Source organism: Coturnix japonica, chromosome 2 (assembly GCF_001577835.2).
Source record: "Coturnix japonica isolate 7356 chromosome 2, Coturnix japonica 2.1, whole genome shotgun sequence".
NCBI classification, from domain to species: Eukaryota; Metazoa; Chordata; class Aves; order Galliformes; family Phasianidae; genus Coturnix; species Coturnix japonica.
Window position 1 is genome coordinate 123,770,528 of NC_029517.1, and position 72,089 is coordinate 123,842,616.

At 40.8% G+C, this 72,089-nt stretch overlaps 1 protein-coding gene across 1 annotated transcript; it reads right to left on the reverse strand.

Annotated features, from left to right (window-relative positions):
- Positions 1–24,008: 24,008 nt before the first annotated feature.
- HAS2 (hyaluronan synthase 2) lies at positions 24,009–44,298 on the reverse strand. Its single transcript, XM_015856238.2, has 4 exons — positions 42,978–44,298; positions 33,409–34,035; positions 28,595–28,696; positions 24,009–27,013 (listed from the first exon to the last, which is right to left on the reverse strand). Exons 2-4 carry the CDS (start codon positions 34,033–34,035, stop codon positions 26,084–26,086), a joined length of 1,659 nt encoding a protein of 552 aa, XP_015711724.1. The 5' UTR covers positions 42,978–44,298; the 3' UTR covers positions 24,009–26,083.
- Positions 44,299–72,089: the final 27,791 nt, after the last annotated feature.

Sequence of the window (72,089 nt, forward strand, 5' to 3'; positions counted from 1 at the left end):
CCTTTCTTTTTTCCTTCCCTTCCTTTCCCTTTTCCCTTCTACTTTCCTGCCTTTTCCTTCCCTTTACTTTTTTCTCGCCTCTCCTTCCCTCTCCCCTTTCCCCAAATGCTCCCATCTTCTAAAAGAAGAGATGTGTTGCATATAAAAAGAAATGTACATTGAAATGACTAATGGAGCTTATGTCAATGTGGTAATGGATGTCACACCCAGACTGACCTCCATATGCTTCTTTTCTTTCTGTTGTGTGTTTTGTTTTGTTTTGTTTTGATTTGTCCCAGGGATTACCTGTAATTTCCATGTATGTGTTTTAATTCAGAGAAGAAAGCACAGACTGACCACTTTCAAAGTGTTTTTTTTAAAACAGTTTTCCAGAGTGAATTTTGTAGGGCTCTGTTTTCAGTCAAAATGTGAGAAAAAATAGATGATTAAATCCATGCATTTAGATGTATTTAAACAACAAGGAAGGATGATTTATGAACGTCCTCCTTCAAAAACAAACAAACAAACAAACAAATAAATAAATGTAATAGAGTCCTTTGGGATTCTGCAGTCACTCTCTTTCCTCATCTAGGTCATTAGTACAAACTCATTTCTTTGTGAAGTGAAAATATCTTTTTTTTTTTTTTTTTGCGAGAAAATCACAGCTCTCACAGCTTCTGGCTGCTGAATGAGATTTGATATGAAGTGATACTTTTCCTTCTACTCCTTCTAGCCAATTTAACTGTTTAATGGAATTAGGGGGGTGGAAAGCAGAAAAAGATTTCCGACATTGCAAAAACATCAGCATGAAATTAACATTCAAATTGAATTGCAGTACTGAAAATATTATTTACAGTTGAAAAATAGGTTCATTTTTTAAGCCCATTTAGCCTGTATGTATCTTTTCCTTTGATTAGAAAGAGATGTAAACTAGAAAAACGTGTGATTGGTTGGTTGGGCATTTTTTGTTTGGTTGTTTTTTTGTTTTGTTTTTAGTAGAATGTTCTGTCTGTCACTATTTCCCTACCTTTATGACTGATGCTGATGGTTTTATGTCTTTCTCTACTAAAGATGTGGGCGTGTTGAAACAGCCATCCAGTTCCACACACAACATCTAAAATATATTCAGTTTATTTTAGAAAGTGCCACAGATGCATTTATTAGTACAGAAGCCAAGTTTTCCTAATTAATCTTTCTTCATTGTAAATGGAGGAAATTTCACAGTTTTATGCCTGTAACTCTGATCTGCATGTAAAATCAAACATTAAGAAGACATCAGTTGAAGCACTTACAATGAAAAACAATTTGGGGATGCACATTTTAGCTTACAATTACAGGGATTTATTGTATTTTTCATACATAAAAGAAATCACTTCTATACTGAGTATATAAAGATGGAATTCAGTCACTTTACTCTGCAAGATGCTGAAACGCATCCTTTATTTTGATAATTTTTCTTTTTATAAATAAGAAAAGACTTAAAAGATATCTGAGTTGAAACACATGAAAATGTAACCTTGTCTGGTTCATGCACCATTATTTTTCTGTCCTTTTTTAATTTGACTTTTTTTTTTTTCCTAGAGCCATGAGAAAGTGAATTCTTTCCAGGAATTTGTCTTTAATTTGCTAGTTCAAATCCTAGTAAGTCTCCTGCTAACCAGGCAGTGTTTACCTTGAGTCTGCTGTCTAAAACAAATGGTGTTGATTAGTAGTTGAGACTATAGAAAGACAGTAGATAGATGCTGGGGGTGACCTCCCTTGCTGGGGTTCTAAGGTTTAATTTGGAAGTATTACAGTTCTTTAAGATGTTTACTGTGAAGTACAAGAAAGGAGACTGAAGCCCGTGCTTCCTTGGCACAGAGACAACATGACACTATTTTTGGCTCAGTCTCTTCCTGCCCTTTTGACACCAGTTTAGACAGCATGAGAGAAGAGTGTTGCTTCCCTGTGCTTGTCCTGCCTGATGCTCCTTTATGAGGTTGGAACAGCCTCTAGTTGATGTAGGGGAGAGCTTTGAGCTTCAACTTTCATCGTAAATGCTTTAAGCACCCAGGTCATTATAGAAGAGGCACCAAGCATTTCTCATTTATTTTCAGACACAAGGCTCTACCAAATTGCTGCTTCCAAGACACAGCTGGCTTTTCCAGAAAACTGCTACTGGACTTGAAGCCCCAGGAACTTGGGTGGAAGAGTAACCAAAGGTTTTCAGTCATGAAAGAGGCACCAAAACTCTCGGTTAGGGAGGGATGGCAGAGGACCAGGCTGCCAATCAATGGAAGTACCCAGTGAGCTTTACTAGGAAATCAATGGCTGTGGCCCTTTGTATCTATTTCATGTTTAGGTGTAGTTTCAGATCCAGGCATCACAATTCTGCCTCTTTCTCTCTTAAAACATCTCCAATTGTTGCTTTGGCCTGCTAGATTTAACCATGCATGAATGCACACAGGGTACTGCCTTTACATTAAGCTTCCTGAAACTGAGGCAAAAGAGGCTGACTGTCCTGAAAAAATCATTTCAGCTCATGGGTTATTCCTCGGGATGTTTCTAAGCAGGTCTGTTGGTTAAGTATAAACATACTCTTGGCTAAGTGATGGAATCAGATGTTTAATCAGTTCCATAAAAAATATTATCTGGCTAATTCTTGTCATTGGGAATTAACAAGTTGACTTCTGCCAGGAGCTGCACAGAAAGAGAACTCTGTAAAACAGGATGAGACAGGACAGAGGTTTCTGAAAAACTGGGCTTGTATCCAAAAATGGCTTAGTAAAAATGGCTAATTTTTTTTTTTGTTCCAAACCTATACTGACTAAAATTTCCTTTCTATTTGTACGTCATACCGAAAAGAATTCAGTGAGCTTGAAAGATTTAAAGGATATTTGTATTATATGCTGAATGCTCAATATTTCTTATGGGAGTGATAAATTCTTCCTTTATCCTGTAGATTTGTGAACAAAATGGAGAAGAGTCCATCCTGTTGCTAGAGTAATCTGGTTTTGTGTTTTGTGGATTTTTGTTTGTTTGTTTGTTTTTAATAATTTACAAGTATAAAAATAATATTTTATATATATATAATAATTTATACGGATCTATAAATCATTAACTTCTTTTAAAAACATGTGTTTGTTTTCTATTTTTCAATGCAAGTTCTCTTGTGGGAAGGACAGGTATTGAGTTGCAAAAAATTTGTCTGAAGCAATACTGAAATTATACATGCATTCACCAGCATCTGTGTAGTTTTGCACACCATCACTTCAGTGCAAATTTTGGGTGTTGACTAAGTGGTTTCACCCTCTTTTTCAATAGGAAAAGGAAATTAACTGCTGATGTGGACTGGATATCTCAAAGAATATTTGAAACCAAGAGAATGTTCCAATGGTTGTGCAACGGGAATGAGGAATAGTTGACCTTATTGCACAAGGTTTGCGGAACATATATGGCAATTCTTTAGAAGGGCAAATATCTCAGGCAGTTAGTCTCTTCCCACATGGTTTTATCCTTCAGGGCTATAAGGCATCATTTACAAAAGCAAATCCAAGTGACTTAAAAAGAATCCAAACAGAAAAACTCTTTAAGTTTGGATATGAGGCAGCCTTTTGATCATAGGAAATGGCTCCTTCAAAGCCCATTGCTCCTTTTAATTATCAGATATTTAGTCATCTAATTCCTTGTGGTCACATAGAGAACACAAAAGGATCTTTTGTAACTGTCTCCTTCAAGTTTTTTTTTCCCTTCCATGCATTCCTCAGAGTAAAGCTTGGTATGAATTCTGCTTATTATGAGAATGCTATAGAACTAATGTGTCACAGACTACATGGGTTACACATCTCCACCGTGGCCTTGGCAGATCTTTCTGGCCTATGAATTACTTTGATTAGGCAATCTTAGATACTAAGGTAATTTCAGGATAGCTTAGGTTTTTAGGACAGTATAATAGGAAGCAAACAGACTTTCAGATTTAAGAAAAGAAAAACTAATAGCTATGGTTGGAAATTGAGCACATGAAGAGAAGAAAGGGAAATGATAGAAGAGGGCTTCCACCACTCTCCTGGAAATCAGGTATAGATATACTACTAGCTGTTTGGAGTAAGTCTAGTGATTTAGCTGTAGTGAACTGCACTTCCCCGATGTAGCTGAGAACAGAGTATAATCCTACTTGATCTAAAAAGATCATAATGTTATCAATTTTCCTTACATCACCAGCACCATAGGCATGAGATGTCAGGAAACTGTCTTAAGAAGATACCTGGTTTATACCTGGCTTATAACATGAAGTTCTAGGTTTGGTCCCTGGTTTCTGTTCAAATATGGAGATATTCAGGTTTTTGTATCCACAGCTGTTCCTAGTGATTTGCAGATAAAAGCAGATGGGAATATTTTACAATATATTCTAAAAATATTCTGTAATATATTTTATAATTTCAGAATACTGAATGGGGCAACAGAGCAAAGAAAGTGTCAATTTACTGGACCATCTTCACAAATTATTTATGAAAGCTTAAAGTCACATTGCTTGTGACTGACTCACATTCTTGGCTAATATTTTTGACTCTAAGAAACATGCAGACCTCACAAGTAAATTGTACAAATATCATAAGGTTAGTTTAGTGTTTTTGCATATTTAAACTAAGTTAGTACAGGAACTACCAACATACTGATGATGCTTGAGATCAGTAATTGTAACCTAAATGTTCTTCAGTTTACAGATAAAGGTGTGGTGCAGGACCATGTCAGAGGCCTTGCACAAGTCCAGGTAGATGACATAAGTTGCCCTTCCTTTGTCCACCAGTGCCATCACAGAAGTCCACAAGTTTCATCAGGCATGACCTACCCTTGGTGAAGCCATGCTGGCCATCTTGGATCCTTTCCCAATCTCACATGTGACTTAACATCTCTACCAGGAGGATCTGATCCATTGTCAGGTACAGATGTAAGGCTCACTGGCCTGTAGTTCCTCAGGTTTTCCTTTCTATCTTAAAAATGGGAGTGATGTTTCCCTTTTTCCAGTCACTGGGGACTTTGCCTGACAGCTGTGACTTTTCAAATATGATGGAGAGCAGCTCAGCAACCACATCAGTCAGCTCCTTCAGGACTCTGGGATATATATTGTCTGGCCTCATAACTCGTACACTTAGTAAAAGGAGGCCATATATGGTATGAAGTCTGTAGGTTGATGGCATTTATAGCAATAAAGTAGGTGCCAATAGACACTTTAGGCAATAAAGTTAAGAAATACAGTGCCAGGCTATAAAGAAGCACAAGGAGAATTATGAAAATCCCTGACATCATGATATTCACTGGTTAGAAACGTATTTACACCTTTGTGTGAGGGGACTTACTGTTAGAAATGGAGGCTTGACAAATTACAACTATAAATTTTTATCTGGTGTAAGGCTATGAATATTCATTTTGCCTCTGGACAAAGTTGCTACCCATTGCACTCATGACGTCAGATTATTATAAACTATTTCTAAATATTCATTATAGAAAACTAATGCTAAAAATATTTCTATCTCTATTTGAAGTTAAACTTTATTGGCTTTGCTATGTAGAGATTAACTACATCCAGAGCAACCACATAAATACTGCCATTCTTAAAAAGACAGATTCAGATAGTGAACCAATTCCTTCAACAAGGAGTTGTACAGTAAGTGAAATAGTAAGTGATTCAATGCCAATTGGCTGCAGTAAGGTGGTCTGGATGTGCATCTTGGTACACAGATGTCTCTCATTCTGTCTTAAGTGTAGAAGAATTAGTCATCACTTACCAGGTTGACATCATTACAAAGTTCTGATCTCAGAGGACAAAAAAATGTCGCCCAACCATGCCTGCTGGGAATTGATATGAAACGAGACATGGAACACATACAGGAATAAAGCATAATTTTCCTGACTGCAAAACAAAGATATTCCTAAATTTAACTCTGGGGAAATTAAGCCATAGATCTATGTGGGACAACTGAACTAAATGTGCTCCAGGCTAGAAAATCTCCACATTTGCTTTTAGTAAGAGAGATAAGTACATTTTCCAAAGCATATTTTCCATATGTGTCTAAACTGCAAAGCAATTTCTCACAACTTATCACTTCTATCCATCTGGATGGCTTGTAGGACTGAAGGAAGTGGTGCAACTCTGCAAGTGCAGAAGGAAACCAGAACAATACCAGGAACAACTTTATGACACCCTGCCATGAAGACAGCCCTGCTGCAACCCCAAAGACTATCATGTTCCATCGTAGTGCTTCAAAAATATCTTTGGTTGTGAAGGTGTCTTCTCCATAACTGCCCCTCAGTTTTGCAAGGTACTTTTACATATTGGGTAGGAGACACACATATGTGATTTCCACAGAATGGACTGAAGTGCAAAGGCTGCTGGGAACCAAAGGAGAAATCAGAGTTAAGATCAAGTTAATGATCTTGGCACCACTGAAACAACAGTTTCCAGACCAAATTCCTGGCAGTTTTAGTTAGTTTTAGTTCCCCTGCTCCCTCCCTTGTCCCAGCCCCCTCATCACCAGCAGTGCATGAGATGAGCATTAGTTCACACTTGGGTTCACAGCATGGTTTCCCTTGAGACATAACCCAGCTACATTTATGGGAGGGTTTATTTCAGCGGCTGCTTCCCAGTGACAGAACAGATGAGGCAGCACTATCCTCCCTCCCATACATTCCCTACACTTATGTCATTGAGTTCTGCAACCTGAAATCCTTCCCCAGCATTGCAACCCAAACCTTTGGACTGAGCTATGAAGGCACTGCTCAGGAAATAAGGATGCAAATCACAGAATCATAGAATTATTTGAGTTGGTGGGGACCCTGAAATGTCATCTAGCCCACTCAGACTGTCCTCAAAGGGGAGGTGTTCCATCCCTTGGATCATTTTTGTGACCCTCTTCTGGATGCACTCCAACAGGTCTATGTCTCTCCTGTACTGAGGACTCCACATCTGGATGCAGTACTCCAGGTGAGGGCTCAGCAGAGCAGAGCAGAGGGGCAGGAGCACCTCCCTCACCCTGCTGGCCACAATTCTTTTGATGCAGTGCAGGGCACTTTTGGCTTTCAGTGCTGCACACTGTTGGCTCATGTCCAGCCTGCCATCCACCATTATCACCAGGTCCTTCTTGGCAGGGCAGGATAGGCAAACATATCCCAGCTTGTACTGATAGCAGGGGTTGCCACAACCCAGGTGCAAGACCTTGCACTTGGCTTTGTTGAACCTCATGAGGTTCTCTTGGGCCCACTGCTTGAGCATGTCTAGGTCCCTCTGGATGGCAAAATACAAAAAACTGGCCGAACTTTGCAATGCAAAATGCATTTGTGGATAAACGTTTTTGTTTTGTTTTGTTTTGGTTTGGTTTGGTTTGGTTTGGTTTGGTTTTTTTTTTGCTTAGAATGAAAAATACTCACTTACATGTTTAATTTTTGCTCTGAGGGTCCTACTGACACTGAGTCTACTGGGAAAGGCTATGATAGAAGGAATCAATTTGTTTTATAAGAAAGGTAATAGCATATTAACTAGTCATGGAGGGACTTCATGAGCACATGATTGAAAAATGTTTGAAAGGGATGTAACTTGCAGAGGTAGCAGTCTCTGCACAACAACATCCTGAGACCTGAGGGGTTGTTTACTCTTCACTCTCTCTCAAATATATCTCAATATGAAATAAGAAAGGGAAGCTTTTCACTGGGAGGGTGATGAAAGCGGCACAGGCAGCAAGAGGAACTGGAGATGCCGCATCCCTGGAGGCATTCAAGGCTAGGTTGGATAAGAATCTGAGTGATCTAGAACTTCATTTGATTGACAACCTTGCCCACTGCAGCGTTGCCCACTGCAGGTACCTGGATGATCTTTGAGGTCCATTTCAACCCAAGCCATTTTATGATTCCACGAGAAGATTTTTATCAGCAGCACAAGATAAAATGTCAGCCAAATCCACAATGCTCAGCTACTGGATCAATGTATTTTAACCAACAGAGAAGGAATTAAAATTGTTGTGTGCATGTTCATTTTATGTTGTTCACTTCATTTATGTTGTTCACTATATTTGTATCAATATAACAAACTTGAAAGTCACTGGGCATATAGAACGCATCACCTTCACTCTTTTTCAGAAGAGGTAATCTGCTGTCCTCAGTTTCATCTCCTAACTCGGTTAGAGTTCAAAAATCCCTGCTGGGGGGGTAGTGGGGGGAAATTGCAGAGAGAAGCCCATTGCAGAGAGAAGCCCAGCTCTCACTGACTCTCCCAGCAATGCTTGATAAACACTCTGACATCATAAACCCGATGACAAAATCCAGTTACACTGGTGTGTCCACAAACTGCCATTCAGCCTTCCTGTAAGCACAGATAGGCAAACATTGATGTGTTATTTTAGGAGAGAAGGTTTAAAAATACTGGCGGGTGACTGCTAGAAAGGACCAGAGCTTTCCTCTGCCAGGAGACACACACACAGAAATTGGAAGCTGAGGGCTTGGGCAGCACAAGAGCTCGATTGTATCAGTGCATCATAGCCCTGCGCTCATAAACAGCCCTATTAGTGACACGTAGGCACTTGTATTTAATTTCAAAATTGAGGATTTATGTATCTTTAATGCAATTAGTAGTAGTTTAGATGTGTTTTTTCTTAAATAACTGATAAAACTTCTGGTGTTGTGGAGTGCAGCAAGATGACAGAACAGCCTGTTTGTCTCTGGTGTTTACTCACTCAGGACAGGGAAGGGTCTGAAGAAACATCTGGTGTCAGCTTTTTTCCACTGAGAAAAAAAGTAAAATGCAGTAAGTTTTTTAGCCAGAAAAGATGGTTTGTGAGTCATAAGCATTCCGCTAAAAATCGTAAGAGTTAGAGATTGAGTAGACCAACAGCGTTCATTCCTGCGTCATCCATAAATAAAAATGGGCTGTTCTTACTCTTTTTTTTTTTCTTTCTTTTTTTTTTTTTTCGGCCTCAATCCTGAATGTCTTGATTTACATTTTCAGCTGGAAAGGAGGTGCAGAGGCCAGAGGGGAGAAGAGGGCGGGAGCCGCACTGGCTGCAACTGGGAGTTTACAGTGAACGGAGAGTAATGAGGTGGCAGGGAAATTTCTTCCCCTCCGGCCTCCCTCTCCACCTCCTCATTATTTTTTTTCCTCTTTGAAAGAGGATGAGGGTTTCAGAAAAGCAAGAGGGGGCTTTCCTTTTCCCTCTTGCTCCCCCCATGCTCTCTGCTCTCTCTGAGGGGTTACCCACATCCTGGTGGGAGCTGAGGATAGGCACACAAAGCAGGGGAGGAGTATCCCAAACCCAACAGCCACACCAAGTTTGGGGCACCCATCACCTTTTATTAAAGCCTTGGGGTAGTATGGTGTGATACACCCTAAAGCAGATTATTCATGCCTATTTTTATCAGGCCAGTGGGATGGCTGATATGAAAACCCATCTTGTGTTTAATGTTCTTCCCCCCAGGAACAAAACAGCCTTGCTGGGAAACCCTGTAATCTAAATACAAGCTTATTACTGTCCATCAAAGGGAGGATGTAAGCAGCACTTGTAAAAAGTTAATAACCTCCATGGTGGGACAGAGCAGTGCGAAGGGAAAGTGCTGAGTAACGGCCAGGGGAAGCCTTTCATCTCTGAGTGAGCTCAGAGAACGGGAAATGTGAAGTTCACTTCAGCTGGTGGCAGCTTTTTAATGCCTTTCAAAATTACTGTGGATAAACAAACAAGCCAAAAGATTCAAATTCTACATTTCTGACATGAGGATTGGGTGATGCTTCGTGCAGCTCAGCATTTACTGTGAGTTTACAGTGAGCAGAAATTAATGAGGTGGAAGGCAAATTTATTCCCTTCCCTAATTCTCATGAACAAGTTCAGTTTTCAAGCTAAAAGTAAGCAACCAAGGTTGCTCATCTTCCCTGAGCACAAACAAAAACTGTAAATACAGTGTTAGCATTTGTCTCAAAAACTGGCAAGCAAAAAATAAGCCCTACATATTATCCTTTATACTTAATTCAATTTGGTGTTAAGAAAACCACGTAAGTCTTGGCACTCAGTTGTTGACTTCTGAATTCTTGAAAACTTTAGAATCTGAGCTACGCATGGCCCCTGTACACATGCACCTCTGCCATGCACAAATGGACCTCATTTATTTTAGTGCCAATCACGGCAGTGAAAGACTTTGACTTGATTTTAAAGAAAAGCAAACAGTGACCAGTGCTTGTGAAAGCACAAGCTGTGTCATAAAATGCACCCAACAAACCATTTACATTGCAAAAAGTTGCCCCAGCTGTTGTTTATATTGGAAGATAGATTAGCACATTTGTATCCTCTGGCTAGCAGATAGCATCAGCAGAAATCACTTGCTGCCCATCAGTGGCACCAGAAGAAGAGGGACACTCTCAAAGATGAGGTATGCAGAAGAGTTTTTTGTGCAAAGCACAGTTAAAACCTGTTTTAGATTACTGGGAAAAAAAAAAAAAAAAAAAAAAAAAAAAAAAAAGTTAAAAGTAATAATGGTAAAGATTTCCACATTGTTGTGAATACTGTGTAGAATACAATCTAAAACTCAGTGATGTGGTTTTGATGTGCATCTGTATCTTGTTGCTAATCAGACACTGTAAAGAAGGTGTTAAATTGCTGTAAATCAGCTTAAATGTGCTGAACAAGGTGGATTAATACATACTGAGAATTTAAGCTTCTGATCTGTCCTCCTTATGGTTTCTTTGCATTCACTGATGAGTAGTTTAAAACTGCTGGATTAGTCCTGGTACAGATTATTGATAGTCTGTTTCTCCAGGCACCCCAAACTATTTCTACTAGTGAATGCCTTGGTATACCTCATATGCTCAGGTTTAGACTCACTCTAATTGCAGGGCTAGAAACAACTTTGTCCCAGGCCAGAAGAGAACAGATAGGAAGGCAGTTTTTGTTTTCATGCATTTGTGCTCAAGATCTAGGGAACATTTTGTACTTTTAACCAGCCTGATCCAGGACAGGGGTGATGTCTTTTCATTCTCCTTTTCTTTTGTGGGGAAGTATTTTATGACTGTGGTGGATTGATGGGTCTGTCAACCACCTGCACTGTGCAGACTTGCTTATGATCATGGGCTAGGCTTAACAGTCCAGGCAGGTTTCTTCAGTTGCATATTTCCTAATAAAATGTAACAGGGCAAAAACATACTCTTACCTTAAATGCCTTAAATACCTGGCCCACAGCATGGACCAGCTACACGTCTCACACTGTGAATGGTACTCTGAATGTGTTACTCTAATGAGAAAATGCAAGCTTTACACTGAGATAAGATGTAAGTGAATTTAGCGTGCAAATTGGTCTTCACAAAATTTTTGCTGACCATGTAAAAAAAAAAAAAAAAAAAGAGGCACAAAAATGCTCCACGAATACATGATTTTAAAGTTATATATCAAATTGATATCAGTGTCCATTCAGAGGCTGGGGAAAACTGAGACTGTTCCTGTATTTCACAATTGGCTTCTGTCTCATATTGTGCCCTCAGACCGAAACACTTTCAAACTTTCAGTTTCCCACTCAAACCCTCCAGCTTGTGGTTGTCTCCAGGGAAAATAGAAACTTTCATTAAACACCAAGAGCCCCACTTCCAGCCTGGGCTATACATTGAAGCTTCCCCTTGAAGTGTCCGTTCCCACAGTGGGCCAGAGTGCTTCAGGGAGGTGTCAGTTGTCAGTAGCCAGTTGTCAGCATAATTCATTACCTCGGGGGGAAATCTCAGTGTTGAGAAGCAGCAGTTCTCTCCAGTTTGGAGGAGGTCAGCCACATCAAAGCGGAGATGTGCGGCCTCTGAGAGGGGAGGAGTGGATGCTGCTCTTGAAGTTGCCAGTTTTCCTTCTTCTGTACGGGCTGGGGATGTGTTTGAAGATCTGGGGAAAATCTGGGATCATTCAAGCTGGAGCTAAGGAACTAAAAAGAAAGTGCTCCAAGTGTGTTTGTTGGTTAGATTTGGATCAAACAGGTTAGAAATCAGAAGGGATATGGTGGGACATCCTGTTTGACATTGCTTTTGCACTGATACAGTGGAATTCACTTCAACTTCTCATTTACAGTGGAGTAGATAAGAGAAGACCCACCCTACTGTTCCAGGAGTCCAACCCTGTGTCTCTCGTGACTGCATGGATTTGCTAAGCACACCTCTTCCCCATTACTTACACTCAGGGAACATGGAAGTGAAAATAGCTTAATGATTTTTAAAGATGTATGTATATTAATCTAAACAGATGTTTTATCCGGTGTCTGAAAGCAAAATAACTTTACTAAAGAGGCTGCTGGAGTGACCAAACCTGTAACTGTTGAAGGAGTGAGCACAGTGATGGGAGACAGCTGAGCACAGTGAGTGATGTGATAACTTATGACCACAAAAACTGAAAGTTGCAGTATTTTATTCACTTCAAGTTTTAAAAGCCACTGATGTTTAGAATCACTACTGATTTATGGCTGGAGAATTATTATTATTATTCTTCCTCTTACATTAAAACACACATATATATATTCTATTTAAGTCTCTCTTACTAACTCTCTAGATGCACATATATACTTACGTATGTTTAAACTAAAAAATGATTTCTGCCCCAAGTTCCCTCATTTAAAACTTTTCTGTCATGAAGAAAGGAGCTATCTGAAAACATCTCCCTGTTACTGAGTGAGCAAACAACAGAATATGGTCCTGAGTTTGGAATTCTGCTCTGGCAAGTGGAGAAAAGGGTCTGAATGTGGATGAAAAGGAAAAGGTTAACAAAACAAGGGGAGTAGGGGGGAACAGGGAGGTGGGAAATGTAGTTCAGAGTATTAAAATGGATTTTACATTTGATTTACATGGCAGTCACGGTCCGTTTCAAACTATGTTGTTGTATGGTCTTAGGAATATACTTGTCTGACCATTATGTCTGCAGCCAGGTTTATGAGAGCAGCTGTAACAGTGAATGGACTGTAAATATAAATTGTTTTACTGCATAATACTGATACTGCTGCATGTTTGAGTGCAACCCATTGAGAGGTTAGCCCTCTGGCTGCCCTCCCCTGCTGTTTGTCCTGCTCTTGCTAAGAGTTTCCCATGACTTCCCATCTCTTCCTTTCCCCACCTTTGTCATGCTTTCTGAGCACTCTCAAATGAAACTGAAGCATGTTCACCTGGTACAAACAGCTTAAAATGAGTTTCCCTGTCTTTACTGTGGCTAAATGTGTGCAAGATGTAATTGCTCTGTAAGCAGGTGACACAAGAAGGGTACATATAAGGCAGTCCAGGGTTTTGATCTGGAACATGCTGTGAAAAGGACATAGTGTGATGACATTTATCAGTACTGGGCATCTAGTTAGCAGATCTTTGAAATGAACAGGGTAAATAACACCTTAAGCCTATTGTTTTAAGCAAAACTGAAACAAATGTATAAACCTGTTCTGCTTGCTCTATGTCTTTGCTTCAAGATACAAATAGCTGGGAAAATTTTACTGAAATCTGAGTACATAAGAGAAAATATAGTCCACCAAAATAATTGCAGGTGCCTTACACAGCACTGGGAAAAGTTCTTGCAGCAAATCCATTTTACCAGATATAAAAGCATAGGCATGGTACCACAGTGAGTTAAATGGAATAAGAAAGCAAGGTGCAATGCTACACCCTCTTCTTGGGTTCCCATGCCAAAAAGTCACCTGTGTATATACTTGCAGAAAGACAGTAGGAGGAACTCCAGCTGAAACGGCCATGAGAGCAAAAGTGATAGTCAAAGTTTTCTGAGTAGGTCAAGAGCAAATAAAACTCACGGCACACTCTAAAATGTGTTAAGGAAGTCAGGATTTCTGGCTGTACCTGTTGTATTGCTGTTAGCCTATGGAACTGTCATTCCCACAAATTTCACGAGTATTAAGCTTGATTAAAAACAACTAAAGGAGTATTTAGCTCTCAAAGAATCCTTTCATTACTCAGAACACGGAGATGGTTGTTACTTTGACACTTGATGAAGTGCATGAATGACAGTTGCTGAAATACGCTGCACTCTGGAGTGCAGCTCAACTAACAGAAGTTAGTGAGGTTTTATGAAACCTTGCCTCAACATCAAATCTAAAAAACACACTCTGCAAGTACCAATTGCATCTTGACTGAAAGTGTAAGAGGAAAAAGTAGGCTAAAAAAGACTGTAAAAAAAGCCCCCATAGAAATTCTGTGTACTTTGGCAAAAATTATGTCAACTGTCTGATCTCTTCCAGGAGAGAAGTGGAAGTTTCCACTCTAAGTTCAAATGTTGGTACAGGAAGGTAAAAGAGCAAACAAAGGAATGAATTGCTCATAGTAAGCCTTTCACTAGAAAATAGTAAATAGATAAGATATAAGTATCATAAAGCAACACATTGTACAAATATACAAGAAGCAAGAAGCAAATCTGTGGCAGAATCAGCACTTCAGAAGTGGGTTCTGTTTTGTGGGGTTTTTTTAAACAAATATAGAAAAAAAAATATTCTTTCCTCAGACAAAACATGCTTTGAATTTAGAGCAGTAGATACATTCAGTGCCTCCTCTGCCAGCCAGCACACAGGCTTAGGAACTCACCTAAGGTAGCCTAGACTTTATCTATGCAACAGTGCACCAGAAACTTGTCGTAGTTTTACGTGTAGTCGTAGTGGGAAAAGCCTACTTCTGAATGTAATACAAGTCAATTTAGGATTGAATTTTATGAAGTGAGTGGGCGGTGGTATGTGACAATTAGGTAATTGCCATTATCCCAGTGTCCCTGCAGACTTGGAATACACACATCTTGAATTAATTGAGACTCATGTCAGTCTAGAAAAAAAAGACTAAGGGAATTATCTGCTCTAGCTTACAGATAAGCAAACTGATTCAAAGGCGTAACAACTACACAGAAACAACTTTTCGTTTCTGTACAGTACTTTCAGAGAGGATGGAAAGTGCTCCAAACCACTTCAGACTGTGTTGTAGGAACCACTTTAGATTTCAGATTTATCCTATTATGCCTTCAGCTCTGGTAGCTCAAGCAGCTGAAACAGAAGTCTCGCCAGGAAGAAGAGTTGAAACTTACAATTCAGTTTCCACAGTAAATGTAAAGGGAAAGACTGGGATAAGTTTAAGTGTGTGAGAACTAACGGAGAAACCCTCAAAATCATTATTCACCTCCATCCTTTCAGATATGGTTGTGGTGTTTGCATTTGCCTGCATTTGGAGGTCTAGGCTGTTGCCAGGGGAGCAAATCAATGCTCAGGGAAAGGAGAAGAAGGCAAAGTTTACAGAGATGGAGGTAGCCTAGCTTATGCATTTTCTGTTGTCTCCTATCTTATGTCTACAGTCTGACCCAGACAAAAAGACAGCTTAAAAAACTATGTATGCAAGTTAACATGGTCTTGGATGTTCACTGAGTTAACAAAACTTTCTGTGGACCAGTATCGAGTCTCTGGGACATTGGAGGCTCCAAAGGATTGGACTGGCAAACAAATAACATCATAAAAAGGGGTATGGGAGAGGCAAGAAAGATTAAAAATAATAAGTGATGCAAACAATGAATGTGTCTCTACTGAGAACAAATCCTGTAAAACTATTCAACAAATTGCGTATGTGTGGGAGTAGAAAAGGGAAAAGATGTAGACATGGTAGTTCTCATTTTTATACAACTTTCAAGATGGTTTGCAGGACAATAATTTGAGTGAACTGAGGACCTTTGATCCAAAGCAAGTGGTTAGTTCAACCCTTATATGGCATATGGTTTGTGAAAATATGTGGGCAAAGTTTATGTGATATTGGTTTTGAAAAAAGAGGTTGCGTTTCAAACTGGGTAAATGTCTTTACTGGGTTATAGTTAAGGTCTGACTGGAATCCATTTAATATTTGTTTTTTGAAGACTTTTGAGGATCAGTCAAACAGTGCTTGTAATTTAATTCAAATGTCAGAACTCTGTAATGATGCCACAGAATTTGAATCTATCCTTACCATCACTGAGCATGAGTGATGCTTGTCCACTCCTTTGTGAAATGCTTCACAGCTTTATAAAGTGTTCCTAAAATCTTTGAATTAATTTGGAGGAAACTTGATTTCACTGAACAATTATATGCACAACATTTGTATACAAAGAGTTGCAAAAAGTCTTCAGATCTTGATGCCAAAAAAGTCTTTTGAGGAGTCTTGTTTTTACTAGAAGTGTGTTTCATCAAAGTGCTTCTCAGAGGGCTCCAGACTTTTTTAAACAGTTCCTTATGTTTTTTCTAAATGTTCAAGCATAGTTAGAAGAGAATTTAAGAACGAAGAAACTCATCAGTGAAATTATAGCCATTAGAGATGCACTCTTCAGTGCTCTTCAATCAGTAGTTAGCTTCTGAGTGGAAGTTAAAAGGAAACTACAGGAGTTTCAAGTTCAGCTCTGCCTGCTGGTATTGTTTTTAAGTTATTTCCTCTGGCCAAACAGCTTTTGAGAGTTCTTGGACCTGTGAGTTAGAAAGTACTTCTCTAGGGTACTCTCTACTCCTGTCTGAGTAATGTGACATTCTTCCTTCCAGTGTTTATATGTTCCTGCTTATAACGAATTGTGGCTTGTCTGATTTTTACTGTTTGTATGAACATGATATTGTAGGACGCGTCTTGGGTTGACATGCTTCTATTCTTGGATAGAGTCACTGTGGTGTAAGACTGACTCTTTTGGTTTTGATTCCAGAAAACATAGGCTCAAAAGAAAAAGAAAAAACAGCAACAACAACAACAACAAAAAATGTAACAGATGCACCTGAGCAAACTTCCAGAAGTTGCGTTGATCCAATTGATTAAAATAAATGACAGCATATACTATATGAGTGAAGTGTAGGTAAGGCTTTAAAATATGCAGCCCCTCCCATTCAGAATTTTGGCAGTGGCAGTGAAGGATGATGCCAGCTGGATTACAAACTACCTGTATCAAGGCATAGACAGACAGTGTCTTCCTAATGTAGCTGTAACTCTTGAAGAGTAAATATCTCTTTTGGCTGCTGTTCTTGCTTCCACAACCAGGATCATATTAAGCACTAAATCATAGAATCATTAAGGTTGGAAAAGACCTCTAGGGTCATCTAGTCCAACTATCCTCCTATCACCAATATTTACTACTAAATCATGTTCCTTAGGATCATATCTACATGTTTCTTGAACATCTCCAGGATGTTCAAACAGCTATCCACCTGAATGTTCAGATATTTCCTCTGAAGCTACCCATGATGAACATGACTTGCCTTAACCTGACTGATCTCTTTCTGAAGTAAGAGATGGTGCAAAGCATAGAATCACCTATGGCTGCAGGTGTAAGATTGTGAACATCTTGCATTTCTTATCAATTTTTAAATTGATCTAAAGTTAGTGGTACGTAAAGATAGCCTTCAAGTACACAGTATTGTCCCACGATATTTGAGTAATTTACCTTTCACAACCAAGTAAATGTAGCTCTCCTATTATACACTCATAGAGCATAGTGTTTTCCTGCATAAATGACTCTGAAGAATGGTCCTTTCTACTGATTTTTCATGTACGTTCCTGCATCCCAATGGCTTGGCCTGCTTACAGACAAGAGAACAAATCAATACCAGATTATTTAAAATCCACTAAAATCCAGATCATTGGTAGATCTTCTCAAATTTTGGTTTACATCAATGTATTTAATGTAGTTGAGCCTAAAGGAAGTGTTTTTAAAAATTATTTTAGATGCAGAAGTATTCAACAAACGCACAAAATAGAGACACCAATAGAAACGTGGCCTTGTCTGCCTTGGTAAACATCTGTTTGCTGTTAGACAGACATGTTTTAGGAAGCACAACTGTTCAGAGGAATACCTTCTCCATTCAAACTCTGGGGGCAATTCAATTAAAATGAGTGTTAACTACTGGAATTTATGGAGTACTTCCTGACTAATCTTATGAAACATGACATGGGTGGTTAAGACTTCAGTTTTATACCTGCCTGGCTGTGCTAATTTAAACAGAGATGTAACAAATTAGACTTGAGGAAGTGGCTGGAAAACAAAATGATGCAGGTGTTCTATGTGAGTTTCCCAGGGTTTGCTGACAGTCACGCAGTGCATCAACCAAAACTCACAGGCAGAAAACCACAAAGAGAGTAAGATTTTTCTTTTGTTTTTATCATAATGCTGATTAGAAAACTGTGCATAGTGCTGTGGGCATCAAAGTTGATGCCAAATACATTCCCAAATATTTCCATCATTTGGTTAGGTGTTTCCAAGAAAACAAATGAAAGGTACGGAGTGATCGATTGTGTGCACAGAACGTTTCCAGAGATCTTTGCTATCCACAGTACTTACCAATGTGCCACAACAGTGTATTACTGAGGAGCGTATTTACGCTGACAGATTCTTTCCACTGCAATTACAGAAAGAATAATGGCTGAGAAACAACACCCATATGTCCCCATTAACTTTGCAATCTGTCTAATACGTCTCCTTACAAAGTCCTGGTCACATCTCAGATATTACAGCGATAACAGGATAGATTAAACAGACTTCAAAGCTGAAAGAGAAACATGAATTGGTTCCCAGCCATGATTAATTTGGCCAGAACCTCACAGACCTTTAGTTTAATTAAGAACATAAGGAGCGATCAAATCAGTGACAAAGCGAGAGAGGGGCTGAACTGCAGAAAACATACACTACCCAACAGGTATCTATATTTGTATACACATGAGAGACCTGGATAGCACACTGCTGAGGGCACACGGTTTGTTCTTTCTCATGGAAGGATTTTAATCATGCTTTCAAGGAGCACTGATAGTGATCTGACTGATAGTATCGCGTGTTAGTCCTGGAACTAAGACAAGCCAAATGGCCATCCATTAGTTACCAGAATTAAAGACTAATAAATACAAAAATTGTAATTAATGTATCTGGCAGCTCCCTTTGAGCATGCTTTCATGTTGCAGAATGTGCAAAGAAGTCTGTTCTTTGTGAGAAAAGCAGTGAGCTGCTTCCAGTGGGCCAAGAGGTCCAAGTATGTACAATGGCAACTGCTCCTGGCATAATACAGGCTACATTCACACTCCCTAGAAGTGGGGGGAGGGAAGAGAAGGGAGGGAGGAAAGTCCCGTGTGCCAATGCCCACAGGCAAAGCAGTCAGAGCAATGCTCATCCACTACAGAGGGATGTGCCTTGAAGGGTGATAGCATATTTACAGCTGACATGTGCTGCTTTTAGTAGTGAAACTTCCACTTATCCCTGCACGGAGGCAGGGCCAGATGTCCCACCTGTACACCTGGCATTCACAGGAGTGCACAAACAGCACGTGCTGTTTTACTGCTCGGGTAATTAGTGTAAGAAACCTATGCATCTTCCAGACACTGAGGTTTTTTCACTGGGGCACACGCAGCCACTCAGCTTCTAGTTCCACCAAGGACAGCCTGGGAACATGGGGTGGCAAAGTGAGGTGGCTGTTTGGGTCGGACCTGCACAGGGCCCCATATGAGGCAGAGAGGGGCACATCCTGGAGCACGTCTGCAGCCTGGTTCAGTTTGCTCTATAGGAGCCCATTTGTGCTCCCATCTCATCCCAGGGCCTGTGGGATGGCAGCTCTTTACATCACGCTTGTGGTTGTGCGAGCACGTCCTGGGCTCTTAGTGTGCAAGAGGTAAACTGTGTTAGAAGTAAAACAAAGAGGTGTTACTAAATCAAAGCAGAGCTGCCTTTATTTTGAAAATACATTCTTAATGAGCACTTCCCACTGTTTAAATAGCCATCCTGGATTCTTAGCAATTCACCTAAGCTCTTCTGTATGCTTCTGAGCACCGCAAGGCCCTGGTTTACCTACAAGGCAGTTCTGAGTAGCCTGAGGTACAGATACATTTAAAAGCTTCTTTGAGCAGCTTTGGGCATGAGTTTACACTGCATTTAGTCATCAGACCTTATCTCTGCATATTCCCTCTTGTACCGTGTGGCAAATGGAGCATAACTGATGGATCTGATGCTGCAGGCGGAGCTACCTCATGCTGTAGAGAAGAGATTTCCCAGGGGCAGGCCTCAGGGGAAGTCTGATCTGCTGTAAATTCACGTCTCACTTCTCTTAAGGTAAATCGTGTCAGACTGAACTAACACACGTCTGGCACACATCAACATAACAGTGTCATCTTCCTCTGCCAGGCTGAGGAAACCAGTTTATAATTACAATGTAAAGTCAGTTTCCTTCTTTGCTCAAGCTGGTAAACAGGAGGTTTTATTTCATGATGGATATAATTTCTTAAGAAAAATCGAAGAAAATAACTGTCATATTAAGTGAAATCACAAGGGTTTTGGTTCCAGCAGATAAACTTTCTTGTGTATACAAGGCTCTCACAGTGCATATATTTTATACTAACGTCAACCTGGCTTGTATCTGTTTAGCTTTTATCTTTCAGAGAGATTTTCATGGATAAAACTGTCCAAAGAGAGCTCACAATGATTCAAATGGACTTTATATACTTTTAAATGTAATATAACTGTTTTCTTATACTTGGTTTACCTTAAACTTCTGGGATGTGGCTGTGGTGAGCACTGCGTGGATACCCCTTTCAGGTGGTTTTATTTGAAATTCCTCTTGGCTGGAATCAAGCACTACAGATTTTGCACCCAAACCTGTAATCTCCTCACTTGACATGCTCAGACAGATTGCAAGCAGGAACATTAATTGCACATTTGCCCTCCTCCCCCTGTCTCCAGTAAAAGTTGCCAGCAAGTCTATTTGGTGGTCGTTTTAAAGATGATGAGTACACGTAGAGCTGTTTATAAAAATAACAAGGAAAACAATCTCTGTTCATCAGCATTGCTGCTGTGTGCAGGCTCAACGCATGAAATGATCCGAACTGCCACAACTTTGACTTGCTGTTAGAAATGGGCTATCACAGTTCTAGTATCCAGGAATAAATATATGTATAGCATATAGATATGGATGAATATATATGACTGCAAGTATGGTGTAGAATTGAGCAATAAAGTGTATTCTTAAGGATGCTGAGCTTGGCAAAAAGGAGTGGCAGCAACCATTAGCTGCTGTTGATATGAATACAAAATATATAGGTGCTGCTGCTGCTCAGAACTGTTTCTGTCTTCCTTTTCCCTACTTGGCCCTCTGAGAGGGCTGACAGTCCCTATGAGGACTCTTGCTCCAACACTGTCAAAGTGCCAGATGCATGCAGGGGGTAATGGAAACAACCTCAGGAGCAAGGTGGTGTTCCGCACCCAAGAACAACTGGGATAGGACCCATTTAACACAGCATGAGTTACCACAAAGATCAGCATTTGTGAATGACTGTGCTTACACTGTATCTTCTTTAAGGTTGTAATTACTTTATAACCAACCCCACTTTGAGCAGGAGGTCCCTCCAGACTGAATTATCCTATTAGCTGATGATTTAAGCTCATCACCTACTCACTCCTTAGTTAGCATGGAGAACCAGGCAGTTGCAGAAGGAAGTCTGTCACTCTGCAGTGTAAGTGTGAAACAGCCATTGGCAGATGTGCTGTACCCAGATGGGGTTCTTTCTTTCCATTGACTACAAAAGAAAATCATTGACTTCCATACAAGCAGTGGTATCTGCTGGAGATATCTAAAGTTGGCGGAATAGATTCCTTTCTGCGTTTGAACAAGTTTTAAAAAGTCTAAATTCAACTTAAACTTTTGCATAAGTCTGCATGAATGAAACAGCTTACTTTTCCTTTTTAACATCTCAGTTTCTGCTGTTCTCTTCTTTCTGTTGTCTCATGTGTCACACCTTCCCATACAACTTATCCATTTGGATAGAATTTTGTGTACACTGAAATGGAGCTTTTAAAGTCTATGCTATCAAATATTTGTTTTTTAAACTTTAAGAACCCTCTCTTATGATCTTTTCAGATGATCTTTTTCATACTGAAGTATCTTCTAATACATCTCATGGCTCTGGTTATCCAGATGGCACCAGTGCTGGCAGAAACCAGGATAGCAAGACACTATGCCATTTCTGTGGAAGAAAATGAAGTGCAGGCAGAAGTCACAGATAATCACCAGCATCTGCTCGCTCGATGGGCTCGCTATTTTAACTAAAAAGAGTAACTATGGAAAACTTAAGTACAGTTTTGGGGATCAGTCACAGGCAGCAATGTTTTAAAGAATTTAGACTGATCTTCCCATTTGATCTGTTTATAATCTCTAAAAGTGATTGCTAGCACTGTCACAATTGTGCACACTCCTCTGTGTTTTTCCCTTTTTAAAAGACCAACTGATGACAGAGATCACACCTAAGCTTTGTAATGTACACCAACATGTTAGTTTCCAACCCATACAGCTCTCCTAGCTGCGCCCAAGATCATTTGTGGCTGCACTATCTGTACCAAGTATCACATACCAAAGCTCAGACAAATGGCCTGGGTCTCTCATTTACTTCATGTAAATGTAACACGGAAATTTTCCTCTGTGCAGTCACTGGAGTTTATGGAAACGTCAGGGCTATTCCAGGAGAAAATTTGATCTGGATTTCTTTGGGAGAAGCAGAATCTTTTATTATACAAAATTACATAGCTGGAAGAAGCAGGCACAATTTAGATCCATTAGATCAGAAACTGAAGCACCAAATGTAGGCCAAGGAAAAATTGCAGTATGTTTAGGTTTGTGTTAGTGCTGGAGAAAAGTGGCTCTTCCAGCAAAGCCTCAGTAATACCAGGCCTCCTCAACAGCACTTGATACATTTTGTCTCCTCTTTACCATTCTGTCTCTTGCTAAGAATAAAATTCAGATTAGAATTTTTAACAGACGGATTCATAACAGCTTGTGCACCAGGACACGTTTGGCAGTACGTGTCTGACAGGATTTTTTCCACCTCCTCAAAAAAATTCCGCTAAATATTCATGCATTCCTGAAAGAAACCTGATTCTTGGCCAAACCAAAGCTTGTTAGCAGTCAGAACAGGAGGGCTGCTTCGTCCTCGCTGCACCTCTAATTCCTACAAGTTTTGCTTCACACCTGGTCTCTGCAAACAGACGCTGTCAAACTCAAATTACTCCACTCTGGAAATGGCTCACAACCTGAGATACTGCCAAACACATTGATTTTTCTTTTCTTTCTTTCTTTTTTTTTTTTTGGAAGTATGTATTTTGAAGTATTCTGTAGACTTTGTAGTTTGAAAAAGTTTTTATCGGTTTTGAAATCATCTATTAAAGGCTGCAAAATACCCGTGTTTTTCAAAACAAAGCATGAATTTTTCTTTTGACACGCAGCTCACAATCATATTTGGTATCAATGAAAAACACATTTGATTTTACTTCACATACTGTAAACACAACAAACTAATTTTGAGACTAAATACTCCTAGAAAATTCTGAGAAGAAATATTATTAAAGAAATGAAATTTGTCTAAAGACATTTTCACTTGCTTTCAGAGATACAGTGCTGAGGTGAGCGTAGGTTTCTCAGGACTTTATCCGCTCTAGTCCTGAAACCCTCCCAGGACAGAGACTGCATTAGGTCTCTGGGCAGCCTGTCCCACTACCTGACTGGTATCACAGCCAAGAAGTTTCTGTTTATACTACGTCTGAACATTTTCAGTTTCAACTCAAACCCAGAGACCTTCATTTTTCTACCAGGCATCACTGTGAAGTTCCAGGCTTCACCTTCCTGACAGCCTCCCTAAATGTAATGGGAAATACCTACACCTCCTCACAAGGCCAGTGCTTCAGCCCCAAACACCATACTGGTCCTACACTGAACTTGCTCTGGTTCATCAATGATTTGCTGTACTGAAGATCCCCAAACTAGTCACAGTATCCAGACATAGTCTAACCAGCACAGGAGGGGCCTGCACAACAAGAAAACGACTGGGCACATGTTCTCTGATGCTTCTCTTATTTTAGATCCAGTAAGGGAAGCCAATGCCTTAGTGGCATCCAATGGACTAGAGTGGGTTGGTTCCCAGTCCCTGCATCTTCCAGGTATACACTCTCCAGGTTCTCTACTTCTCAATGGTAAGTTCCTGCTGGGAAGTCATCCTCCAAGCCATCCAGATTTATGGCTTCAGAGCCAAAGTGCTGATCAGAAACACCATGTATTAGTCATAATCTTATCAAAAATATTTTATTTATGAAAGTAACAATTATACTATACAACCTATATTGGAAGTACATTTGCTAGAATAAATTGCTAGAATAAATACAGGCAATTAATTCATTTTTTTATAGAATGAGAGGATTTATTTGACATTTGAATGTTAACCCAAGCTTTAACTTACATCATAAATAGTTAAAAGGCATAGTCAAGTTTTTTTGTTGTTTTTTTTTCTTTCTTTTGCATTTTTTAATACTGTTCTATTTTTAATCAACATGAATCAACTCTCCAATCATTAACATAAAATTAGTATGACTTTCAAGCAATCATGTACCTCAAGATAATCAAACAAATAAGGTAGTGTGTGTGCAGTTCATTCTACAGCAGAATCTACTCATGTCTGCATAAAAAAAAAGAAGCTGAAAATGCTTCTAAGTTCTTTAAGCATCATATGCTGATTTCTGCTTTACCACAGTGCTTTAAATACCAGAATCTAAAAAGGGCATATATCTGTATGCAGTTGGCATTCTGTTGCTCTTTATAAAATGTATTAGGGCTTTATGCCACATTCCTTTGGCTGGTGAAGGACTGCAGAATTTAGTCCTGAGTGTTATTTCACAAAACCGTGGTCCAAAATAAATGTCCAAAGTGGACTATTAAGCACCAAGGAAGTGATGAATTTGTTAAGACTTGATGTTTTTGGATACAAGTTGGCTTCTTTTCTGGTAGATATGCTTTAGTCAGGCACGAAATATTGGGCTCAGAACAGGGGTCTGTATTATGCTGGATGTCAGAGAAGGTAATGTTTATAATATTTGTAAACTCTATGAAGGGCACTGCAGATGTTTTATAGTAAGGCACCCACATTTTGAAAGTGTTGATACGTTTTCCCTTCATGTATTTTTTTAACTAAAAAATCAGAACTATCTGCTGGCCACTGAAAGATTACAGCCATCAGTGAAGTCAATAACAGTTTGGGGTGTCCAGTATTTCTTCAGATGAGAAGCGTGTGGTTCTTCAAATCACATATAAAATCAGTGGGAGCTCTCCTATAGCAATACCTTTTCCAATAGTGTCAAGGCCTGGTTTATCAAATGGCTATCCATCATGCATGCCAGAGATATTATGCTCTCAGCAAAGTAGATTTCCCTATTACAATGTTATCCAAAACAAAGCAAAGCCCCAGATTGCACATATCTACCCCATTTGGCCTTTTTTATGGACAAATAGGCTTGTATTCAAAAACTGACAATGTTGGGCCTTTCCTCGTAAATGTCTTCAAAGAGTACTTTTAAATACTTTTTCATAGAAATAACCATTCATCAGTTGCGAATATGCAGAGGGATTTTTTATGCTTTCTATTGTGAACAACATTAAATCAGTGTAATTCTGGGGGAGAAATTGATTATTCTTTTTTTCCAAATATATTTTAGGAGGCTAAAGAACAAAATGTTGGGGACACAATTTTTTTTTTTTTTTTTGGCAGATAGTAAAATATAAAATATGTGATTTAAAAAAAAAAAAAAAAAAAGAGTTGGCTTAAAAATACACACACACAAATAATACAATAATATAAAAATACAGCTCAGCCAATGGCCTCTTAAAATTTACCTTTGGCATTACATTTGGCAGCCTAACACAAAAGACCCTTCCTATAAAAAGAACTATAAAAAAGAGAAGTTCATAAATTAGGTTGCAAGGGGTGGTAAGATCCTTTTCTTGATTCTCCAAACTCCTTTTCTTCCTGTCCACACATAAGCATGACCAGTGAGGTATATAGAACGTAACACTGTCAGGCGTATGCACAGTAAAAAAGTGCATAAACAAAGAAGTTCTCCCATTTTCATGCGAACAGGTTGAAACGGTGTGGTTTGATTTGTCCCCCTTGGAAAAAGAAATAATAAAAAATCATTTTCGATTGTTTTTGATTTTCTTACTTTGGCAGGATGAAAATGAACCCAGAGGAATATAAATGTCCTATTCCCAGCAGCAGTGATCCATTTCCCTTGGCAACATTCGTCCCATGCCACAGATACTACAAGGTTCTTGGGTTGCTTTAGAAATCCGTGGGTAACTTCCCACAGAAACATCATACATCTAGCACCATGTCATAGTGTTGCTCTTTCTTCCGCCTGCCACATTTGGTGATAAGAACCAAGTACAAAGTCAACAGAAGAACCCAGTAACATGCATAGAGGATTGTACCAATGACGAGAACTGTTGTTTTTGACTCAGAGAATGGCTTTTTTGATTCCTTGTAGATAGTGAAAATTACGCCACCTAGGAGGATTGTAAACCAAATGGAGACTGGAATGAGTCCTATAAAATTAACTACAATGGTTTTTCTTCCTGATGTGCCCCACCCTGCTTTGTTTATCGTGGCAATTGCAAACATCTTTGCTGGCAGTAAACTTGACATATACAACACTGAGTAGAGTGACATGAAAACCATGACAATGTTGCCCCTAAGGAAGCTGGCAAAGGAAGACTTTATCAGGCCTACTAACTGAACGGTCAACAAGAAAAGGAGGATGTTCCAGATTTTTCCCCTGTAGAAGAGCTGAATGACTGTAGCGATAAGGAAGAAAGGAAAGAATCCAGTGATTACAGCTTCATAGGTCATCCACAAATGGTGCTTGTGGAACCACATTGCATTATAAAGCCACTCTCTAAAATATGACTTACTCCAGCGGGTCTGCTGATTCAGCCACCTGAGATACTCTATTGGTGTTTCGGTAAGGCACTTGGATCTAGCTGTGTATTTTGTTGCATAGCCCAGACTTAGCACTCGGTTAGTTAGATGCCTGTCATCTCCAAAGCTGCACTGGGAGCCCATAAATTCTTGATTGTACCAATCTTCCACGAATTCATGGAGTAAAGAGTTTCTGTACATTCCCAGAGGTCCACTGATGCACTGTACACAGCCGAAATAGGACTGGCAGGCTCTTTCTATATTAAATGCCATCCAGTATCTCACACTGCTCAGAAAGGAGATCCAGGAATCATACTTGTTCAAAATCTGTAAAATACAAGAAGTTGGCATTTTAGATGAGCTCTTGAGAAGGATATTATACACACTGGATCAAAAAGCAATTTGCAGAAACTGGAGTACTGATAGCTAAAATATAAGGGGAGCCTCGCTCTTAAGTCAAACACGTTACCAACCTTACACAGTCCAGGACACTGACACGAAAGGCAAGTCTTGAAGTTTTCAAGAGGCTTATCCACAAAAATGATCACTTTTCTCACAACCTTTCCTCTTCTCCACCAAGAACCTTCCTTCCTGGCTCATTTTTCCTTTCTCTTCAACCCCAGTTAAGAACCTGCTGGGCTCAGCCTCTCCCAGGAGAAAGAGAAGTCCAAAAGTGGCTTTCTGCATCTCTCCCCCTCTTATGAACAGCTGTGCTTCTCACAGAACTTCTTCCAGCCCTCCTAAAACTATGCCTGGATATGAGAGGCTGAACACGTGGACTTCAGCTTACATTTTTTGTCATTAAAGGTTTGCCCTGGGTGTTTGATCCTGGACTGTGATCCCATCTGTGACATTAGGTCCTATGGGGAACAGACTAGTTTGAGTTGATTCTGGAGTACTGGCATTGTTATTATGCCCCAAGACATACTATGATATTCCAACAGACATGCTTCATCTCATATGAACAGCTCGGTCCTTCTGTTCCGTATGCCCCAAAGCTCACCTGAAGCTCAGGCATCCTCTTAAAATGCTGTATAGCTACAATCTGAGTTTGAACTCTCAGTGGAGGTAAAGGCAAATGCAGGCGCCCAAACCTTCACATCCACCTTTTCAGATCAGTTTGTGATCAGACCAGAGCAACAAAGATATTCAGGCATCTGTAGGAATCTTAATTTCTGGAATTAAGAGCCACATACCTGAAATACTTCTGACTACTGGGACATTCTTCAGTAAGTGTTTGCGCATATAGATTGCCCTTTCTCCTTTGTTTCACATAAAAGCCTAAAAGGAGTAAGGAACCAATCCCAAGGCCAATTGGTATGTTAATATGCATATATTTTTTTATAAATTGTAGCATAAGCATTTGTGTTGGAAGGAATGAACAGCTGGAAATCCTCACAGAAGTGGAACTGAGTTGACTGCAGGGCTTCACATTGTTTCGTCTGACAGAGATGCATAAGAAACTCAAAAATACAGAGCGCATAGTGCACTGCATTTCTAAAAGGCTTTATTCGTAACAATCTTGGCTACGAGTAGTAATATTAGCAAGTAAGGCCTGAGGTGCTGGACTTGGCTTTGGGAGAGCTGTCCTCAATTCCCTGGTGCCCTAAAGCTTTTCTGTGACACCTTGTACAGAAAATCATGTCCAGATACTCAAAGATGCAGCAACAGGCCCGACAGTCCTAATGCTCCATTTTTCACATATTTGGGGAGAATAATACTTATCTGCTTTCTATGGATGTTAAAACCACAGTGCTCATACCTGTGAATTAGCATTCTGTTCAACAGATAGAAAGGGTAAGGTCTTACAAGAGCCTTTGCAATGATACCACTGTGTATTCAATCCTATTCCAGGCACGGTAAAGTATTGCAGTACAGATATTTACTGAAACTTCCCACTGTACTCACCTGCACATCGCCTCCAACGCCTCCAACCATTGGATCTTCTTCTAAGACCTTAACCATCTCCACTGATGAAGCTGGATCAAGCATTGTGTCTGAATCACAGACCTACAAGAAAGACAATCAAGAACAAAAATGGGTTGGTTAAGGGGTACACTTGAACAGAGAATAAAAATCACTTGAATGGTGAGTGTCTCTGTAGGCACATTTGCCTGGATGCAATTAAATCTGTCTTTGGAATCTGTATTGATACTTTTTGAAGTCCATTTGTATCAGGCAGCAAGAAGTGCTGCTGAATGAAACTGAGTGCTTATAAGAGCCATGCATGGAAACAATCCTCTCTTCTCTATCAGCTCTATTTGTTTTACTGGCACACTGGGCTGACAGCTTTGAATAAAAGATGCTCTCAGAGATGGGGCACTACAGAGCAAGACAATGTTGGTGGGTGTGTTGCAGATTCCTGCTGAGCCCTGACATAGGGTTCCCCTGTGTTGACTGCATGGTTTTAGTACCCTGGTTAAATGTCTCATGCTGCTAAAGGAGTGAGGGAAGAAGTGAAGAGTTAAATTCCAGATGCTTGTTAAGAAAAAGAAAAAAAAGAAAAAAAAGGAAAAAGTCAGCTAGGAGTCTGGAAAGAAACCTAATAGTTCTTTCACTCACAGAAGGATTTAGAAATTCATGTAAGAGACGTATTTTGGATTATAGAATAAACTCATCTGTACATTTGGATGTATGGTGTGTTACTAATAGTGCAAGGATTTGAGAAGTGATGTACAGAAATCATTTGCTATTTTCCTCCAGCGTTCTTATAAAAATATCTAAGTAAGACCAGAAGGAGCAAGTCCCAAAGTGCAGTACTCCGTGAGACTAGGGCAGAAATAGATGACATACACAGGCTTTTCAACCACACAAACACTCCCAGTCAACTAGACACTGTGTACGTTAGGAACTGGCTTGCCCCTGGAGAGTAGGAGGAGGGCTCAGACAGGCTGGCCACTCTGCAAGGCAGCTGATGCTGCTTTCCTTTCCTCAGAAGCTAATGACATGGGCTGCAGCCTTTTTAAAACAAGTGGGTACGTCCTTGTCCCAGCTGCTGCTGAAAGCAGTTCCCCAATAGTCCGTGCACTCATTTTGCAGATGCCCTGAGCTCCTTGAGAAGGAGGCTGTCCCAGAAACACTCTTCTGGCTGGACAGCTTCTGGCCCACAAATTCTCCTCCTTCTCCCACTTTATCCAGAATTCACATTCCTGTGATTTCAGGTGGGGAATATAGGGGTAGAAGTCACTGTCTCTGCATGAGTAAGCTATTAAGTTAAATGCCAGCAAGGCTTCATATCAGTTTTACTTTTGGTGTCTTTAGCCCCCTTGCTCCATGGGAGCAGAAGTATTTATTCCTGCTCTGTGAAGGGGAGGAGAGTTTTTAGGGATTCTGTTAGGAGCTAGAATTGAACTGGGATTTTACAAGCAAGTTTGCTGATGACATCAAGTTTTGCAGTTGACACAATAGGAGGTGGGGGAGCCTTCCAGGGGGACCTGACAGGCTCAAAAAGTGAGCACATAAGAACCTAATGCGGTTTAACAAGGCCAAGTGCAAAGTGTTGAATTACTTTTTACATGATCTGATAGTGAGAGGACAAGAGGGAATGGCTTTAAACTAAAAGAGGAGAGCTTTAGATTATGTATTAGTAAGAAATTTTGTACTCAGGGTGGTGAGGAGCTGGAACAGGTTGCCCAGAAAGGTTGGGGATGCCCCATCTCTAGAGGCAACCAAGGTCAGACTGGATGGGGCAGCCTGATTAGTGGCTGGCAACCCTGCCAATGGCAGAGGAGTTGTAACTAGATGGTTTTTAAGGTCCTGTTCAACCTAAGCCATTCTATGATTCTACAATTCTATGATAATCAGGCTGCACAGGTTGTGATGCAGCTCAGTGTCTGCCAAAATGTTTCCTCTCCATGCTCACTTGGAGGCTGAAAGGTGAAAGCTGATGAGAGCTCTCATCTTTCTGTCAGGAGAAAATCCATAAACATCTCCAGCTTCCATTAACTTGGAGCATCCAGCTCCTCTCCTTGGAGGACTCAGCCTGGGGAGCACCTTTGTAATCTGCCCAATGTATTCCTCCAGCTTTGGTGGAAAGCTGTCATCAATGACAACACATGGTGATAGAAAGGCACCATTAATTTTGATGAAGGGAAGAAAGAATGCCTGTATTTCTGTCTGGGACTTCCTGACCAAAGCTGTCACTGACTGCTCTGCACAGCAAATCTGCTGTTTGTTGGTATTCAGGGCTCAGATACTTGTCCCATTTCTTGTGGCCACAAGCAGTAAGATTGGGTCAGTCTCCTCCCCAGCTCCTCGGATTTCAGTCCTGTGCCTGTCACTCAATGTAGCTGAGCAGTCCCCACCCACCAGATGCAGTTATCTACAGCGAAGAAACCTGTCATGAGCAACACTGCTATTATAAGATGAGGAATCTTGAAAACACAAGGTTTATTTACAAATGACCAGCATGCATCCTGGCCATGCCAGCACCATGGACATGTCTGCGTTCCTAGGACAAGCTGTCATTTTCCATCTGGACGGGGTTTTTCTGGGTGAAAAGAGGACATAACCTGAGAGAAGCAACTTAGAAACCTGAATGAAACACCAAGGGCTGGCCAGCCGGGCCTGGCCCAGCACAGTCTAAGAGCCAGTTTGCCATATTTCTACATAAGGGCAGGGTGACCCAGAAATTACCACTGTGAGTCAGAGAGTTGCATGAAAGGGACACCTGACCTTGCATGCTGCTGCCTTCAGCTCTGAGCATGCTGTTCAAATGCTTGCTGCAACCAGTGGCTGTTTAAAACCAAGATGCTCCACGGAGCTCACACTGTGATGAGTGGATCAAGCCAAGATGAACTGCACCCTGACTGCACTATCCAGCTTTGCCCGTGCCTCCTCCAACAGGGAATTAAAGCCTTCAAAGTGATTTCAGGTATTTAGTGTGAGTATTCTAGTGAACAACATCTTGGTTATCTACATTTACATGTCTGCTATGATCACCTGCTCTTAGGATTAAAGTGAGTTTAAGGACTGTGAGGCCCATAGTGTCAGGCATGGGGAGTCATGCTGACTGGTCTACTTTTTGAAGTGGCTGATCATTGATGAAGATTACTAAGCTATTAAGATGTGGGTGCAATTTAAAGTAATTTATTCCTAAAGATACCCCTGAAGAGCTGTGTGAAAAATCTCAGCCTACACTAATTCACAAAACAGAGCCATATGTCACCTGTACTGCATCAGGACTGTGGCCAACCAGAGCCACCAAGGCAATGCATTTGCAACATGGATGTGACTGTGCTGTCAGTCACCCGTTAGTCCCTGACACATTCATCGGGACTTCTGAGCTAGGTCAGGAGTGTTAATTGATAGAGAGACCAGAAACATTTCTTCTGTTTTCTTAGTTTATGGTATAACTGCTGAAAGAGAAACACTTTTTCCAGGTTTTCCAAGTAAATGCAAGAGCTGAACTGAGAAAGAAAAGTTGTCATGAATCTGCTTCCTCTCTGCCTTCATTCTCTGCAATCTGATACTTCAGTGGGAAGTGATTATAAAATGATGTTAATGCAGAAAAACAGCATTTTTGATCCCATCACAGTCCCTCGCAGCACAAAATCAAACTGCAGACAATGGGAAATTTAAGTCCATTGTTTTTGGATAATAAACCAGTTAAAGTTTTGGAAATGCTCAAGGATGAGTTTTAAATTGTTGCCTTGCTTTTAAATCTCCAGTAACTCTTAAAGTTCTGAGACCAGGGTGGTTCCTGACACTATACTGACAGCATATCGACTGTCCCACCAGAGGAGAATTATGGAGGCAAAGTAATGTGCTGATCTCAGGAGTGGGCAGAAAATGCTGAGAGTGATTAATTAGGAAGATTGTCTTGTAATCAGCAGGACTTACTGGAATAAATCTAACTAGTTTTGATGTACAACTAATATACCGATATATACAACTAATGATCCTCAGGGTCTGGCCTAGTTCTACATGCCTCCCTTCACTCATGGCCTCCTGGACTTACTGCAGTCTGTTTGCCTGAGTGAGGAGTGCTTCCATGTGTAAGTCACAAACATAGAAAATCTTTCACAGGATCCAAGGCAGCTGGAAAGAAATGTGTCTCTGCTGCTTTGGAAACGGGGAGGGAGAACTCAGCCTAATTCATTTTTAAGTGAACAGTGTCATAAGGGCTTTAAAGGCCAAGTCGCGGTGAGTGAGGTAATGCAGCTGTAAGTGATGAAGCAAAAGCTCCTTCAGGCTTTAGCTGAAGAAATCTTTCTTTCAAGACTGCATGTTGACCTTTTTTATTGAATACTCTCCACAGCCGTCAAAAGCTTCAAAATATCCCCATCTTTTTCACAGACTCTACCACTGAGATATTCCCTAGTGCCACCAAATACTTGTCTGCCTGCCCTCATATGTGGCCACTGAAATTCTCACAAAACAAAACTTTACCCAAGATCTAGACTTACAGGAACAGAGAGGGGGTCTTCGGGAGGCCACTGACTTTGCCTGAAGCAAAACCACAGGGAGAAGTACTGAAGCCTGAGGAGATATTCCATATTTCTCCAATAGCTGGTAGATTTAATGCATTCACAGATAGGCTGACCATTTTAAAAAGGAGCAAAATACACTTTTAACGGTCAAGCTGTTTCCAAACAGACTGAAAGGAGCACTGTGTTCATCAGGGACTAGGATGGCCTCTAACATGCGGCACAAAATATACAAAAGCTGCTTTCTTTCAAAGTGTGTTTGAATTGGCACTGACCTGGTGCTTTAATACCTACCTGTACATAATCCACGCTTCTCCCCAGTGCTTTGAATGCTGTGTACATTACTTCTCTTTTTCCACCCCATTTCTGCATGATGCAAACACTTTTGTTGGACAGGACCAGCTGAGATACGTGCTGCATGCTCTCTCTGTGAGACTCCTCCGTCTCACCTGGACCTTTGTCATGGAAGTTGTTACTCCAGATATAAGTGGCAGATTTGTCCCTACCCATGATTTCAGTAAAAATGTCCATCATGTAAACGTCGTCTTCCGAGTTCCCATCAATGACCATAACAACTTTAATTCCAGGGTAGGTCAATCTTTTCACAGAAAGTAAACATTTTCTTAAGTAGTCAGGATCCTCTTGATAGGCAGCAATACAAAGGGCAACAGTTTTGTTCAGCTTGATTGGAGTCTCTAGCGACCGCTTCATTTTCCTGTGCTCTAGGTAGGCGAACAGGCTTTGGATGATGAGATGTGATGCCAGGATAGCACCATAGAGTCCAAAGGAGAAGTAGTAATTGTCTGTTTGGATAAACTGGTAGCCCACAATGTAAGCAGCGGTGATTCCCAGCAGGAGGGACACTCCGAAGAGTGTGGTTCCAAGTATTCTCAGGATACATATAAACCTCTCACAATACATCTGCAAAAAAAAGCATGGAAACTGTTAGCAGAGCTACCACTTCCCAGTACAAGACTTTGTCAGGAGCGCACATGGTGTCAACATTGAGTTCAGCACCAGCAGATGCACCCTGTGCTTCTGGTCATGTCATGGACTTACTATATCATCTGTTCAACATATATCTCCTCTGCAGTATTCTCTAGGTGTTAAGAGTCAAATATGCCTTAATGTACCAGGGAGTTTCACTACACTTCATAATGTGCTCAAAGAAAGTCCTGCCTTTATCAGGGTCTAAATTTGTCAGCCTGGGCTTGCTGAATGAGATTCTGTCATATTACCCTGAGGGGGCTGGAGAAGGGGCTTTCAGGCCGCTGCTCGCTTCATATAGTCATGGGCGGGAGGAACAGCTGAACATCTGTGCAGCCTTTGCTTGCCCCCCAGTTTGTGTCATGACTGCATCCCACCCTGAATTGCGTCTTTTGCTTAGTTATGTTTGCAAAAAATATTGGAAAGGCATTCTTAAAACAGATGTCTGAATGTATTTATATGTTTTTAGACAGATGCCTGACTATATTTGTAATTTATATTTATATGATCAGACATGCTTTAAAAGGTCTTCTCAGTAACACTGCAAAAATGTGTTATTCATACATTTGTGTATGTAGATATATATGCATGTACGAGCATGTGTGTGTAAAGCTATCACTTGACAGAGATTAAGTCTGTCTGCAAAAACACTCATCCATTTAACAGAACCAAGGTTTTACTTTGGACTCTGAAATTCATTAGAGTATCAGCTGCGACAACTTCTGCATGCATAGCCTACCTGGTTATAAAATCTTTCAGGCTAAGCTCTGACAGTGCTAGCAAGCATGGAAGGCGCTCAGTATTTTCAAAACAAGTGATGGACAAACATAGGCAGAATCACAGAATCACAGAATGGCCCAGGTTGGAAGGTACCTCAAGGATCATGAATCTCCAACTCACCCACCACAGGCAGTGCCCCATTTAATACCAGACTAGGCTGCCCAGAGCCCCATCCAACATGGCCTTGAACACCTCCAGGTATGGAGCATCCACACCCATTCTGGGCAGCCTGTTCCAGCACCTCACCACTCTCCTAGTAGAGAACTTCCCCCTGACATCCAACCTAAATCTTCCCTCATTCAGTTTAAAACCATTTCCTCTTAAAGGCAGGTAGGCAGAATGTACTATTACTTGACTGCTTTTTATGGACAGTCACATTAACCATTTTATACAACTTTCTCAATAATTAAAAGGAAGTTAATAAGTTAATGATATTTTATGCCAGTGCATTTGACCCTAGGGACATAAAATAGTTAATGTCAGTATAAGGCTATGCCAGCAAGCACACTTTAAGTCAAAGAATCTGAAGCACATGCTTGAAAATTTTGCTGAATTTGAGCCTCTCCAAGTAATGGACTTAATGTTTGTGTTTTCTTACCCTTATTCATATTTTCCCTGCTGCTAACATCTTGCTTGCATGCAGATAATGTGTTTCATCATCTACTGGCCAAAACTGAAGCTGGAACTGCACTTCATTACATCATACAGGTCTTTAACTCTTTCTTGTGAAATACTCAGAAAAAATAAAACAAACAAACAAACAAAACAAAACAAAACAAAAACCCAACACTACCAAAGTGCAGCAGCATAGCTGTCACCAGTTGTATTTCTGTCTGGAATGTTACAGGCTTAGGAAGACACAGAACACTTTGGAAAACAAAAATAAACCAGGTGAGCATAAAGTCTGAGACTGCAAAGACTATGTTTTTTTCCACTGGCTACTTAGGGTCTTAAATTTCAGGACAGGAAGAAGTCTCTTAAGTGTATATTTGGAAACACCGTTAAAGAAATTGGACCCTATCTCTAGGACTTCCTTGAATACTTATGACTGGGCTCTGACAGGTGCTGTAATCACCCTACAGCACCAGTCCCTGCTCAGGCCTGTCTGAAAGTCTTCCACAATGAGGGGTCATCAAGAAGCCTAATAAAAGACAGCTTATACGAGTTGTCACTGTAGGTGAACTAAATGCAGCACCCAAAATAGATGGGCTTTAGAAAACAGATTAAGTAATGGATCTCCTCTAAATTACCTTGAAGTCAAATAGTCTATGTGTTTATTAATGCCCTTGAGTATGCAGAAGGTCACCAACATCAAGGTGAATATTTTATTAATGGTTCAGTTATACTAGGCTTTCCCATTTGGGGTCCACAACTTCTCTTCCCTTGCCAGAAATAGAACATGCCTATTAGTGAGAAGGGCTGAAGTCTGCTTACATTAGGAATTGTATGACTGAAATCAATGGACCACTTGTATGGGTATAGCTCACAGGATTTAGATTAAGATCTGGAGAATTTACATTTGACTGACTACACACTTGTATCAGGCTTCTTTTTATATTAATTTATTACTGCTTTTTTTCTTTTCCTATATAGCACTTCTGCACCAAAAGAAAAAAATAAATGAATTTTCTGATCTTGTCATTGCAGCACAGTTTCCCTCCTTCACAAAACGCACTCTTTTAAGTCAAGACATGGATTTCTGGTCTTAATAAAATAGTATTTTATTTTATCCTTTAACTGTCAACCTTGGGAAAATAAACAGTGTTTTGATCTAAATTCCTGGCTTTCATCAAAGAAACCTTCCCCTTTGTATATGCAATTGAAGCACGTCTTTTGAAGCACGACTGAATCTCAGGCAAAGTCTGGAAAAGTTGCTCAATATTCTCAAACTTTAACACGTGATCTATTGATAACTTGCCCAGCAGAATTGATATGTATCAGCTTGAATGTGCCCAAACAACAACAAAGAAGCCAAAAACTCTCCACCCTTCCCAAATAACTGAGCCAAGAAGTTAAGAGGAAATTATGTTTGTCCAAGTCTGGGGCCAGAGATGAATTGCTGAGTCAAATAATAGAACTGAGTGTAGGAATAGCCTCATCAGAGATTTTAAGATCAGATAGTACTGTTGTGAAAACCTAGCCTGGCCTAACACAGTGAAGTGTAAAAGGACATCTTAATAATACACCAGACAGAATTTTCCTGAACTTGTCACGTAAAGATAGAATCGAGTACTATCAGAGAAGCAGTGCATGGCACTGCGGGTGAAAATCGCAAGCCTAAAATAACACTACGCTAAGTCAAGATACACGTGTCAAGTGCTTGGTGAAGGACAAACATGGATGTTAACTTTCAAAACCACAATTATTTTTCAGGCATTTCCTAAATAATCACTCTGAGTGCTGGCAATATTCTTTCAGCCAGATTGAAATGTTTATGTTCAAAGTTGCCATCACCTGAGCCCCGTTCAACAGCTGACTACTTGGTAGGTGTACAGTACACACCTCATGTGATCAGCACTGCTCAGGCTCCTTTTGGAGATGCTACATCTCCCACGCACTGCATGGGAAGCTTGAGAAAGAACTGCTAATGCTGCTTTGCAGTTTGGACACCTAAATCCTTTGTGAGCAAATCCATCAAACCTTGCAGTGCTGAACCAGTATATGCTTTAGCACAGACTCTGTAAATAGGGTCAGTCTTGGTACACACACAATAAGTGAATGTAGGGAGGTTTCAAAGTCTACTATTGAACAATTTACTGTCATGATTTTCCAACTATTTACATCCATGAACAGAGCAGGTGAGTTCTTAACAGCCTACCTAGCAGAAATGAAACATGAAAATGGTAATGGCCTCAAGTTGGCCAGGGGATGTTCAGGTTGGATATAAGAAAAAAATTTAGTCTCTGAAAGAGTGGTTGGGCACTGGAACAGGCTGCACAGGGAGGTGGTAAGGTCCTTGTTCCTGGAGGCATTCAAGGTCAGGCTGGATTGGGCTCTGAGCAACCTGATGTAGCTGTAGATGTCCTTGTTCATTTCAGGGGAGCTGGAGTAGNTTTCTTTCCTAAAAAGTGGTGAGGCATTGGAACAGGCTGCCTACAGAGGTGGTGGAGACCTGAAGAATAGCTGGGGACATTGTTTAGTGGGCATGGTGGGAATGGGTTGATGGTTGGACTAGCTAATCACAGAGCTCTTTTCCAACCTTGATAATTCTATGATTCTAATGCTATTTAGGCTGTTGCTGATTTAGTGACACATATTTTGGATCAACAAGCAGTCCTGAGTATAAACATGTCCTGTTGTGACTGTACAAGAGGAAGCAATAAACATGTGTGGTGCTCTCAAGGCTGCAATGAAGGGCATAATCAAGAAATAAATCCCTTTAAGTATTTGACATCAGATTCCATCCTGTGAGTTATTTAGCGTTGGCATAGTGACAGAAAGACCCAGAAACTGTTTTTTGTCACACTTGTGATGGAAGAGAACTTATTTTACATTACTATCTTCTAATATTATTTTCATAAAAATTTTAAGTTATCAAGAAGTTGATTAATATATACACACAGTGACTGGTGGAAAAAGTAACACTAAAGACACAGTATTTTCACATACTGAGCAATGCCCTAGATTCCAAATTAAATGAATGTTTTAATGAATAATTTAATTAATAAATAAATTGCTAGCTTAATTCTAGCAAATATTTAGACTAGCATCCAACTGCAGTTATAATACATAAATCTAAACTGCATAAGATAAAGACATCTGATGGAAATTCAGTAGGTTCTAATGCCCTGGTTAGTACTGCATACTTAGTCAGCAAAGAACAGTGCTTACTTCTGGGGTACCAGTAGCACCTGCCTCCCTCTCCAAAATTATATATCACAGTCTGGCCATATGGTTATTAATAAGACTTTCATGCATGGGTGGTGAGGCACTGGCACAGCTGTCCAGAGAAGCTGTGGATGCCTCATCCCTGGAGGCACTCAAGGTCAGGTTGGATGGGGCCATGGGCAGCCTGATTTGGTGGGAGGCAGCCCTGTCCATGGTGGGGAGTTGGGAGCAGATGATCTTTAAGCCCCCCTCCAAGCTAAGCCATTCTATGATTCTGTGATTGCTGTGGCTAAGAACACCTGGACATAGTACATTCCTTTGCAAAATCAGGAGACAAAGAGAATGCGGCAGAGCACATTTGCAGAAAGTCTATATGTAGTGATGTCTGTACATACCTGTATTCTCTGTAGGCTGTTTATACTGCTCTAGCTGGTATTGCTCAAAGAAGCAATCATGGGGTGCCTTGCACCTGCTAACACAGGGTGTGGAACCAGTGACTGACTAGAGGTCAGAATGAAATCAGGTTTACTTGCAACACATGGGATGCAGCTCATTCATTATCTTTTTAAGAGACTGTCTGTCTCTCATGTACAACATTCAAATATATCAGGTAGGCCAATGCTACAGGAACAGATCTGCAAAGAAGGAACAAGTGGTACTGAGGACCCAACTTCCACCCTCCATACACTGCCCATTTGTACCCTGAACCAAGTCTAATCAGACCCCATGGACTGAAATCCCATTTGTGTCTAAACAGTCTGTTCTTGTGGTGCATCTTGCAGCTAGTTTCATTAAAGAGGAATTCAGCATGTGTGCTCAGTGTCACTTTTCAATTCAAGCCAAAGCATGAAGAATTCAAACCAAAATAATATAAATCAGCCTCGTGGATGACCTGCATATCAGCCTTGCCTTCAAATCTTTGTTGTAACAAGAAGTGCTGAGCAGTGAGAACATTCAGAAGCGATTGTTAAACGCCTGTACAGAAGCTGAATTCTTGATTGCCTACTGGTCATGGTCCTCTGAAGTCTCGTGCTTTGGCTTCAGCATAACACTTGGCCATCTCACTAAATAGAAGTGTGCACTTAAATGTTTTGCTTAAGAGAGAAATCAGTGGATAATTTATATTACAGTCCTGTAGTGCAGGCATAAAGAAAACATTAAAATTTCTTTGTGAAGCAGCTATTTCTGGAGTATCACAGAATCACAGAATTGTAGGGGTTGGAAGGGACCTCCAGAGATCATCGAGTCCAACCCCCCTGCCAAAGCAGGCTCCCTACACCACGTCGCACAGGTAGGTGTCCAGGCAGGTCTTGAATATCTCCAGAGAAGGAGACTCCACCACCTCCCTGGAGTATTCATGATAAAATTATGAACGTACATTTGATGTAGTTATTATACCTATTAATCTCCCTTATGAAAATTGACTGATTTATCATTGCTTAACCACTGCATTTCTTGAAGGGAGAAAATCAGAGAGAGTGAATCAGGACTTGGACCACTGGCCTTTTGTTCCTAGAATGGCCATTCACCTGCTGGGTGTCCTTAGGCAAATGAACTCACCTCTCTTTGCCTCAGCATCCTCACCTGTAAATGGGAGTCAGGACCATGCTAGAGGCTCTTGGAGGCCTATGGAGCTCCTCATACAACTGAGGAGCTCATACCAACATATGAGCTGACACTAGTGGGTGTGTGTGTATGCTGTTACTTAGGGCTGCTTTACACACAACCAAAGGAAGAATATCAACTTTTTAAGCTTTAAAAAAAAAACAAAAACAACTCCCTTGTGAGCATAATAGCATTGGTTTCTACAGATCAAGTTGCCTGAATGACAGCTGTGTGTGCATGCAGCCCTTATGTGTTTATGCGGCCTTACACACATATACTCTGTGTTTAAACACAAACATTATCTGCTATTAATCTTCATCCAATATTTAGAAACACTGAGCCTTATTTTGGTGGCAAAGTAAATCATTTACCTTTGAAGTACAAATGCTTCCAGGTACATGATAATTAGGAGCATCAAATAGCTGCCCTAAGTGCCTCTTCTGTTTTACGGACCGCAGAGAGGAAACCAAGAAGTTACGCTACATCTGTATATCTTTACTGCAGCAGAGTTACCATATCTGGTGCTTTTGGTTATTTATCACTTCCAGATTTTGTCATGCCATTGATCTTCTGGAAAGGGCTCACATAAGATGACAATTAACTCTGAGGTTAGGTTTAAAGTAAAGAACAAGGTTGGTAATAGTGGTAAACTGTATCTGCAGTCATAGTCTTTGATCAGCAAATCAAGTCTCCTGTCTGCTTAATGCATGTTCCCCCCTAAAGCACCTAAATATACTCTCTAAGTGGTGTGAGTAACTGCTGTGTGGATTTTGCCATCATATAGATGTTGAAATGCTGGTTGTCCCCTTAACCAAAAGAAAGCAAAAAACTCATAGTGAACACTCTAAGAAATAATATGAGAAGTAACTCATATTGATATTCAGACATTTTGGATGACAGTTACAAATATTCTGGTTTAGAACAGATTTCTGGTTGCTGGTTATGAAGTCCATGGACACTACTGGCACAGCACTGACTGCATGCTTTACTCCAGTGAGTAAATATTTGTCTGATGTGCATAGCTCATTATCTTGCAATCTGTTTATCAAACACAGGTAATACCATGTTTGACTTAGACAAGCAAGCAGTCCCATTGCACTGAATAGAAATCTGCCACTTTATGCACTAATCTCAAGTAGTAATTAAATGAAGCGGATATCTGATTTGTTGCCATACCATAAACATAACCAGCTGAATTTGCAGGTAGTGCAGCCGGCATGGGGAGCTCCACTGAACCCGGCACAGCTGCTCTTTCTGCTGGGAAAACTTTTGCCCAAGCGTTGATGCCCTTGCATGTAGGATGAGATTTACTAGAATGGAATACAGCCCTGGCTGTACTGACATGGTGACACCAGTACTGGAGAAGTGGATGGGAACCTATGGGAAGATAACCTATGAGGAGACAGTGAGGTCTATGGGGTCTAAGAGCTGATGAGTGCCTATGCCTTGTGAGATGTGGGCTCTCTACCAGCCCTAAAGAACAGATACACAAAGCCCGTCAGGAATGGGGTAGTACTGTGGGCCCTTCCTTAAGCTCCCTTTCAGTCCTCTTTGCCAAGATATTAAGGCATCGAATTAAGAGCATTAAGGCTCCTAGCAACGAGAGCTGCTTGTCGGCCACAGCTCCAGGCTACAGCTCGGACAGGTGCAGTGAAAGGCCGCTGAGGACAGGGCCGAGGAGCCCCCAGGGCTCCCGGGGCCGGACAGGGGCTGCGCGGCTCCGCCCGCCGCCGCGGGGCCGCTCCTGCGGGGGAACCCCGACCCGGAGCCGCGGCCAAAGTGGGCGGCTGCGGTGCGTCACAGGGGGTGGGCGGGGCACCGGGGGGGATCCCCCGCGCTGCCACGTGGGGAGGGGGGCTGGGGGTGGCCCCTGGCCTGCGGGACCCTCGCGGGTCGCAGAACCCCGTGGAAAGCGGGGAAGGAGCTGCGAGGCTGCTTTGCGGCTGCCTTCTCCAGGCGAAGCCCCCCCCGTCATCCCCCCAACCCCTCGTGGTCGACCCTTCCTGAGCTGCCCTCAGTGCCGCCGCCGAGCTCCGCGGTCAGCCCGGGTCCAGCCGGTGGCTGCGCGGAGGGGCGGGGGAGGCAGTCGGCAGCGCCGCTGGAAGTTCGCGGGCAGCCGCAGCCATCCCGCCTCTGCCGTCCCTCCCTCCCCGCCCAGACACGTTGGTCGCGCTGTTTCTCCCCTCCGAGGCGGGACTTAGCCGTCTTCCTCGCTTCCCTTCCTGCGGTCCCATCCCTCCCGCCGCCGCTGTCACGTCCCCTCCCGGCGCTGTGTGCGAGGGGAGAAGGCGGCCTGAGCTGGGGGGGTGGCTCTGCCTCCCACCATGGCGAATGCCTTCCGAACCTGTTGCTCGATCGATTTAACCGCTATTAATTTAAGTTCTTTTTTTCCCCCTCTTTTTTCTTTTCCTTCTAAACCGTGTTGCTCAACTGTATCCTAAACGGATTACACGGAGGGAGGGGTTGAAGCTGAAAACCTCATTCATCCTCACTGCAGCCCTATTCATTGCTGGAATAGGTGTAGCATAGAGACGGTAAGATCCTCCCCCAGCCCCCACTCGTGTCTGAGGACCACTTTCCGCCTTCCTCCATGGAATAGTGGGGTAAGGAGGAAAGAGGCTCCTTCTCCGGGGACGCCAGAAGGGTGATGGTCAATCTCTTACCTTGTTTGTCCGGCTGTCCTTTGGTCATAGAGGGGCTCCAGCCAGCTGTGTGGTCTCACGTACCGTTCCTCCCGCTGAACAGTTTCCAAGTTTGAGGTAAAAGATCAAATCGCACTTTTTCAGGGACTTATTCAAAAGCTCAGGAATAAAAAAATAATTAAAAACTGAAAATAATAATAATAATAATAAAAAAAAAAATCGCTTAAGGCTATTCAGTCCTACTCATTTTCTCCCACGTGTTTTCCCTATTACAATGTATTTGTCTTCAGTTTCTAGTTCGAAGTCGTGGGATTATTATTATTATTATTCGAATAATAATAATAATTAAAAAAATAAAAAGTTAGAAATAATAAATTAGGAATTAGTTTCTCGTGGTCGAAGCTGAAGACCTTGTTTCAAACCCGGCTGGGCAGGAGCCTGGAGGAGTTGCACGGCAGCGGCTGAAAGTTTGGGATGTGCAGCATCAGATAAAGGCTCTTTGGTGATGCCTCGCGGACCGCGTAGCTGCTTTAGTTCTCAGCAGCAGCAGCAGCAGCAAACGGGTAATATTTTCCAGACGTCTGTTCCTTTCGTGCTGCTGCTGCTGCTTTTCTGCCTTCTCCACGTTATGGGGTCTTTTAACAAGTGAGACTTGAGTTGTTTTAATAGGCGGAGGATGGGAAGAGGAGGGGAGGGAACGAACTCCTGTAAGAAGGGGAAAAAAAAACGCAACCACCCTGCCCATTGAAATGATCTCAGCCAAAGACCAATTCAATTGGCAGAGGCAGGAATTCAATTAGCTAAGTTGCACTTTCTGCGGAGAAACGCAATACACACCCATCGCCACCACCTGATTTCCTCTCCCCTCACTTGGGGGGGGAGCCCCCATTCCCCCCTCTCTCTCTCCATCTCCGGGTTTGGGGTGTGGGACTTGTCCCTCCCACCGCCGCTATTCTGCTGGGACAGCTTTGCAGCTGCTGGTTTTTATTAATAAGGGAATTGCCTCTATGAATGGATGAACTTTGCAGTTTCCAATTCTGCTTTACCCATTCACTCTCGGAAACATTTGCTGTTAGTAACTACCCTTATAGAAATCTCCCCCTGTTAACAATACCCGTGTCACTCCTGTTACAACAAGCCCGAAAACACGTTAGACGGTTTAAGAACTTGAAAAATGCTTTCGGATTTGTTAGTTTGTCGCTAGAATTTGTCGCTCAGATCACCCAGAGCGGAGCACCGCAGCTTCCAGCCCAACCGCTGCTGTCGGCTTCCAGCAGCTTTCACTCGTTCCGCTGGGCTCTTTCTCTCCCTCAACTGCGTTTCCCCAGCTTCCAACCCCCCACTTCCACTTGAACTGATGGAAAAAAGGCACTAGGTGGCACTGTTGAAGTGAGCGGAGAGCGGGCAGCCGCTTCTTGGCGCTGACGGATCCGTCCCCGCCCGGCCGGGACCCCCCCACGATGTTCGGCTGCTCAGCCCTCGTTCCCTCAAGACCCACGAAGATCTCTGCTTGCAGTAAGCGAAGCCTACAAAGGGCATGGAGTGCAGACACCGCTGGTGAAGCTGGAGGGGAATCCTCGCCCCACGGTACCTCCTGCTGTGCTGGGAATAACCCGTGTCCAAAACAGGGTTGCAAATTGGTAGCTACCTGAAGTGGATGGAGGTTTTTTGGGTACCATGGTGAAATATTCAGGTTTCTGGGTGTGCTCGAGAGGAATTAAGAGTTTTAGGATGCACATGGAAGCTGAGCAGCTTGAGAAGCCTCTATAGGATGAGATGGAGTGGAATTAAGTTGCACCAAAGGAGTTTCAGGTTGGATATTAGGAAAGATTTTTCCTCTGACAAAGTGTTCAGGCACTGGAACAGGCTGCCAAAGGAGGTGGTGGAGTCCCCACAATTGGAGGTATTCAGGAAATGTGGAGATGTGGCACTGAGGGACAATATTGGCAATACTGGTGTTAAGTAAGTAGATGGTTGGACTAAAATGATCACAGAGGCCTTTTCCAACCTTAATGGTGTTATTGCAGGCTTTCCTCCCTACTCAGCACTATTGTCCTGAAGCAGCCACCTCCAGCTGGTCAGTGCTGCAGCACTTCCCAGTACAGGGCCCAGCACAAGCTCTGCCATCAGGCAAGGGTGACATTGTCGTGTCTGCTCCAAGCTGGACCTGAGGGCAGAAGGGTTTTGAGACGGTTACTGTAACCCTTATTCATACTATCACTTCCAACCTTCCAAATATCCAGTGTAAACCAGGCTTATAACATGAAGAACACTGGTCGTATGGGCAGGCAAGGAACTATCACCAAGTTCTGCCACCATCATACATGTTGACAGTTTTGCAAGCAAGTTCCCGTTATCTGTGTGAATCCTAAGGCATGGTTTCCTAACATCAGCTTTTCTCTGGTGCTGCTAGAGGCAGAAGGGCTTTCTATTATAGCACAAATGGCTTGAGTCCATACCTGGACATGGAGACCCCAGTAAGCTATGCCTTAAGGAGCTGGATTTGCCCATCTCTGATGGGCTACCTGGGCACTTGTCTGTTTTGTTTGCACTGGGGAATACACATCTACGATCATTTCTTCAATAAAGTCTAGTTATAAGGTTGATTGCTTTGCTGTGTTGTAACCAAATGACTTTTTGGACTATTGTTTCTCTGTTTCATATTCCATTTTCTTAGTAGTTTAAATCTGGGGACTGCACTTCTCCTCTACTGATGATTGCATATTACTCTGCAAACACACACTGTCACATAAGCTTAATCCTTTCCTCTCTGGGTTTGAACAGGGATCAAGAGACACAGTCTGGTGTGGCGCAAATCTTCATGTCCCGCTCGTATTACGGGGACAGAAGCACTTACATCACACAGCAACTTTGTTTTAGCAAATGACATGATGGGAGTGGTGAGTCTCTCACGTCTGCAGCTACGTTCTTCACAGCCGTAATGCTGTGTGACCACATTTTTAGGGCAAGAGGGGTAACGTAGGTCTCTGAAACTTCGTCTATGAGGAAGGAATTAAAAATGGGAGGATATGATTAATGCCAATGCACACATTAGAAGCGTATCACATCTACGCTCCTATGTTATGTTATGTCTTCATGGTTACCATTATCAAACAATCTTGTTTTCTAATTGGGGTTTATAATCACCAGAAGAGGGGAAAAAGGGTTTCTTTGCTGCTACTGCCTACAAACGTAAATGATCCCCAGCTTTGGGAGAAAAATCTCAATGAACTAACCACTCATTTTCTGACAAGGCAGTGGATTTGTCTGACAGAGGTCAGAAAAAGGGTATTTTGGGGAGTTTGACGTAGATGATGATTCAATAAATTAATTACCACTCTGCAAATTAGGGAGTGAATTGTGAACGTGTTAGCCTGAGTTGCTTGTTCTTAGCCTGAGGATAAGGCTCCCTGTGCATTTTGTTTCTCCCTTGCTATCAGCCTTGAATATGTTAATCCTCTCCCTAAAACACACACACACACACACACACACACACTGACATTCCTACTCCCTCATCAGGAACAGCACGATTTGCAATATTGAATTGATTGCTTCAGGGAACAGATCTGTGCTTGAGATAACTGGCAGAGCACAAAGCCATTTCCTACCTGCGCCTGTGGAGTGGCTGCTCAGGGTGAGGGGAAGAGGGATGTTGTCGGGTGGAAACCAGGAGCCGGCTGCTGCCGGCAGCAGGACTGCCCTAACAGCAGCCAGAGTAGCTTTGTTGGCAGGAACACACAAAAGGAACCTCTGTGAAGCTGAAGTGGCTGAGCCCATCCGGGCTGAAGGGCTCTTATCTCACATTTCTGAGGTAAGGATTTACACACATGGTTTTATTACAGGTCAGCTACTGTGCGGAACTTATCAGAAAGAAATGCAAGAAGCAAATTGTTTGCAATGAGTATCTGTCTTCACAATAAGAAAATAAGTGATAATAAAGAACTTTTTCACACATCAGTGAAAAGCTTTAAATTGAACGTAGACGTTTTCGAGTCAGACATGAGACATCTCACAGTGGGCTTTCTTTAACGGTTGTCTGTACCATGAAGGGGAGTGGTTGGATTCCTATGTTTTGAAATCCTTTGGATGCTTTTTTGGAAGCTACGCTTTAGTTCAGTGCAATTTATTGGACTCAGTACAAAAATAACTGAATGAATTTCCATAACGAGGGTGTCAGGCTGAGTGATTGAGCAGCTCGTTCTGTCCCACGAAACTACCAACAACTGGAGCGACATACCAGGTATGTCTCACATCTGTTTCCACGTGTAGCAGGTCCTGCTGAAAGTGGGAAAGTTACATAAAACTGATTCGGCTGTAAGTGAAAGCAAAATGGTGCCTTAAATTACGATTTTAAGGCAGCTGAGAATCCATTTGCAGATTTTAATGTAAATGTGGTAGGCGTTTGTTGCCATTCATGAAGAATGGATGCAGACAGACCTAAGGCTTTGTGGTCATTTTCAGTATGTAGAAGTATTTTAGAGGCTACTATGTTCTGGGCACTTAAATCCAGGGTTATTTACAAGTGAAACTTTAAAGGATGTGGAGAAAACCACTGGTCTTTAAAATGAAATAGCTCATACAACATTTTAACTTTCCAACAGTTTTGTATAGGAGAGAAAGCTGTAGCTCTTACCAACTGTTAGAAGTTTCAGAAGTTGTGGACATTTGGATGTGCCCTGAACTCTTGGCTGGGGTGAACTGTCAGCAAAAAATGCCCTTCAAGACGGTATGAAGTAGTGAGTTTTCGTGTGTAACCAGCATGGAGCAGAAGTAAAAGTGGATCAGTTGGAGGTTCTTTTTATGAAGACTAATTTAAGGGAAGTGACTTAATCACATGCCTGTTATCTACTATGACAGCAGTGAAAGCCCAGTTTAGAATGGCTCAAAGTTATTTTTGAACAGCAGCATTATATTCCACGTAGGATCCATAGATAGCATCACAGAAAACAAAGAGCCTGTGCAGCTGAAAGGCAGACCTGCAGACTATGAATATAGTAGTAAAATAAACTGACCAGAGCCAGGCAGCTCAAGGATGCCACATGTTCAGCCTTGCTACTTTACTGCTGCCAAGCTCAGGGCAAAACTGATACTGACCAGTCTGTAGACCCTGACCTTTCCTGAAGAGAACCATCTCCTCACCTGGGAGAGTGTTGGGTCTCTCACCTCCATTGGGCTGCTCACAGAATGGAGAAATAGTCCAGCACATTCCCAGATGCCTTCAGATGGAGAAGCTGGACAGAACAGTCCTGCTTTACAGGGGTTTTCAGAAAGCCCCATGCTGCTTGGAGGTATTTGCTTTTATTAATTGCTTTGCCTTTATTAATTGGAATGCAGGCAGTGTCAGCCAACCTGGAGCATAATCCTGGCCTCCAGCAACTTGGTGTTTGCTATCCTGTTATCATCCTCAGCTGCTACATGGCAACCAACACATGGGGATCTGGACCTTCAAAGGTACATCACTCACCAAAATGAAGTTTTCACTGAAATGAAGTTTCAGTTTTCACTGAATTTCAGTTTAATTGAAACAGAATTTTCATGGATTGAAATAAATAAGTCAAACTTTCTCCCATTTTATGAAATTTAGACAGGGGCTCAGCACACCTTTTTGTTTATATTTATGGGTTTTCTTCTGTCTGTAGTTGATACTTAGTAAGCAGTTCACCCAAACTTCTGATTTTACCTAAATGCATGGTTTCTAGCTAACTTGTCAAGAACACAATTCATTTTGCGAGAAATGTCCTGGGTGGAGGCACAGAAATAGAGAAATCATGGTAAATAATTTTGGATGTTGGTGGTATAAAGGTGAATGCTATTAAACTGACTGCCCTTCCCTGTCATCACCATCTCAGTAGGGTCACCACCCTACAAAGCATCTGTGTTCAGCTGCTCCAGCAGACCTCTGGCCTTCATGAGTCTTTTGGTTTAAGGTTTGAGAAGGAGGTTGGGTTGGTGTGTATGGCTGCTGAGCTGTTTGAGCTATTCGTTGGTCAGGTGGACACAAAGTTACTGAAAGTTTTGTCCCAGTGACAGGCAGTGTATCTGGAGTGTGTGTTAGTGTCCAGCAGCACAGGCATGGAAGCAATGCAGAGAAATTGAATCATTGAATAACAGAATCACAGAACCATCTCATACAACCATAAACCTAACCAAGCAGTTTCTATCACTAAGCCCTATCTGGTAGTGCCACGTCTACAGTTCTCCTAAGCAAGTACCTCCAAGAATGATGACTCCACCACTTCTCTGGGCAGCCTGTTCCAATGCAACAAGAGGAAGCATGAGCTTCCCCTGTTAGGCTGACTGCCCTGCTGTCCCCACCACAGGCTGCCTCAGCCCAAGCTGTCCAAGCTCTTTTCATCATTGGTGGCAGATGGTAGCTTAGTGTAGAGGGTAGCTGAGAGATACTGTGCTGTGGACTAACTCTTAAAGTATCATGAAGGGTGGTGAAGCACTGTCACAAGTTGTCCATAGAGGTGGTGGATGCCTTGTCCCTTGAGGCATTCAAGAGAGGATGGAGTCTGAGCTACCTGATCAAGCTGTAGGTGTGTCTGTTCATTGCAGGGGAGTTGGACTGGACAGCCTTTAAGGGTCCCTTCCAATTCAAATGATTCTGTGATTCTATGATTGTGGCTAAAGAAACACCCTATCTGCTGCGTATTTTGGTGTCTAAGAAGTTAGTGGTTATCCTGTTGCTGGAGGAGACAGCAATGCTCTGACTTTGGAAATGTATTCAGCATTTCTGGGATGTGCATGTTTCTACTGGATTAAATGTACCTTATACCACTAACTTTAATGCACTTTTGGAATAACCATCTACATATCACACAATGGCCTGTGCATTTTAACATATGATTTAGTGTAGTGCTCTGAAGCTGTTATTTAAACTTTGATATCTGCAAACACTCCTTGTCTGTGACTAGTGAGGAAAACTGCCACCTTTCATCTGTCATCCAGCTGGAACTCAGGATACTGCTGAACATGACAATTAAAAAGTATCTGGTCTGCAAGTAGTTACCTGGGAGAGCCTTGTCTGTTCTCCCATGACATTCACTGTGACCCGTAGAGGTCTCGGCTTTCTGAGGTTGAAAACAATTTTCCTTTTGCATACACTCATCTAAGAGCATGTCAGGCTATGTCTACTCTGCCAAGTCAGGCAGAACCAGCAGCAGGCTCCAGCCTGGTCCCATAATGAACCTTGCTTTAAGTTCACTCTTAGCATCTTTCCTGGTGTGGTTTTGGCCTGTGCCGGATAGTGCTTCCCCAGGCAATGATGTACACAGGATGTATGCACAGTTGGGAAATGTTTCCAACAGAATAAAGCCATCACCTTTTCAACCAGAAAAAAATCACTTGTGTGAATTTAAACCATAACGTGGCCATTCAGGGCCAGTAAACAGGCTCTAATTCACAGGTATCCAGTTGTTGAGACTTTAGATGGAAGCTCATCTCTTCACCCAGTCAACTGCACTTGTTCAGATCCCACTAGACTACATAATTGTATAAATTCTTTAGCACGTGTTTTTTTTTCCAGTGAGTTTGAGCTAAGTGTATACTGTGACTCATCTTGTTTGTTGTGACTAAGTATGCAGCATGAGCTCAATTGCATTCAGTTCTACATAAATGAAGCAAATATAGCAAGTTCCAGAGCAAAGTAGACACAAGGTCTTCTAACACAGGTGCATTAAGGGGGTCACAGTACCTTAGTTTAATATTAATTTATATTAATTATAATTAATGATTGATTTACTTGATTAATACATTTTTGAAAGAAAAATTGAAGATGTTTAATTACAGTGATGACATACAAGATACAAAGTTCATACTTCAGGTTTGCAGATGGTTGGATAAGCCTGAAATACTGAGGGACAGTGTCTTGATTTGATTTCGGATGTAAGAACAGTGGAGATTAAAACAACTGCAGTAGCATAAATCTCTAGCTTCTTTCTATTACTCTGAGTCCATTCACTCTGAGCAGACCCACTTTGCTGGCCTTTGGCCAAATCTGTCATGGGGAAGAATCATGTTGTAATGCAATAGCATCCCAACTCTCCAGGATACTGTTTGATCTTGCCTATATTGACGGGACTAAGCCATACTATGACAGCATTATGGCAATGTGCTGCAGCCCTTTGAAGATCAGGGGGTTTTCTTCATCTATGTAAGTTGTAATCCTTGTTGGAAGGAGAAATGTCCTGGGTGAAGGCAAAGAAATAGAGAAATCATGGTAAAAACAGAAGTAGACTAGGGGAGAGCTTACATCTAGAGTGAACACAGGCATTCCTAAGGAGACTTTTCTTGCTCAAGCCCAGCTCCAGGCCTTAACAGGGATACCTCCACAGCATCTGTGGAGGTATCAATGTGTATCAATGCTGTTCTCACACCTGGTCCATAATGATGGTGTGCCAGCTAATCTCTTCCTCAGATTTAATTGTTGTATCTCAGATGAGGCAGTGGAAAAAGAAAACCTCAAACCCTCCTTTCTCAGAGCTGCCTTTATCACGTATCCTGCCTCTGAGTTTGCTCAGCTGCTCTAGATCCTCTCTTATGGGTGGAGAAAGTAAAGGTCTATGAATTTCAGTGAACCGGTAGCATTTATTTAACCAATACGCAGATCTGTGCCTCTTCACTTCGTTTCAGACAAACACTGTAAGCTTAATGTAAGCTTAAAAATTCCGTAGGCAGTATCACTTGTTTTCTATAGGAGGTAGCAAAAAAAATTAAAAACTTTTATTTTCATGCTCAAAAGGAGTATGCAGGCGCACCAAAGAGCCAAGGAGGACTGAAGTGATGATAACTCATAAATGGGTATCTGAAATGTAAGAGGAGCTTTTCAGATTCTCCTCTGCCCTTGCACTTTAGCTCTTTGCCTGTCACCAACCCGTCAGTGGAAAAGTGTAGCTGCAAAGTAGTTTTGAATCAAAGGAGCCAGGAGTCCTAGTGGATACTGGGTTGAACGTGAGCCAGCAGCGTGCCCTTCCCACGAAGAATGCTGACAGTATCCATCCTGGGCGGCCTAAGGCAAAGTATTGCCAGCAGGTTGAAAGAGGCAATCCTTTTCATCTGCTCAGCACTGGTGAGGCTACATCTGAATTGATCCTTGAAGATCTTCAAAAGCTGCCTGGACACGGTCCTGGGTCCCATGCTCTGAGTGTCCCTGCTGGAGCAGGGGTTGGGCCAGAGGACCTCTAGACATTCCTGTCAACCACTCTGTGATTTTTCACATGTTGATACTTTAGCTCCCTAGAGACAAATAAGATGGAACCAACTCTCATGAGTAGGGTTCTGTTTCAGCTGAGAGATAATGCAAATATCTGAGTTAGGAGTATGCAGCATACGAGCACCCTGGTAGTGCCTACTGTCCTTTTATTCCTGTGAGGCAAAATATTTGATCTTTGTCTTATCCCTATGGTCTCCTTTTACAACCGAAGAGACTGTAATCCTGAATGTCACTGTTGTTTTGCACAAAGGCTCAAAGGTTTATTTTGCCCAAGTAACAGTGTCCAATAAAGAGTGTGTCCATATTTGTCTCAATAAGGGAAATCATTCTGGTAATTTTTGACCACTTGTTTTAGCCAGCACTCACAATACCTTCATATTTTTGAAACTTATCTGTTTCTGATAATTTCATAGGAACTGGCACAGACTGTTAAACACACTGACATATTAAATATGTATGTGTAAATATGAAAATAGTGGAGGCTAAAACAACCTGACAGAAATTAGAGGGACAAGGCGACAAGTGCTTTTAAAAAGAATAATAGTCTAAGGCATGAATGACAAATGCCCACTACAACTACTGCCCCTTGAATATACTAGCACTTAGGTCTCTGTGCAATAGAAATCGGCAATTTTCAAATGCCGATGGAGTTTAACAGATCTTAGTCACAGGGAGTTGCAGTGGATTAATAATGATTCTGGCTCAGTGAAAATTTTGTTTTATGAATCTTTTCAATTTTTCCATCGTTAATCTTGGGTGATTCGTACATGCCTCTTTCTTTATCTTCTCTGCTCCAGGAGACAGTGTTCCCTGTGGTAGTTTAATGGTTGTTTGGGCAGCCAGAGCAGGGATGGCAGGGCTGCTAACTGCCCTAACTCCTTATTTCATGTCTGCTGCTGGGAATCTCTATTTCCTCTGGTGTCATTTTTTTCTCTCTCTCTCTCTTTTTTTTTTTTTTTTTTTTTTTTTTTTTTTTTTTTTTATTAACCATTGTTCTATACTGCTAATAAAACTCCTCAGCAGCCGGTCAATGTTGTGGAAAATGCAAACCATCAACCAAGATTACTATGGCACAGAGCTGGGCAGAGCCTGTTAGTGGTGGTNGTTCCCTGTGGTAGTTTAATGGTTGTTTGGGCAGCCAGAGCAGGGATGGCAGGGCTGCTAACTGCCCTAACTCCTTATTTCATGTCTGCTGCTGGCGCAGCCTGACTCTGGAACTTTCTTCACACAAACGAAAGCTACTTTTGGTTTTTTTTTTTTCTTTTTTTTTGCCATCTTCTGGATGGCTGATCAAACTCCTCAGCAGCCGGTCAATGTTGTGGAAAATGCAAACCATCAACCAAGATTACTATGGCACAGAGCTGGGCAGAGCCTGTTAGTGGTGGTAGGGTCAGCTGGAGCATCTCTAATCCTTCTTCTGAAAAAGAAAAGTCTTTTATCAAAGTTAAATTTAAAAATCATTATTCTTTTCAGAATCTAGCTTCCTGCTTCCCTACTGCCCCACTGGGTATTTCTCACCTCCTCCTCTTGCTGGTAAACACCCAAGCAGCACCTTGTGTGGTACAGGATTTGGCTTGCTTTGCTGAACAAAACCACAGCATGTGCTCGTGGATCATCTCTACAGGCTAGAAAAAGCTCCAATGCCAGGAATACGTGTCTGTTTTCTGTATGCCCTTGTTTCTTGCCTGTATGAGTACCTGTGAGGCTTCTTGCTTCTGTGTTGGCCAGTGTGGTTCTCCAGGTGAGTGCTGGAGGCTCAGGGAAACCAGAGTGTGGATAAGCACTTTGAACCTGGTCAAAAGCTTTGATGTCCTTGTGCTGAGTCTTCAGATGCTCAGGTGGAAATGCTGCCCAAGGGCTTTTCCAGTAGGACCTATTACTGTTTAGTACAGGAGCCAATGATGTGGAAACCTGATCTGGGACCAAGGTCCTGAGAATGTTCTTGGGACTCTGGGCCAAATCCTGTTGGGTAAATCAGCAGAAGCACAAGACTTTTATCCAGGTCTCTGGTGTCCTTTTGTTGGACCCAATGAAGTGTGTTCCAACTTTCTGCTCTGCTCCCTTTCACCTCCAACCAGGCAGGAGCTGGAGGAGAGCAAACCCGGCTGTAACCTCTCTGCAGGGTGTCCCAACAATGCCTGGCACGACTGGGAAATGAGTCAGAAACTGCTGGAAACAGAACAACCTGGGAGGAATCTGCTTCATCACACTGCCGCTGTTGCCCAATGTGAGCTTTGTGGTGATCGGCTCCAGCTGACTCAGTGCAAAGTCCTGGCAGGGAAAAGCTCACGTCAGGAAGTGCGTGTGGTTCAGACGGCTGCGGACGCCGCATGTTGGAGAGCCTCAGCTGGCACATGTCTGGGAGAGAGCGGCCAGAGGGGATTCAGTGCTGAGTGTTGCAGGCAGAGCTTTGTACTGGTTGGAGTGAGGAAATATAAGATCCCTAAATCTCACATGTGTGCTGAGAGCATTCGTGTTGTCCAGAGAGGGCACCCTCACTGTAGATATACTGAGAGTTCTGCACAGACACGTGGTAATATGGATGATCGTAAGCTATTAACAATATTCACCAGGAATATCTCATCTTTGTTCTCAGTTGTGAATATTATATGAGCTCAGTTCAATGTTTTGAACCTACCGTATTTGAAAAGATCTGAAATCACGTAAGGACTTATGCTTGCCTTTTGCTTGGTGTTACTGGCCAATAACATGAACAATACACAAATTCATATCCTTTATAAAGAGGACAAGTAACAAGATAAATATAAGGGTGATATGAATTTGGTGTTTACTTACACAGAAAACAGAAGGATGCACTCACTCTTGCTCTGAGTCTGTTGCAGAGTGAAACTGCATTTGCAGCTGCTCAAACAATATATACCGTTGCTCCCACATAGCTATGTGACAGATCTGAGTGAGAGGAGTTTTGAGCCCCAGGAATGTTTTGCACAGAAATATAACATTTTCTGATACTGTCCTACCTAGCAGTTCATTATGTCAGTGGGATCTTTCTCTCTTTCTCTCTTTCTCTCTTTCTCTCTTTCTCTCTTTCTCTCTTTCTCTCTTCCCCTTCCTTCCTTCCTTCCTTCCTTCCTTCCTTCCTTCCTTCCTTCCTTCCTTCCTTCCTTCCTTCCTTCCTTCCTCCTTCTTCTTCTTCCTTCATTCCTTCTTCCTTCCTTCCTTCCTTCCTTCCTTCCTTCCTTCCTTCCTCCCTCCCTTACTTTCCTTCCTTCCTCCCTTCCCCCTCTTTTTTTTTTCTTTTTTTCTTTTTTTTTCTTTGATATTGGTCTGTATATGGAAGAAGTTCCCATTCCTTTTTAATTTTTGTCCTTTTTGCTACAGCTCACTGGTTGCTGCCCTTTCTTTTCCCAGCCTTGTAGTTTTACCTCCTCCTCTCCCTTCCCCCAGTCTGCCACTGTGTCAGTGAGAAACAAAACTACTGAAACCTGAGCTTTCTGGTTAGAGAAGATGAAGAATGAGAGGAGGAGGTGGTAATTAAACCCTCCCCCATATTATTCATGCAAAGGAATTGTCTTTGAACACCACTTCATCCTGGGAGCCTCTCAGAGTTCAAAAGAAAAGCTAACTTGTTGCCATTCTGGGGCCTTAATCTAATCACAGTGTCTCCCTTTGATTTAAAAATCTACTTAGAAGGTGGCAAATCTCTCTCCCCATCTACTGTTCTATATTTTATTTTCATATTTTGGTTTGAAGCATGTGCTCCTTGTTGTTATGGTGTTTTGCCTACAATACAGAATTCTGTTGTCCAAGCAAGGCTGGTTACTGCCACTATCATTTAAGAGGTCCAGGCCTTCAGTAATATCAAGAACAGCAAAGTTTTTGTTCTCTGTGTCAGTTCTCTATATCTCTATGTACACAGTAAGACTAAAAAGCTCTCTGAGCAAGTTTCCTTAAACTTTCAAGATATTTTCAGACATGTGCTCTGAGGAGCAGATTAAATGTAACTGATTCTTCTTGGGACAGAGTGGATCCACCATTTTTAATCATTCGGTATGTTAACAGCACTGTTTTCAACAAGGAAGCCCAGAAAACAAGAACAGTAATAGTACATTTCCATGCAAACTGCACAGATATTCACATACAAGTATATGTTCATATGCATATGTGTATACTTAACCAGTTTTGTGCTATTTAATACTTAGTTCTACAAATGCTATACATTGCTGTGTGGAAGTGTACAAAAAAAAGCTTCCACTATTGTTCCTGAGATTTCCGTTTGAAAATTCCAGTGTTACTCAACAACCTGGATAAGACAAGTCTGATTTCCACTTCACTGACCACCCTCCAACCAACATCCTCCCTTACTCTAGTATCTAGGATTCACTCTAGTATTTTCTCTAGCATTGGCCTACCAATTTCTAGGCTTGTTCAGAGCACACTTGCTTGTATCAGGTGCTTCTGCAGATTCTTGCAGAATTTAGGTATAAGAGTGTGCAACTAAGATACTGTCATTGCAGGTTGGAGTGTTTCTGAGCAAATGAGTCAAATAGTGAATTTTAGGCTCTTGTCTGTCTAATGGTGCTGTAGAGTTCCTTGACCAAATGGAAGTGTGAATGCCTGGGCTTTGTTGCTGACTCTGTGTATGTCTCAGGGCATATACATACCCAAGCCAAAATTTCAGGACATTTTAACTTAAAATGAAATTACAAGGTTTGATGTTGTCTTGAATATTCGAGGATAAAATAAACCTTTGGGCCCTAATCAGTATTAATAATAATTGCCTCAAGTTGCACCGGGGATGTTCAAGTTGGATATTAGGAAAAATTATCTGAAAGAGTGGTCAGGTACTGGAACTCCCAGTCCCTGGGAGTGTTCAAGAAATGCATAGATGTGGCACTGAGGGACATGGTTTAGTGGACATGGTGATAGTATGTTGATGGTTGGAGTAGATTGTGTTAGTGGTCTTTCCAATCTTAATGATTCTATGATTCTATCATTCTGTCATCCTGGTTTAGATCATTAGTTCTAACATTTGTAGATACAGATTTAGTGATATATATTTTAATATGTATCCAGAAGAAGCTTTTTTATACTACTTGCATAAGAACAGCTTCGAAAGATCTTAAGTAAGTGGTTCTGACATGTAATTCTTATGTTTGACTTCATCTCTCCTAACTTTGTGTCTTCAAGTATGTGGTGTTGAGTCTAGAATGATAACTTAAGTTCTCTTTCACTGCTTAGCAGGAAAACATAGGATGTGATGACAATGTGTCCCTTCCTAAGACTGATTGTTTTCTTCAGTGATTTTCTCATAAAATCTTTGTGTGGTCATTTAAAGTGAATATCTAATTCCTAAGCAGCTAAGCTAAGTAAAAGACCTAGTATTTAGAGGAATCAAAATTGGCTTTAAGATTAACCTGTATAGATAAATGTTGCAAAATCATTATAATTAACCTTAGATATTCAGAACTACCAATGGAGGAGAGCTTAGAAGTGAAGACTGATAGTCTAAAAACTCCCAAATTAGAATGGCCAGGCTGAACCCTGACTGATTTTGAACTAGAGCAATGGGAAAGGAAGAGAAGTTGAAGTGAAAGTTGCTTTCCTTTGTCAAAACTGTGTGACTGCACATAAAGCATTCAAGTATGCAAAGACATGATGTGAAGGAGAACTTGGCAGCAATCTGTTTGGAGGTTTATGTTTGTGCTCTTTAGAGAAGCCCCTTCATCTAGAAGGGTAGATCTTTTTTGTCTTGCAAATAACTACAGCTTTATTTTTTGTGTGAAATACATATTAACTTGCAAAATGGGAAGAAATTCTCATGAACAGACAACTTGAAAGTTGTTTCTTGGTAAACAGATGTGGGTTCAGTTGCAGATGTTATCAATAAAAATAAAATGCCTGACAACAGGAAAAAAAATAACTCGGCAATAACACATAAATTCACAATTTTCTGTAAAACTAAGCCAGGCTGTTAGAGTCACAGCTTCCATTTCTAGTAAAATCTAGTAAAATATCATTCTGTACTGGCTGGTTGTACTTTGCTGATATTTATCTAAATAAAATACATGTGGAAAGATACCAAAATGTGGACTTGAATCTCTCTGTAATTTTATGCTAGTCCACTTACAGACAAATTCAGGATGTCCTGACCCTTTCTGAATTACATCAGGCTGCATAAAACCACATAAATATCTGCAATCTTCTGGTCAGAATAATTTTACAAAGAAAAAATAAATAAATAAAAAGAAGTCCAGTATTACCCACACTCCAGATCTCTCATTCACAAAACCCAAAAGAATTAGTAGACAAGGTTATTGAGGTGGTTTCTGAGCCACACTTCCAACATTAAACAACTAAGGTTGAATTTGTATTTGGATTTGGCTGATTCAGAGACACCAAATCAAAGCCGTGGGTCTGGTTCCTTAAAATGACCAACGCAACTATGATCTGCAATTACATCTTAGCATTAGGCAATTCTGTAATGTTTAATGTGGCTTACATCTGTGGCTGGAGGGCAGGGTAAACTGTAATCTTTTTTTCTGTTTGTTTGTTTTATTACTAATATTGCTTTTCTTTTTTTAAGAGAAATGAAGAAAAAAAAAGCCTTATAACAATAAATTTATATATTTTGAGATTGATTATTTATTACAAGAGCAAATATTTATAAAAGGGATAAATCTTGTTATTTTTGCTTTTATACATTTCCTTTGTACTCCTTCGTTAGTGGGGGATGCCACCATAGACAAAATTGTTGTTCCTACAAGAAGTAATGAAAACATTCTCTGAATAAAATGAGGAGCAAGTTTCACATTATATCTCAGCTATTTATTGTGTATCTCCAAAGTAAGTAGGAATGGTAGGCTATGGGGCTCTTACTTGAGTAATTCTTCAGTATTTGTCATCTACAAAATGATTTTCCCGTCTTTTAAGTCTTTCAGTGCATGTAGATTTTTGTGGTTAAAAGCAACATTACGGCATTTGTAATTTCATTTGTCTTTGAGGAAGCGGGAAGCCAAGATTGTGTTACATCCCCATCTACTTTTTTTACTGGCATTCAAGGTGATCATTCCTCTCATGGGCTGAGGCCAGCCTTGGTGACTTGCACCTCCAACACCCATCCATCCCCTCACTCTTAGAAACTTACTGTCACTTTGTGTTGCTTTTAAGTTCCATTTCCACTTTTTTTCTCACTGAACTTCAGTGTGATACATGTTGTTCACTGAAACTTGCCCATGCTGAAAGCAGAATGGCATAGCAATTATTTTAGGGTGCTCCTGACTTACATGAACTGCTGTATTTAACATTTCTATTTGTGAAAGAAAACACTCCAGATTCCATCTTGTAGTGGCAGCACTTAGAAACTCACTTTGATGCTTTGGCAAGTTTGACTGTCCAAACCAGTTCAGCGAAAAGATTTCCTCACTTATCTCCAAGGATTCATGGACTCCTGAACAAGATGTGCAAATTTCAGCCATCTCAGTTCATCAGTTTTGGTTCTCATTCAGTCAGAGCCCAAGGGTACTGCTTTGAATGCTTAACAAAATGAGGGCCAGATAAACACAGAGCAGAGGGCCAGTGAAATCCTATTGTAAATCTATCAAGCAAATACAAAGTGCTCCCTGACCATCAGGCTGGTTCCAAAACTGTGGTTAATGGAGGATTTGTGTGCCAAAGAGCTCCTGTTGCTGAATCGTGGGGAGCTGAGATATTGTTTAATCCCACGTCTTTTTCCTTGTTTCCAGATATGTGATTGGACTTCAGCTCCCCCCTCGCCCCCCACCACCACACACACACACCATTTCAGTAGCTGTAGAAACCAATGAAAATTTCATTGAGTGTTTGAGATTCACTCACTTCACTTATTCCAAGTATGCAGCCACACTATCTTCCAAAATGCCCTCCAGACATGCAAATGTATAACCTTAACTTGGCCATCGCTAAAAAATGTTCTTAAATGCATCGGTTAGGCAGAAGATTTGTGGAACAATCATCCACATGTAATAGCTGTGAGTGCTGATAAGAACTTTTCTTACAGCTTTGTGATGAGGGAGATGCTTAAAACTGCTTCTTACCAGAGCACTTCTGTCTGCCACAGCTCACAGGAAGCCAATCAGGGATTAATCTTAAAAGATACGGTTACACACTGGAATATTCATGTTATTTATTTTTTGGATATGGGACTAAAACCCTGTTCTACAGAGGTGAGGAGAATTTCCACTGATTAGATCAGGCTCCAGATTTCTCTTTTCAGCATGGTTCCTAGATGAACCCTATCTCTTGATCCTTCCTGAAGGAGAAGGAAGGAGAGTTTTGCTTCTCATGTTCTCTAAGAGCAGGCTTAAGGCTAGGAATCAGCTTTAGCTATCATTTGTTTATTAACTCAGTGATTAAGAAGGGTTTGATAATGACACACTCGGAGAACAGGCAGTGCGGTAGCCACAGATTACTAATCTCTGCAGCTGCGGATGAGAAATTGGTTTGCTAACAGAAAACAAATTCTTCTGAGAACTGAGCTTCCCCTCTACAAGCAAAAACACTTCATACAAATGGATTTTGTTTGTCAACTTCTATTACCATATGTATTTCACCTTCTTGTCTGATTTCCATGTGCAGAATAAAAATACCCAGCTCATCTCATCCTTCTTGCCTTTAGATTTTCATCCCGAGAAAGAAATCCTTCTTGAAGGAAGGTCAAGCTTTCTACCTCCTTGCAGATGGCAAAATTGAGTCATGGGGAGAGGTGACTTAGGTCATCAAGACACAAATGGAAAAAGCAGTTGCATAAACCTGATCTCTGGAGTCCCTGCCCAGTTGCTAGCTCCCGTAAATGTCAGTCCCAGAGGGTTTAAGCTAAAACCAATAGTGATAAATAGGAAACTCCCTGTTGACTTTGGTGGGCTTTGAAATCAATACACACACACACACTTCTGTATACCAAGAAAAACAAGTCACTGCTACAAGCTTCAGCTCCGTCATCAGTGAAAACATGAAATAAGGCTTCCACAACTTCAGATGGTTTTGTCTCCAGGTTGCCTTGATCTCATCAAAAAAAGTGTTAGATTGACACAGCGATTACAGTTCCTGTGGTCAGTCAACAATAATGTTATCACCACAGCTGTGGTGTGACTGATTACACATGAGTGTGTACACACAATGAGGTGAGATTTTTTTTTCCAGTGGAAGATGAGAGAGTTCCATTGCTGTGGGTCTGACTGTCGTGTAGACTTCCCGAACTTTGTGGACTGCCTGTGATGGGCATTGGAAGGTTTCACTCTGGCTGGATGCTGCTGAGGGACTGCTACTCACATGGGCAAACTCTGCATAGTCCCAGCAAGCTTCCAGAGTAAGGTAAGCAGTGCTGTGCCTCCTCCAAAGTCTGGATCAAAGACCAATGCTGGCAGGGCTTTACATTGCTCCATGGGTCTGCTTACACCACTTCCCCTGCCAAGGAAGAGTTTTCTGAAGAAAAGGGAAGAATAGCAGCCAAACATCTTTAGTTATATCATTTTTAATTTTCCACATTCCTTAAATGTAAGAGTTCAAAGCTTCTAAGTTGCATGCATGCTACTAATCACCATTTTCCTTCCCAGCCTGTTAAAACTTCCACTAACTCATCTTGAGTCCCCATTTTAAGATATGATAACATTTTGTTTTCAGTTTCCCTTCTAATTAGATCATACAAACACTGTTAGACTTGCTAAGAAAGTGACTATCAGTAACAAAACACTGCATCAACTTACAGTGCCCTAACAAAGTTCCATTTTATTTTATCAGCTCAGTGTGAAGTCTTCTGATTAGATGTTAACAAGCCAGACTATTTTTCATTGAGAGTTCTCAAGCACTATAAATATATATTCACTCCTTAAACATCAGATCACATGTACTGTAAATGTTTTTAGGTTTCCCATTGACTGCCTCATCTTTATAAATATTTGTCTCTTGAAATCTCTCATGTTAATTGCTCGTAATAGCAGTATCAGTATTTTATCTAACTAGGAGAAAATACTTATTTTTAAAGAAAGGAACAATCCTTATTATCCTTGATTATCCATCCATATAACACATTTAACAGTGAGCTGCTTGGAGAAGAGAAGGCTCCGGGGAGGCCTCACCGCAGCCTTCCAGTACTCAAAGGGAGCGAGAAGGTACCGACTTTTTACATGATCTAATAGTGATCGGACAAGGGGGAATGGCTTTAAATGAAAAGATAGGAGATTTAGATTAGATGTTAAGAGGATATTCTTTACTTAAAGAGCAGTGAGGCACTGGCACATGTTCTTCAGTGAAGCTGTGGGTGCCCCATCCCTGTAGGGACTCTAGGCCAGGTTGGATGGGATCCTGGGCAGCCTGAGCTGGTAGGTGGCATCCCTGCCAATGGCAGTGGTTTGGAACTGGATGGGCTTTGAGGTCCATTCCAATACAAGCCATTCTATGATTCTGTGATTCTGTGATCCATATCTGCTTGTTAAGAACATTTTCTTTTGCATGACAGGTAAGTGCTCATCAGTGAATCACGAACATACAATAGAAGAAACCTGAATTCTGTGGACAATTTTGTCCTTGGAAAAGCCACTGTTGCAGTTTCACTTGACAGGGCTGAGGTCTTCTTCCTCAGACATGCTTCAGACAAGGCAGATTCTCCCTTCTGGTGAAATGCCAGAGTGCAAAGGGAACTGAAAAGAAGATAGACAGAAAGTGAAGAGCCTTGCAGAAGCTCAGAAGGAAGGATCTTATCAGGCCATCTTGCACCTGGGCAAGGATGAAGGACTGTGTGATGTACAGATTATCCAGGGCACAAGAAATAGATTGGAGTGCCTATCTGTGGCTGTAGACAGATTTCTGTATTAACTGAGCTGGTTTTCCTGTTGACACTGCATTCATGTGGGATTACTTGATATTTTCCATTGAAAATCTCTGTGTATCTTTCCTTAAATATGGTTGTCTTCTGAAAGACTGACTGTAGCTAACCTACTGTTTGCCTGCCGGGCACTCCTTCACAAACTGTGCATAATTTCAGATGCAATGGCAAAAATACACATGTGTTCAGTCATCAGTAACAACTTACAAATATTTACTCTGATTATCTGTGATCTTCTCTTGGTAAATTTCTCATACACTGTACTAAAACTTCTCTAGGAACTGTTTTCAGAACCGATTAAAGAGATTATTAACACACAAACACATAAAAAGTAATGTGATGTCCATCAACTTAGCCACTATCCTTTGTCACATCTTTCCCAGTAAAGTTCACCCTGACATTATTTATGCTTTCATCATTCTGACAGTAAGACTGTATCTTTATCCCGATACAGTCAGAAAGGGAGCAGAATTTGTCAGGCCACAAAATACTTTGGGAGAAAATATGTTCTGTGCCTCCAACTCTTCAGTACAATAACAAAAAACTTGGAAATGAAAATTGCATAAGCCATCTCTGCTACTCTTTTCGTCCTTTTTTAAGGTATTTGTTTGTAAAGACGCTCTCTATTCTTTTTTTTTTTTTTTTTCCTGTTCTACTGTACAGAATACCCATAAAACAAACTATCACTGGCTTTATCTTACAGTTTCTTGTACACTGCTGAATATATAACCATCTCTTAGGGAGCAAAAGACAAATAGTGAAATTGGCTGGAACCACAGTGACTTTCAATCAAAAAGAAACTAGGATTGCATATTAAAAAAAAAGTTCTAACATCCTCCCTGCTGTTCCTTTTTCTGCATCCTTGTTAAAAACTATGAATTACTTCAGCATTTTTTTTCTGCAATAGAATTCAATAGGTTAAGCCAATAATAACTGAAATCCAGAACCGTTGTTGAAACATTTCAATTAAATTATATATTGATTGTTATACTGTTACAATTAAGACAAATAAAATGAAATATTGGATGATGCACAGGGAAAAAGTCCCCATCTGTATCTTCACTTTCTGAAAGTAGTTTACCTAAAACTCACTACAAAATCCCCCAGGGAGGGGCATCATTGCTGCCCAGGAGCAGTATGTGAAGTATCTGTCCACAAAGTACCATGAACTCTTTTCATGCCCACCAGAGTCTTGCACTAAGCAACAAATCCATACCAAGGATATATTTTTTTTCCCTAAAGATACAGAAAAAAATATAGATAGATAGATAGATAGATAGATAGATAGATAGATAGATAGATAGATATGTATATAGTTTTAATGTCCAGATTTAAACAATTTAAACATAGGTCTTAAAAGTCTAAATGCTATTAATAACAACTGCTCGATTTATAGCAAAAATTGAAATAGAAAGAAAAAGTAATGAAAGGAGGGAAAGAAAATCTTGAGAGACAGCAACACGTGAAAGTTGTACAATGTAATTCTCTGATGACTCACAATCCTATTGCATTTTGCATGTAACGTTTTGCCCCCAGTTGTAGTATTACTAATTTCATTAACCTTAAATCATCCCAGACAAAGAGCAGCAAGGTTTGGCACTGAGTGTCCCATGGAGACAAATTTAGATGTTTTGGCAATGTTTTTTTCCGCTCTGTCATTTTTAAAGAAGTTCTTATATTTGTCTTGTATTTCGGTTTCAAATTTAAGCTAGATAACATTCATTGCCAGGCAATAGAAAGATAAAGCAGTCAAGATCAATCAACAAAGAATTATTGAATGAATATATAATTAGTGTTAATCAAGATGATTTTGTGGAAAATGTATTTTCTAATACTTCGCTTTTTGATAAGATTAGATGCTGGCTATCACATATAATTGTTCAGATTTAGCATAGTTGCACTCCTGCAAAGTCATTCAGTTTTAACTCCACAGCAGTTAAAATGTCAATAAGGTGCATGTTAAATGGATCAGGATCTGGCCAGCTGGCAGATTTCAGAAAGTAGTTGTCGATGGGGAATTTCTACCAAATGGTAGCAATGGTTCCTTAGGGAAATCCCCTAACACACTACTTCGTGTCCAACACTTGAACATTTTTACTGACTCTTTACTTTAGCATTTTATAATAAGCTTTGATTTTTCCTGATATGTCTGTCAGATTAGCTAGCATTTAGCTATGTATGTGTTTTCAGTAAACTGTTAGCCTGTTGTCAGAGGGGTTTTGCTGTAATTCTTTCTTTTGCCTCTTTTGGCATGGACAAAATGTTGAGCTTTTTAAGGTTAATTGTGAACACAGAGAATGTTCTTATTTCTTTTTGTTGTTGTTGTTGTTTTCTCTTCCCCCACCCCCCAGAAATAAATGAAGGTGCTGCCATTACAGGTTGTGATTCTCAGCTCATGCAACTTCAAGGTCTACTGGCTAATGAGTTGTGCAACAGAAAGAGGGAAATATTTGTCTGCAATGCCTGAATACTTTGTTACACAATATAAGACTCTACTTTGACTACGAAAACAAGTTTGTCTCCTACCTAGAAAAATCTCTTCAGCTGTAAGATGAATTAGATGTGCATAATTTTGTCAGTGTTTTGCATATATATAAATTTCTTCATTTAAGGATCTTGTAGCATTGAAAATTATTAATTTACTAGGAGGACAGCGTGGTAATATAATAACACTCGTATCAAAGTCATCAAAAGTAATACTAGCTGTGATGTGAAGACAGATGTGAAGACTGCAGAGATATGTTCAGTACTTTGAGAGTATGATAAACTATTTTGTAGCAGTTTAGAATTATGGAAGAGGTTAATGGAATTGGATGAAGTAAAAGTAAGGTGTAAGCATGCTTTTCAGTATTTAGAAGTATTTCTGTTATGAACATCCAGGTTTCTAAAAGGGAGAAAGCACGGTATCGTTTTGTACACTGGAGAAATTTTAAATCCAGCTGTGCTACAGTAGTGGACAAAGGGGAAAGGTGCTGGGCTGAATTTCAGTTTCAGGGGCTGAAAATGACGGCATGAAAGGTGACCTTTGGTTTTAGGGTGAGGAGTCTGTGGCTTTTGCATATTGCCAACCCTAATTAAAGAATTGGATCACTGCAGGGATTTTTGTGAAAACCTCCCCTACAAATTAGAGAAGCAGCCTGCAATTTAATGAGTGAAGCATCAAACAGGAGATGGGAAAGATTACTTAAGAATATACCCTGTTGGAACAAGTAGCTGAGAGCAATTAGTAATGTAGCAGAGAGTAGCTCCAGTTGGCAGGAAGAACCAGCCAGCAGAAAGCACTCACCAAGGACAGCAGTAAGGCATAGACACATTGCAAATGGATGACTGTTATCCTTGGTCACCAGAACAACCTTCCTACAAGCAAGATTTTCTGGAGTCTGGATCAAGTCCCTTGAGCAGGATGCAAAAGAGGGGGATAGACATGGATGGCTCCAAAGTAGTGAACTTTCTGATCATTCTCTTGAATTATGATGAGTATGCAAGTACCTCAGGGGGGAATGGGATAGTGTTTTTTTCTCTGGACAATTTTTTCTAGGTTGGAAAGATATGACTGGAGGTCAAACACATGCTATAGAAATGCAATTGCAAGTTAAAATTATTTAAGTATAGAAAGCAAAAATTGAATAATTACCCTCACACTTTAAGAAAAACTGCCACTGGAAAAGTTGCTTTCAATATACTTGCTTTATTAGGTTCAGATCCCCTTGTTTGCACATGGCTTGCCAGTAGCTGGTAGCTCCCGGAGACTCTGGTTTATATTTCTTTATTCTGAATTCTTGACTGTGAAAGGATTGATCAGATGGGTGATATGGATCCATACACTGGCAACATACTCAAGCCCTAGAGAAAATTCCACTTAAAAGTGGGAGAATATCCATGTACCAGATATATGAATTGTAAGTGGAGTTTAATGTACTTATCCAGGCATATCTCTGTTTTATTAAGCTGCATTTAGAATCCTAATTATTTTCTTTTTTTTATTATTTCCTGTGTTAATTTTTTTTTGCCAGTTTCACTGTCTACTACTCAGATCTGTAGGATCTATATATCTATAGGTCACGGGACTTCTTGAAAAATAGAACGTAATTAATCTTGAAGAAATAAGAGATGCTTTCACCAGCAATTAATAAGTTTGGCAGGAGAATTTCCAAAGAGCAAAAAGTTGATACCAGTAGTTATAATGCTGTGCACTTTTCACACTTCTCATCCACAGATCACAAACTGATTTGCAAATTTTTAATACTTCTGTTTCAAAACAGCCTTCTCTCTTTGGGACATATCTCAATGTTTTGGAGTTCTAAACGCAGAAAGGTGTTGTGAAAAGTTAAAAGGACACTGCTGGAAGGTCTGATCCATCAGTTAATGCTGAATTTAAGTGCTGGGTTGGTTTTTTTTCCCCCACAAAAAGATTTTCCACATCTATATGTCATCTCCTGCTCTATTCACAGACCAGAGTGCTTCTCCTTTGTAATACTCTCTTATCTTTATGCTTTAATGTAGAGGTTTTATACAAACCTCTGGGATTTTGAAACATTTGTGTCTCTTAGCTAGTGTGGGGTTCTTCCTCTAGCCAATGTTGTGTTTTTATGCTCAAGAATAGAGTATTCTAGGGGCCAAGCAAACAATAGTACTGAGCAATGGAAAACATCTCATTTTTCTTGAAACTGGTAGCTACTGGCAAATTCAACACCAAGCTGCAGACTGAATTGCTATTTGCTCTTTTCTAAAGTACATAGTAAACTTGTAAAGCACAGACTGTTTACTTGATATAAGCAATTATCTATTCTCTTGACTTCAGTTGATATGAATTGGGCAAACTCATTTCGATTGTAGTCACGCTACTTCCAGATAAAGTCACAAACTGTTATACAAAAGTACAAAAACTGTGTCCGTAATGTTTCACTGGATGTCACTGCATCTGCCATGTGGACCTCCACACTCTGCTAAGGCAAGAAAAAGAGAATCCATTGATCACTTCATACAGAATACCAGTGTTTCAGGACTTAGGACTTGACAAGCTGCACTATGAAGCAAGTGGGTAGATTTCAAAACTTCAGACAAGCTGAGATGATTGAAGATAAGTAACAACAAAGAATGATTTATGGTCAAAATCTCTCAATTTAGGCATGAGCAAGGGATGAAAACAAAACCTACAGGCAGAGGAATATGCACAAGATGTTCTTTGTGATCTATCACTGTTATATCACTGTGCAAAGAAGAGGGGAGGGCACACAAAGCAACTCTGCCTGCTCCCCAACAATCAAGAAAGGGCCACTGAACAGCATGGTATGAGAAAAGTACTCTTTCTTCTCACTGTTTTCTTTCTTGTAGAAAGTCATGTTTATGTTGAAATATTTCCCTCCTCAAGACAAACGAGCGTAGTCCAAATTTTGCTTCCATGGATTGTGGTAATCTACAGTAGTATAAAATGCCTGACATAGTAATAGTGGCTTAAAAAGTACCTTTAGCCTTTGGCACTGTGAAAACCCATGCTTGCAGAATTGTATAGCTGAGAAACTGAAGCACAGACCAGGCCTAATATTCTAATATTATGAAAAGAGAATTGCTCTGGGTTTTTACTCGTGGATGAACTAAATTTGAACTAAGCCTTTATTCTGAGGCTCTTGGTGCTATTAGACTTCTGTTTGTTTGTGAAGTTTACACGATTCCTTGGTTTGACCAAAGCCAGGGCTACAGGAATAACTTAAGAAATGTTATCAGTCTGATGTTTCTGAGCCAGCTAGGATTAGAAATGACTGGAAATGTTATGGAAGAGCCTGTTTTCATGAGATTTTTACCTAGATATCTAGACCAAAGGGATTTCTAACTCTGTGAACTTACAGAACACCTTTCAGTGCTCTTTGATGTGAACTCCTTGCTTCCTGTAGCATAGAGAAAAATCCCCCTGCATTGTATCTATGCAAATTACAGTAAATACATCAATATAAGCTCACATTTTAAGACTTGACCTTTTGCTTGAACTGTTAACACCTGAAAGTTTGAGTTTTTTAGTTCTCAGAACAGTATATTACAGTACATTTGTTGAGCAAGGTAAAATTTATATTACTGCCTATCCCTTCAGGGCCTAGCAATAAGTGTAAGAAACACTATCCTTTTGAGCCAAGAAGAGCCAGAGTACACAGAGTTAAAGTTCCAACACCATCATCAGGCTGTTGTTTTCTTTCTTTTATTCTTTTTTTTTTTTTTTTTCCTTCTTTCTTTTTTTCAGGTTTCAGTCTGTTAGATAATCTCAGCTCAGCGTTTGCAACAATACTGAGACAATCAACTTTGGGATGAAGTTTCCCTGCTTTGACTTGAAAGATTCCTTGTGTTTGTGGATTCAGGTTAGACATTTAGTGTTACCTGAACTTAATTACTGTTTGTTTTCGTTTCACATTGTCTTCTAAAAGGCACTCCAGGCAAAGAGAAGGGCCTGAGAAAAACAAACTGTTATGTAGACAAAAATGGCTTCAAGAGCAGCATTAGGACCACCTCCAAGTCTAAACAAAGCTCTGGAGGAAAGGTTATCTCCCTCTATCATTCCTCAAACCTTACTACTTCCTGCAGAAGCCCTGCTCTTCCCTTTGTCTGGCCATAATAAAACCACGCTGTCACCTTACTCCTGTATTCCATATCAAGTTCAGCCTTCTCATGAAGGAAATGTGACCCTGCTTTGTCTCCTTTTGTTCAGTTTTACCCCAGAGTTCTACTTCTCAGTCCTACACAAGGAAACAAATGGTGGCCTGGCTGTTAGTGTCCATTTCTTAGGACACAGGTATCTCTGGTATCCACCTATGGTTGTCTTTGATTAGCAAATACATCATCCTGCTTATCCTTTCTCAAGTAAGGCTCAGGAATCCTCTTCTCAGTTTTGGGCCTTTAAAAGCTGTGTCATGTTTCTAAATACTTCAGGCACTGTGAAAGGATACTCCATTCATTATCCCATCTTCCCTGGGTTTGCAAAGCAACAAACTCCCTACCACAGCCAGGGCAACTAATTCCTATGAGAAACAAACTTATAGCTGAATGCTGTGTTTTGTATGCTCACATCATGGTATTTCTTTTTAATACTTGCATGTAGAAAAAGTAAGTTTTACCTCTACGTATATTATAGTGCAAAATACACTAATTCAAAATTTTCTTTGACTCTATAACTATTAAATAACACACACACATATATGTGCGTGTATATAATTTCTGAGTTACACAGATTTGGTGGTGCTCCTTGGAGTAAATTCAAACATTTATTCAAAAAAAATTCAAACCAGGCAAGCTGGTTGATGGTATATGTCTGTGCACATACTTGTAACTATGACACATCTCTTGTTACAAGTTTACCAGGTTGAAAGGAATGAGCTAACATCATTAGTTCATAAACATGAGCTCCTTATTCTCCTTTATTTTGCCATAAAACCACACAAAAGCTGTTATCATTGCTCTGATGATGCACAGCAACACCTTAAGCTGCCATGACTTGATTATGGATTCTTTCTGTTAATTTAGCCTCTGTTACAGAGCTATTATAATCCCTCTTTTTTTTTTTTTTTTTTTTTTTAATCCCTTGACAAGGCTGAGCAAAATGCATTTGAAGTATGACAGCTATTGCTAAAATCAGCTACAACTCATATAATAATGATCATCACATAATAATCCTCATTTAAAAAAGAAATCCCAGACTGAAATAAGTGGCATTTCTCAAAGAAAGATTCAAATCAATTGAGTACGACTGTCTGAGAGTCCTTAAAGAAGCTGAGCAATTTCACAAAGTGAACTACTTTTATGAACTCAGCTTGTGATTAAAAGAATGAAGGAAGAATATCTGGAGAGCTCAGTAAACCTTTTACAAAAAGTGGTTTGTACAAACCACAGGTATGGCAAAAAGCAGTCACTATTCTACAAAAGCACTATAATAAGTGAAAGCTGATCTCAGACTTTGCATAGTCACTCAAGGCAAAAGTTAGCATCATGCAAGGTAATGATTGTGAACTTGGGCCTGAGCAGATTTTTGTTCTGACAACAAAGACTGAACAAAAAAGCTGCACCATGATGAATGTGACAGAACAGTAACATAAACCGTGTACAAACCAATCTTATGGTTTAACCTAGTAGATGGATAACCATCACAGAGTCATTTACTAACTCTTCTGCTTCCCAGTGGGGTGGGGGGAAAGAAAAAAACAAAACAAAATACTAACACAAGAGAGTAGTACCCGTGAGCTGTGACAAAACTATTTAGTAAGATAGAGAAAATGAAAAGCATAGTAACTATGAAAACATTTAGATATGGTTATATGTAACAAGTGATGCACAAGCAATTTCACTGACTGATGCTCAGCTAACTCCCAGTAAGCAGAGTAGTATGAGATGAACTCCCAGTCCCATCAGAACTCTCCTTCTGCTTGCTATCATATAGTATGGAATACCCTTTTGGCCAGTTTAAATAATTTGTCCTGATTCTGCCCCCTACCATCTTCTTTGCTGGAAAACTAGAATGGCCTTGGCTCTGTACAACACTGGTTAGCAACAAATATAAACACTGGTGTGTTATCAACATCATTTTTCTCCTAGAACCAAAGCATAGCACCATACCAGATACTCTGAAGAAAACAATCCTGTCCCAGCTGAAACTAAGACAATTCATCATGACAAGACTGACTGAATGTATCTTAAAGCAAATTCTAAAACTAAATGAGGAATGTATTTCTCTATAGCATAAGGCATTGCAAGTAAAATGTCTATAGACCGGAAGAACTACCCATATATATTTCTTTAAAAAATATAAATATCCCGGAGTTCATTGTGAACAACAAATGTTTTGCCAAAATACAGGGAAATAGGTTATCTGCATGAAACTGAAGAGACAAACTACATAATTTCTGATAACTGACAAAAGCAGGGACAGTATAATCACAGTGGGGGACATATTGGTCTTCCTTATTGGATCATGTCTGTTCAAGCTACTTTCACCATGCAAAAACAGAGGGCAAGCTGAATATGCGTGAGTAAAAAAACATTATTTACAGGTAAAAACACAAGGCGAGTAACTAAGAGTAGAAAGCATTCATAAATATGTTCATTATTGCATTTGGGATGC

Bases quoted from the DNA above. Each gene is read 5' to 3' on its own strand.
- HAS2 (XM_015856238.2), bottom strand. From the start codon at position 34,035: ATGTATTGTGAGAGGTTTATATGTATCCTGAGAATACTTGGAACCACA. The intron at 28,697-33,408 runs GTAGGTATTAAA...TCTTTCTTGTAG, and splicing joins GAAGCGTGGATTATGTACAG to GTCTGTGATTCAGACACAAT. The intron at 27,014-28,594 runs GTGAGTACAGTG...TGTATTTTACAG, and splicing joins GCGTTGGAGGCGATGTGCAG to ATTTTGAACAAGTATGATTC.